Source organism: Callospermophilus lateralis, chromosome 3, assembly GCF_048772815.1.
Source record: "Callospermophilus lateralis isolate mCalLat2 chromosome 3, mCalLat2.hap1, whole genome shotgun sequence".
In the NCBI taxonomy this organism is placed as follows: Eukaryota; Metazoa; Chordata; class Mammalia; order Rodentia; family Sciuridae; genus Callospermophilus; species Callospermophilus lateralis.
The window spans coordinates 153,116,810-153,188,898 of record NC_135307.1 but is presented as its reverse complement, the minus strand read 5'-3'; the positions used below and the strand labels follow the sequence as shown (position 1 = coordinate 153,188,898).

The 72,089-nt window shown below is 41.5% G+C and overlaps 1 protein-coding gene and 1 pseudogene across 1 annotated transcript; both read right to left on the bottom strand.

Annotated features, from left to right (window-relative positions):
* Positions 1-12,142: 12,142 nt before the first annotated feature.
* LOC143394295 (NADH dehydrogenase [ubiquinone] 1 beta subcomplex subunit 1 pseudogene) lies at positions 12,143-12,422 on the bottom strand (annotated as a pseudogene).
* Positions 12,423-56,560: 44,138 nt separating this feature from the next.
* On the bottom strand, positions 56,561-59,015 carry Foxa2 (forkhead box A2). Its single transcript, XM_076848906.2, has 2 exons — positions 58,929-59,015; positions 56,561-57,865 (listed from the first exon to the last, which is right to left on the bottom strand). Exons 1-2 carry the CDS (start codon positions 59,013-59,015, stop codon positions 56,561-56,563), a joined length of 1,392 nt encoding a protein of 463 aa, XP_076705021.2.
* Positions 59,016-72,089: the final 13,074 nt, after the last annotated feature.

The following is a 72,089-nucleotide window of genomic DNA, read 5'->3' as shown; positions in this document are numbered from 1 at the left end:
AGAGAAGAATTCAACATGTCTCCCAGGCTTACGCAGTAGATGGCAGGCAACTCAGGGCACACAAAAGTTAGGGAAGACTTACAGATGGGTCTGGAAGGAACTTGAACTTGAGACACTGATATGGTATTCAGGAAGAAGTATCTGATAAAAATGTGTTCATAAGGACCTAGAACCAAGGGCGGTATTTTAGTCAACTTTGTGTCACTATGAACAAGAGACCCAACAGGAACAACATAGAAGAGAAAAAGTTAAATTTGGCTCACAGTTTCAGAGATACAGTTCATGGTCAGCTGATTGTATAGCTCAGGGCCTGAAGCAGAAGTTCATCATGGAAGGACATGGTGGAGGAAAGCAGCTCAGGACAGTAAGGAAACAGACAGTTCAGTTCACCAAGGACAAAATATAAACCCCAAGATGACATCCCCAGTGACCTATGTCCTCGAGCCACACCCTACCTGCCAAACAGTTACTGTCCAGTTAATCATGTCATTGGACTAATCCACTGATTAGTTTCCACCTCTCATGATCTAATCAATTTCCCCTCTGAAAAATCTTGCATTGTCTCACACATGAGCTTGTGGGAGATGCTTCATGTTGAAATCATAACATGTGGTTATGGTTAGAGGACTGACTTGAAAGCCACCACTCTTCAAGGGCAAGTTAAAGTTCTGAGAGTGAGATGACTCAGATAGAATGTGCCAGAGCAGAACTAAGGAAGAAGACTGACAGGGATGCAGATGTTTCACGACAGAATAGATGACGAGCAGTCAGCAAAAGGAGAATAAGATTGAGAAGTGGGCTGAAAAAAGGAAGAGAACCTGACATGGTGGAGCCCGGCGAGAGGTGGGGGAGAGGGAAATGAAGGAAAAGAGAAAGATGGAAGGAAGGAGGTAGGGAGGGGTAAGGAGAAGGTAGGACAGGAATGATTAACCATATTAACTGTTGGGGAGATTGATCGGCCACCACTCCAATGATTTTCTCTACGTAATGAGTTATTCCATAACTCCTGGACTCTCAGTTGATTATCCATAAAACGAAAAATGTTATTTTTGTCATTACAAGCTAAGGAGGTCTGCTTTAAAAAGCACAAGTATGAAATTTTCCTATAAGCCAAGATTTATAAAAGTGCCTTTTGTAGAATATTCCTTCAGATTGTGGTGGGAGTTAGTGTTTCATGATTAAGAGTTTTGTAGTCTAATAAAACTAAAATAGATGATGTTATAAATTTTTAAGTGGATGTCATTGCTTCAATATTTCTGAGCCTTTCAGGGATCCCTACGCATAGTGAATTTCCAAGAGAGGACTATGGTGTTTCCGAAACATATTGGGCCATGGAACACTTTTTTTCTCAAAGCACCTTGAGTGACCCATGTCTAGAAAGTCCACTTCAGGAAAGCCAATGCATTTTATCAAGCTAGGATTAGATGTGATAGCATATACAAAGTCCTCAGCCCAGAGTTGGTGGACAGTGAGTATCAGTTCCTTCCTGTGTCTAACAATGAAAGCAGAGTAGTCATTCCAGAAAATGGAAACTTTAAATACATAAAGGAAATCTCAGGAGACAACCTTGGATCCTACATTTTGCAACCTCATCTAAGAATCAGCTGGGTTTTGGGTGCCAATATCCGGTCTATATCTTACTTACTCTGTGATCCAACAGGAGTTACTTAACCTCTCTGAAAAGAGATGCAAGAATGAAAACAAAATCATCTAGTGTATGGTATTAGTTATAAATTACTGTGTAACAGAATACCCTAAAACTTAGTGGCTTAATCAACACACATTGATTATCTCACAGTTTTATTGGAAGGAAATCAGGCATGCCTTAGGGCAGATCCTCTGTTCTTGTTCTCTCATACAATGGCAATCAAGATGTGGGTGAGGACTGAGGTCTCATATGAAAGCTCAGCTAGAAAAGGTTCTGCTTCCACCTCACCTGGGTGATTGGTGTTAGAACTCAGCTCCTCAAGAGCTCAGTTCCTCACTGGTTATTCGTTGAGGCTGCCCTCAGTTGCTGCCCTTGTGGTCGATCCTCTCTAACATGGGGGCTTGCTTCATCCAAGCAGAGGAAGAAAGAGACTGCTAGGGAAACTGAAGTCTTTAGTAACTTATCATTAAAAAGACATTCCTTCAATATCCCCATATTCCACTTATCAGAAGCAAGATTTCAAGAGGAGGAGATTACACAAGGCCATGTGTACCAGGGGGAATAGTAGGGGCCATTGTGGAGATGGAATGCTACATGATGAGAAACATCTTTATACTGTAAGTTCCTACACAATGGTTGGTCACTTCTACTTAATTTATTTTTATTTTATTTTATTTATTTATTTATTTATTTTAGTACTGGGACTAGAACCCAGGGGCACTTTACCACTAATGTTCATGTCCAGAGGTTTTTTTTTTTTTTTTTTTTTTTTTTTTTTTTTTTTTTAATTTATTCACTGTGAGCCAACATCTCACTAAATTACCCAGGCTGACTTGGAACTTAGGATCCTTCTTTCTCAGACTCCCAATTTGGGGATGACATGGGTGCAGCACACTCTGCCAGGTAGAATACAATACTCTAAACCTAAATAGAATACAGAATTTTAAATCTGAATGTAGGTTTTATTTATTTATTTTTTAATTTCTAGTTTTGGTACTGGGGGTTGAACCCAGGGATGCTTCACATCCCCAGACTTTTTAATTTTATTTTGAGATTAGGTCTTACTAAATTGCTGAAGCTGGCCTCAAATTTGCAAGCTTCCTGCCTCAGCTTCCCAAGTCACTGGGAATTTAGGCTTCTGACACTGCTCCTGGCTACCTTAATTCTTAATAGAAATTCTTTGTTTAAAATTTCTGTAAAAATTAGTTTGTCACTACACTAATTATCAGAATAAAAAACAAGGTATCCAGGAAAAATGCCAGTAAGAAAAGAAAACAGAACTTTAGCTGGGCCAGTGACTCACACTTGTGATCCCAATAACTAGGGAGGCTGAGGTAGGAGGATCACAGATTCTAGCCCCAACAATTTTGTGAGGTCCTAAGCAACTTAGCAAGATCCTGTCTTAAAATAAAAATTAAAAAGAGCCAGGAATATAGCTCAGTGGTAAAGTGCTCAGGGTTCAATCCCCAATACCCTCCAAAAGAAGAAGAAAAAAAAGGAAACTGTAGCTTTATCAGTATTTGCCTGTGTGATGTAGAATATCTGAAGTGATCTTAGACTATGATTAAAGGGTTCTAGAGGCCTTTTTTCCAAAATTTTCACCTGGAGGAGCAAAATGCTTGAAATCACAGCACTAGATATCTATTTTGGTTTGGTTTGGTTGGTTAGTTGATGCTGAGGATTAATAGACATATCTTTTTTGAAAGGTTAAAAAAAATGATATTTCATGTTTTAAGACATTTACAAATATGATTAACTCATTCAGCTCTCAGAGCATCCTTGAGATTTTGTTCTAAGACCCCTATTTACTGATGAGAAAACTGAGACCCAAAAAACATCACTTGTTCCTCAGCTAGGGAATGATCAAAAGGGAATCCCAGTCCTATCTGTGTGACTCCACAAATCCGCCTTAACCCCTATGATTTATGGATTTTCTCTGGTCCCTGGTGATGGAAGTCAGGGTCCAGATAAACACTAGAGATTTGGGAGGAAGAACAGGAAGTGCAAAGACATCAGATGGATTAACTTGTGTTTGATTTTGCCTAGGAGCACTTGCACCCACTCTGTGTGTCTGTGGAGGTGCACTGGCCTAGGCTATCTGGAATCATGCTGAAAATTATAGGGCATTAGGGTCATAGTTGTCCATCTGGTTTCTCAAATTAATTTTTTGGCCTCTCTGTACCTCAAAGTAAAAAAAAAAAAAAAAAAGGAGCTATTTAAACTACAAAATCTCTTAGCGTCTTTATTATGATCAAGAGTCCACAAATAAATGGACCAGGGTGACCTTTATAGGCTGGACTGGGGGCAGAGCCATGCCCCAATCTGTAGAGATCACAATGGGCCTTTTTACGGGTTGATGGTAAGTGTAGCACAAAGCTTGGAAACCTGACAACATGGGTGCATATTGCTGAGCCTGGATAAGACTGAGCCCCACCATATGACCTTTTGGGGATATCATGGGGAAAATATTATCATGTGACATCTGGTAAACCCATTAGTAGTCTCCTTGCTAGCTCTACTGTTATAAAGAGAGGTCGTTTTCTCAAGAAAAGGAAAAAAAATTCAGCTTTCTCATAAGTGGCTCCTTGTGGTCACAGGAACAAACTATGGATTTAGCTAAGGATGTCACAGTGTTGTCCTGTCCGATTCTGGAGGAAGTGGTGCTGGTCTTACTACAGATGAGTTTAGCAAGAGGAAGAATCCTGCAGGTCACATCAGGGGACTGACGGAATAGCTTAGATGTCAGACTGGGAACCCAGAACCTCAGCCCTGATTACCCTCCCCTAGAAGAAGAGAGGCCAGGGGCAGGAAACCATCAGAGCTCTTGCCATTGTTCTCCTTAACTTTGGGACCTGCTAATTAACCATTGAACCTAATTAACTCAGCCATGAACAAAAGCCAGTGGGGGAAGGGAGTAAAGAACAAAGCATTCTCCAGGGACTTGAGGTCATTCTCCAGTCCTGAGGCTTGGAAAGCCCACAGGAGAGGCGCCTACACCCTGGGGACTTAGAATCCAGCTCCTGTGCAATGTTTTCCAAAATGGTCACAAGATGATTTCCCCATGGCACCCTTTGGGAAGAGCAGCACAGCACCACACACCCCATGTGTGCCATATACATACATCTCTGTCACCACAGTTCTGTCATCTTGAGACGTGTTCCCTTGCTATATCCAATATGACTGTGATTTCCAAGAATGATTTCAGCCACCTCCAGAGGTGCAGTGGGTTTACCAAACAGGCTTCTGGAATCAAAGACCATAATTCAATAGACAAGATCTTCCTTCTCCTCCAAATGACTTCCCAGGCTTAAATGGCTTCTCAATTCTAAATTATCTTGTTGACATTGATATCTTGCTAATATCTAGTGTTGATATCTCTTTTTTTAATTTTTTATTTGTTTTAATTAGTCACACATGACAGTACAATGACCTTGACATATCATACATTTGAATCAGATGGGATATAATTTCTCATTTTTCTGAGTGTACAGGTTGCAGAATCACATTGGTCATGCAGTCACGTGTATACACACAGCAGTAAAGAGCAAAGAACCTTTTTTAAGAAGCAATGTGAGCTCAAAACTCCACTCTCTTTTCTCAGCCCTGGCAGTGTGAACTTAAGCTTCATGTATGATGGCTAAGCTCTCTGGGCTCCAGTATTATTCTGCCGAAAGTCAGGGTCATTAAACAAATTTGGAGGATTTGGGTTTGGTTTTTTTTTTTTTTTTTTTTTAAATTCACTGAGTTGCTTAGGATCTCGCTAAGTTGCTAAGATTGGCTTTGAACTTGCTATCCAACCTGGAGGATTTGTTTGAACTCTAAATAATACAAAGTGCTTGACATACCTTGTTTTTTTTTTTACCCATAGTTTCCAAAGCATTGGTGCAATGATTCTTACAAACAGTTTGTCTCACCTTATCCAGTCAGGTAAGTAAAAATTCAGACTTCCAAAGAAGTCTCCCTTTTCATTTATTTCCTGATATTCCCAGGCAAGCAACACTTGGTCTCATTCAAGATCATGTGGATAATTGCTAACATGGCCCAGCCCTTGGAGTCTGAGCTAGTAGCCAACTTACTCCACATAGCAAAGTCTAAGAACTAGATTGGCTCAATGTCAATCAACTGTGCTTTTGTTCCATTTGGGTACCTGCTTTGAAGTTTAGATGCTTCTGGCAAACCCTTTGTGTGCTGGGTGGCTACTTTGACCATCTATGATTCTCATTCTTATTATCTCATCCCTGAACCATACTTGCCTTGATTCCCAACCCTGATTTGTCATTCCTTCTCACCTTACTGGTATCTACCCCTCTTCCCTTACCAACCTCTAATGTTTTGTGCTGGTTCCCATTGGAGATTTTGTAATTTCAACTCAGAGAATTCAGAGATTCCTGGAGACTTGCTTGAATCGCTCAGTACAATAATCCATCCCCCTAAAGGCAGTTGGGCATAACCATTTATTGAGCTCCTACTATAGCCTAGGCATTATAGAAAATCAAAGAAATAAAAAATTAGGAAAATTTCAAGATGAAACATACTATACTCCAGTGAAGGATGCAAGTTCATGAATATATTTACACAGTACAAAGTGATTGTCCCTGTTGGAGGATTGTCCCAGGCTATGGTCAAACATTACCATAACAGAGGGCTCCTCTTTACTTTGGTATATGGCTTAGTGCACTATTAGGTGTCAGAAACTACTGAAACATTCTTCCTAACTTGAAGCTTGTCTGTTTCTTTCTTCCCTCAACATATTGGATTCAGAATTTAAGCCTAAATCAATTGATATCTGATTCCATTCTTATCAGCTGTGACCTTGAGCAAGTCTTCAAACTCTCTGGCTCTTAATTTGCTCAGCCTTACAATGAAGATGACAATATCCATCTGGATATATTATATCATCTTATATTATATTAGACAACATTTTACTCTATACAACAGCTTTGAACATTTCTCAATATAGATATTGTCTTCTCTTTCTTTTCCAAGCTAAGTATGTATTTGACTCTATTTCCTTAGCTTTCCATCCCCTCTCCAGCTTCTGCCACCAACTCTGTATCCCCACTAGAGACACCAATGCCCTCTTGATTGTTACCACAGTATACCCACAGTCTGTCTATGGATCTTCGAAAATAATCCAGAATCTTCTCTTTCTTCATAGGGTCTTCCCTCTTGACTTTTCTGTCATCGAGTTCTCAAGATTCTCTTCCTTCTCTCCTTTCTGGAAGACTCTTCTTGGTATCTATAGTGCCTACTTTTCCTCAGCCCTTACTCTATCACCTACGGTTCCTTCCTGACCCCTTTTGTAAGCTCTTTGATCTTGTTCTGATAAAAATGGCAGAGGTGAAGGTCACTGAGTTCTCACCCTGTGTCATGCATTGTTTTGTGCATATATGTGTGTGTGTGTTCATATGTTTACGTGCATGTGCATGCACTCACACCCAAGGTCCGTCACCCAGTAAGGGAGATAAACACAGGCTGTCTGGCTGCCTTCATTAACCAGGTATCTCTAAGTGAGCTCACCCCCACTGAAAATTTCATCTACAAAATTGACAATCTGCCATGTTGGCATTTCTAGCTCAGAACTTTTAGGCTCTGAATATGGTTATTAACACCTTCAGGCTCTCTCAACTTAGATGGCCAACAGGCAACTCAAGATAGATGTTGACTCATTTACTTTCTCTACAAATCCCTCCTACCCTACATTCTCCCATCTCGCCCAAGTCACACACCTGAAGTCATTGCCCCTCCACCTCTCGCCCACCTTTCATGGCCTACCAAGTCTGTAGCACTTCCTCCTGAATCCTTCCCACTTCTGCTCTATGCTCTTAATCCCTCTGCTCTCATCTCATTTCCCTTGGCTTCATTTCTTGTGTTGATTTCCCAGTGTCTCCTAATTGCTCTCCCTGTTTCTAGTCGGACCTCTTGCAATTTATTGTCCTTTCTGGTGCCCAAGTGCTTTCTCTGAAATTCTGTGCTCCTTGCTTAAGACCCTTCTTGGTTAATCATTACCTTTAAGATAACATCCACATTCCTTCTCAGCTAACCCCAGCCCATTCATCATCTGTTCCTCTCAAGTCTCATCTTCTACCAACCCAGGCTTTACCCTCTGCTCCAGACTAATTGGATTGCTTGAATTCTATTGATAATTAAAAAGACAGCCAACATTGGTTTCTCACTAAGAGCTATACCAATCTCTCTTTTTCTTCATTACAACTGTGAGAAATTATTAAATAGTTCACCAGAAGGCAGTCTGGCTTAACAAAACAGATTCACACCAGTCTGTTTAGCTCCAATATCATTGTGCTTCCCTATCACACTCTAGAAAACTGGCTGACTGCTTGTGTGGACCACCTTCTATGTCTTACCCATACCCCTCCAGGTGATTTTTTTCCAAGTCTTAGTTCAAGGGTCAGCACTCTGGAAAAATAATGTGCTTGACCTCTGGCTTCTGGGTTAATTTAGGTACCTCATTAGTCTTGCTTTTTTTGCCCTCAATGCTATGGATTGAATACAGGTCCTCACACATGCAAGGAAAAGGCTCTACCACTGCACTACATCCCCCTCCCATTAGTCTTGCATTTATCACTTCTTTCGTGAAAGATTCCACCATTGATAGGATACACCCCTGACTTTATCTTTGCCAGAAATCTAACAAAAGTTCATCATCATAAATGTACACAATCTAAATCCATCTCAGTCTACATAGAACATATACACACATACACAAGATAATTCCTAAACAAAAGAAAAAAACAAAACTAAGCCCTATGTTTACTCCTTTTTTCGTAATTATTTTTTAGTTGTAATTGGACACAATACCTTTATTTTATTTATACTTATGTGGTGCTGAGGATCAAAGGTGCTCTACTACTGAGCCACAATCCCAGTCCCCTGTGTTAACTCTTTACTTACTTGTCTATATTGGTCCAACTTCCATGTCTACTAGGTTGAGTCTCTTGCTGAATTTAACTCACTTTGAAACCCTAAAGCCTGATATGTGTTAGAATGTCAATGACTGAAACTTGAGTGGATAAATAATAAATAACAAGGAAAATAGCTAACAATTTTGAAGTGCATACAAAATGAAAAAAAAAAAAAGAAAAAAGAAAAGAAACCAAAACCACCAGACATTTGAGATAAGAAAAATCCTTATCTTGATTTTTCTTATCTACATTGTGCTAATGTAGAAGCAAAAAACTAGAAAGGTTGACCAATTCACTTATTGTCCCAGTGCTAAAGTGATACAGGATTGGAATTTTAAACCCATTTAGCTGACATCAAAGTGTGAATTTTTAACAGGAGGACAGCTGCCTTTTCAAAACAAAACAAAAAAAAATGGAGTCTCTTTATTGCTTATCAGAAATGATAGTCCAGTTTTTACCTCCCTCATCTTCTTGTCCTCTACTCCCAGGCCAAACATAACCAACATGGTTCTAGTCCTTCTTTGTTTTCTCAGTATCACTCTTTAAATTTTACCCAAAAACTTTACAAAAATTCAAGAAGAGTTTGGCCTGTATGGGAAAACCACAGGATTAGTACCTCCTTTGATCTGGATGCTAGAGTTTGAAAATATTTTAACACTTCAGACACACCATTGGCATTTAGTGAGCATTCAGTCCACCTTAACTTCTAATTCTTATAAAAACTGAGCCAGTGGTTGGGACTGCAGCACAGTGGTGAAGACCTTGCATAGCATGTGTGAGGCTCTCGGTTCAATCACCAAGAGCACAATTTTTAAAAAAGCAAACAGAGAGCATCCCTGTCTTGTTCCAGTTTTTAGAGAAAATGCCTTTAATTTTTCTCCATTTAGAATGATGTTGGCCTAAGGCTTAGCATAGATAGCCTTTACGATGTTGAGATATATTCCTATTATTCCTAGTTTTTCATGTTTTGAACATGAAAGTGCGCTGTATTTTGTCAAGTGCTTTTTCTGCATCTATTGAGATGATCATATGATTCTTATTTTTTAATCTATCGATGAATTACATTTATTTATTTCCATATGTTGAACCAACCTTGCATCCCTGGGATGAATCCCACTTGATTATAGTTGTTAAAACACTGGCCAGAGCAATTAGACAGATGAAATAAATTAAAGGGATATGTATAGGAAACTAAGAACTTAAGTTAGCACTATTTGCTGATGATATGATTCTATATCTAGAAGATCCAAAAAACTCCATCAGAAAACTTCTAGAACTAATGAATGAATTCAGCAAAGTAGTAGGATATAAAATCAACACCCGTAAATCAAAGGCATTTCTGTATATCAGTGACAAATCCTCTGAGAAGAACATGAGAAAAACTATCCCATTTACAATAATCTCAAAAAAAATAAGATACTTGGGAATCAACAAAACAGGTGAAAGATCTATACAATGAAAATTATAGAACCCTAAAGAAAGAAATCAAAGAAGACCTTAGAAGATGGAAAGATCTCCCTTGCTCTTGGATAGACAGAATTAATATTATCAAAATGACCATACTACCAAAAGTACTATATGCAATTTAATGCAATTCCAACCCAAATCCCAAGGACATTCTTCATAGAAATAGAAAAAGCAATCATGAAATTCATTTGGAAAAATAAGAGACCCAGAATAGCTAAAGCAATTCTTAGCAGGAAGAGTGAAGCAGGTGGAATCACTATACCAGAACTTAAACTATACTACAGAGCAATAGTGACAAAAACAGCTTGGTATTGGCACCAAAGCAGACTGGTAGACCAATGGTACAGAATAGAGGACACAGAGACTAACCTACAAAATTACAATTAACTTATATTAGTAAAGGTGCCAAAGACATGCATTGGAGAAAAGATAGCCTCTTCAACAAATGGTGCTGGGAAAACTGAAATCCATGTGCAACAAAATGAAATTAAACCCCTATCTCTCACCATGCACAAGACTCAACTCAAAGTGGATCAAGGACCTAGGAATTAAGCCAGAGATTCTCCGTCTAATAGAAGAAAAAGTAGCCCCTAATCTTCATCATGTAGGATTAGGCCCCAACTTCCTTAATAAGACTCCTATAGCACAAGAATTAAAACCAAGAATCAATAAATGGGAGGAATCAAACTAAAAAGTTTCTTCTCAGCAAATGAAACAATCTGTGAGGTGAACAAAGAGACTACATCCTGGAAGCAAGTTTTTATTCCTCACACATCAGATAGAGCACTAATCTCTAGGGTATATAAAGAACTCAAGAAGCTAAGCACCAAAAAAACAAATAACCCAATCAACAAATGGGCCAAGGACCTGAACAGAAACTTCTTAGAAGAGGATATACAATCAATCAACAAATATATGAAAAAATGCTCTTCATCTCTAGCAATTAGAGAAATGCTAATCAAAACTACTCTACAATATCATCTCACTTCAGTCAGAATGGCAGCTGTTATGAAAACAAACAACAATAAGTGTTGACAAGGATGTGGGGGAAAAGCACACTCATACATTGCTGGTGGGACTGGAAATTGGTGCAGCCAATATGGAAAACAGTATGGAAATTCCTTGGAAATCTGGAATTGGAACCACCATTTGACCCAGCTATCCCACCCCTCGGTTTATACACAAAAGACTTAAAAACAGCATACTACAGGGACACAGCCACATCAATGTTCATAGTGGCACAATTTACAATAGCTAAACTGTGGAACCCACTTAGATGCGCTTCAGTTGATGAATGGATGAAAAAAAAAATGTGGTATATGTACTCAATGGAATTTTACTCGGCAATAAAAGAGAATAAAATCATGGCATTTGCAGGTAAATGCATGGCATTGGAGAAGATAATGCTAAGCGAAATTAGCCAATCCCAAAAAAACCAAATGCCGAATCTTTTCTCTGATATAAGGAGGCTGATTCATAGTGGGGTAGGGAGGGGGAGCAAAAGAGGATTAGACAAACTCTAGATAGGGCAGAGGGGTGGGAGGGGAAGGGAGTGGGCAGGGGATTAGCAAGGATGGTGGAATGTGATGGACATCATTATCCAAAGTACAGGTATGAAGACAGGAATTTTGTGTCAACATACTTTATATACAACCAGAGATATGAAAAACTGTGCTGTATATGTGTAAATTGTAATGCATTCTGTTGTCATTTATTTTAAAAAAATCAATTAAAAAAAGGCAAACAGAGCCAGGCTTCAATAGTCTTTTTTTTTTTTTTTTGTACTTCTTTAATCTGAAGTGCTATGATGTATCTTTGATAAAATATCAACTTTGCAGGAAAACAACAACAAAACCACCACATAGAAATATGCAAGACCTCAGTCTGTGCCTCACATCATATACATAAATAAACTGAAATGGATTACAAAACTAAGTATAGAATTGTGAATCTTTAAAAAAAAAAACTTAGGGGAAAACCTTTGTGACTTCATGCTAAACAAGCATTCTTAAAATATGACACCCAAAACACGACACACAATAGAAAAAAATTGGCAAATTGCACTTTGAAATTGAGAACTGCTACTTTTATTTTTTAATTTTTTTTTAAATAATAAACATGGTTTTGTTTGTACCATAACTTTTAAAATGTGAATATTCTGTGATTCAGCCACAGTCTTTACTTCCAGGTAACTTCTTCATTGGGCCTCAATTCCCTTCTATGCAACATACTCTTGTTGCGGAAGGTAGACAGTTTTTCATCATTCTTTCTGTCTAGATAACATCCAACAACAAATCCCATAGGGACGAGTACATGAACCCAGTGGTCACGCACAATCTGAAGTAAGTTCACCATGACTGTGGCCCTGGCGCCAACAAAAGACACCAAAGGAGAACTGCTACTTTTAAAAAAAGCATTGTTAAGAAAATGAAAAGATAAGTGACCTATAGGAAGAGAACAGTATTGGTAAAATATATGTTACAGAATTTACTCATAATATGTAGAAACCAAGCCGCAGCAACAACAAAAATCCTCTCAGATTTTGTAATGAGAAACAAATAATTAAAAAAAAAATCAGAACAGACACTTTAATGAAAAGGATATATGAACACATAATTATAGAAAAAATGTTCAACATCATTTGTCACTAGGGAAATACAAATTTAAATCGCCATTAGATACCAATAAGTTCCTATTAAAACAATTTTAAAAATGCTGAAAATACCAAGATATAGAACTTGTAAACATTTCTGTACAGTGACTTTTGAAATCAGTTTAGTGATTTTTTTTCCTACACTTTTTATGGGTGCATTATAATTGTACAATTTGATGGGGTTTGTTGTTGCATATTTATACAGTCACACAAATAGTATAACTTCCATTGATAGTTTCTTTCATTGATAATATAACAGTATAATTTGGCCAATATCACTCCTCGGGATTTCCCACAATTTCTGAAAAGGTTAAACATGTACTTACCATGGGACCCAGAAATCTTACTTCTGTTTACCCAGGAGCAACAAAAACATAAGTTCCCACAAAAACCTGAATATGAATGTTTATAATGGCTCTATTTATAATCACCAAAACTGAAAAAATATATATATGTCCTTGAAATGACAAATAGACATACATTCTGTGGCATATTTCTACAACAGAATACTATACAGCAATAAATATTACATCTGCTCACATGCATTAACTTCAAATATATATATATATATATATATATATGCTAAGGTAAAGAACCAGACACAGAAAGGCCTTATAAATATAATTCTATTTATATGACATTTTAGAAAAGGCCAAATTATGTAAATATAAAATAGCCCAGTGATTGCCAAGAACCAGAAGGAAAGGCTTGACTATCAAAGGGTAGAGGACACAAGGTAACATTTTTGAGGGTGGAATTCTCTCGAACCTTGGTTCTGGTGTTGGTTACATGACTAAATGCATTACTAAAACTCATGAAACTGTATAATAAAAAAGACAAACTTTAATGGACATAAATTATACCTCAGTAAAAAGCATATTTTAGTACACTGCAATCAATTATGGAGGAAAGAACAAGGTGATAATTAGGTAGATTACCTATTTATAACCATTCTACCAATTGACTAGTTAATTGCCTCTGATATGGATTTTGATGGGCATTTAGTGTGAGGAAATGCAAAGGATGAATATAAGGAACATGCTGGTTTTAAAATTATTCAATTCCTCAAAACTGTCAGTATCATAAATAAAAAAGAAAGGTGTGGGGATGTAAATGTTCCAGGCTAAGGGGCAATCACAAGACATGATAAGCACTGGGCTGGGGATCCAAGTAGAACTTGACTGAGTCAAATCATGGATGCAATCAGAATGCTGATGGGGGATTAGAAGAAAATATTGATGATAAGTGTGCTGAGGCTGGCCATTTTTCTATGGTTATATAAAATTATTGCTATCTTTTGGAAATATGCCCTGAGATATTCAGGGGTTCAGAGCTATGATGTGTGTGACTGACTGTCCAATGCTTCAGGAAAGAAATACTATGTATTAAATTATTATGATTAAACCGGTATTACTGAAATCATTGTATTGAAATTATTTTGAAATAAAAATCTTTTTTTAAATGTCATCCTATACACATACGTTTAATACTATGAGCATTGTTTAATTACAGGAGGTGAGGAGGAGAAAAAGAAAGAAAGAAAGAAAGAAAAACATGGTTTTCCAAGCCCCGCGAAACCCTCTATAGACTGGATCCTTATGAAAATGTCAGCTCTAAATATCACCTGACAGATGTTTTTCCCAGGATTTTTATTGGGTCGGACATCAAGCTGACTTCCTCCTTCAGACAAGGTCTTGCATGGTGGGGTTAGGCTGCTGCAGACACATCCCTGCCAATCACTTCCAGCACAACCATCTCCATCTTCCCCGTGATCCGTCAGACAAAGACTGAACTGCATTCATGTTAACGCTTTCCCTTTTCTACTGTTTGGTTGAGCCAAACCTTTTTAATTGCATACAGTGATCCTGTCGGTCAGCCACCCATGATTTCCTTCTCTTTCCCATGGTCACCCAATGCTTACTAATACCTGGGATGGAGAGAAGTATGTGGTTTATAGGAAGAAAGATGAAATTAGCCACAGTCCTTAACAGTCATGATAGAAGTGCTGTTAATACAGAGAGAGAGAGACACAGGCTCAGATGAAGTTTAGGGACATGGGTAAATTTTAGCAATTTTCTTTTAGCAATCATCAAATCTCAAGATTGAGACCCCAGGAGTTTGATTTTTATACACATATAGGTCAAATATGGAGTAGGAGGCTATCTTCCAGGTGATGACTTAGAGGTTCAGGTTCCTTGATGTTTGAGTAACTGTTATCTTCAGCATGTTTCTTCCCATGATTGTCACTGCATGAGAAGAAAAAGGGGGTGACACATTGAAGATTCAAAGTGACCCATGGGCTGGGGATGTGGCTCAAGTGGTAGCGTGCTCACCTGGAATGCGTGCTGCCCGGGTTCGATCCTCAGCACCACATATAAAACAAAGATGTTGTGCCGGCCGATAACTAAAAAATAAATATTAAAATAAAAAAAAAAAACAAAGTGACCCATATCATACAATATGACATCCAATGGTCACCATCAAGAGGTGGGACCTACATACTCTCCCCGTGAACCCGAGTGGCCCTTTACAACTGCCTCAAACAGTAAACATGATGGAAATGACCCTGCATGACTTCCAAGGATAGGTTTTAGGAGGCAGTATGGCTTCAGCCTGGATCATTCTCTCTGTGTCTCTAAATGCTTAGCCTTTTTTTTTTTTTTTTCACAAAGCCTTTAGCCAGAATCAGCTGGAATTCAAAGCCTTCCATAGAAGACCATAGACAAGATGGGGTAGAAACAAGCCATCCTGCTGTGCCCTATCAACCCCTTGATGTGCAAAAGGATGAGAAATAATAAATCATTACTGTTGTTTAAAGCCACCGAGTTTTGAGTAACTTGTTACCCAGCAGTTGATAAGCAGTACAAAAGGCATCATGCCAGTCTCTGTCACAGTTCTGGAGCATTTCTGCATGAGTTGCTCATTAGGATTCTTGAACTCTCCACTGGAGTCTAACACCACTGTCACCGTTGCTGTCATCATCTGTCATTGTATATGTTGGGGTGTCACCAAGAAACACAAATGATAGACTGAAAAGAGAAAAATGTGGAGAGTTTTTCTCAGGTGGTTAGAATGGAAAGGAAACTTATTAGTGACTCACCCTGGGACGGATGACCACAGGGAGCCATTACCACTCTAGGTCAGATGTGTAAGGTGGAAAGTATTACCAGAATTTGGCAAAAGCTCTAACTATAGGAAAGGAACTAGGACTTCTCAAGTGCAAAACTGAGACCCAGCAAAGAGAGAACTTGGAGAATAAATATCCAAACTTCTCTTCCATTGTTAGTTGTTGTAAGCTGAACTCAACAGGACATCAAAAGGCACGGGAGCCTGGCTGATACAATCCACATGGATAAATCTCCCAGGTGACAGAGGAGGATTATAAATGTAGTGAGTAGATTTAGAGGTGGAAATATATACCTCCATCACCATCATCACCACCATTATCACCACAGTCATCATCATCATCATGATCATTATCACCATCATACTCATCACCATCATCATCACCATCATCATCAACCCCATCATCACCATCACCCTTGGAAGACAAGAGGATCTCTACAGATGAGCTTGGGAGAGAGAGCCCTTCCATGTCCTGGGAACAGCCTGAAGAAAAGGTTTGGGGGTGAGTTAATATAAAGTATGTTCTGGGGACAGAAAATATTTCAGTTTTACTGAAATCGTAGAGATAAGCTTAGGTTGTGAAGTTGAGAAAGTCTAGCTGTCATCTTGTGTAATTCTTGAACACCCGGAGTGGTACTTGTGCTTATTAAGTTTGGGATAGGGGAGGCATTGATGGTTTTGAGCACAGGGTGACAGCATTCTTTTACTGCTCTTCAGGAATATCAAGTTCACGGCAGTGAAAAGGATCAATGGGGTGAATATGGACACCAAGTGGGGACATTATTGTGGGGGCCAATAATTTACTTTAAGTCAAGAACCTCCCCTGTGAGGTGTGAGAAGAAACAGAAAAAGTGGTGTGGCAATAGATTGATAATGTGAGACCCAAGATAGCAAAAACGATGGCTCTCCCCACCACCAATCACCGCTGAGCAAGGGGACACCATCTATTCTGTATTCACAAGTATTTATTAAGTGACCAATGTGTGCCATGACTGCCCATGACTATGTGGACACAGCAGGAAGCAGGGCACATGAAGCACAGCTAGAGAAGGGAGTGCCCATGGGCACAAGCAGGAAATTCAGGATTAAGAGTTGTCACACTGGTTTTCTTCTGCCTGGAATGTCCTTCCTCTCCTCTTCTTTACCTAGAAAACTCCTACTCACCCTTCAAAACCACCCCGAGTTCCCCAACAATTCAAACATTTGTCCCTGATTCTACCATTGTAAGATTGCTAGAATCTTGCAATTGCTCCTTCCTCTTGTAAGTCCCTTGAGAGATAACTGAGATTTCAAGGGATAAGAAAAACTTTCACACTTATAAAAGCTTGTGAAAGGGCTCTTGGAGGTGTTATTAAAGCTATTAGGTCAGATCATTTGCAATGTCGTGTTGGCAATTTATCTTGCTTGAAACTAGTCATTCATGCTGTTTGGAAACACAGAGAACCCCACCCACCTCCTCCCTCCTTGTCCCCACTTTGATGTAATCCTAGGGAAAAGGGTTGTTATGCAGCAAGATGCCCCTGCATACAGTCCCTGAGCTCACTGGGCAGTTCTTCTCCTTGTCTTCTAGTCCTCACTCCCTGGACTAAGACAGCAGGTACATAGGAGACCAGCAAACTTAAGGTGGAATTGAGGTTTTTCCACTTAAACCCTAACACCTCAGACAAGGACCAAAACTCTGCAGAGACTCTGCTTCCTTATGTTTTAGGAAATTTTGGCTGTTGGAGTGCTGAAAAGATTAAGTAGTGCAATGAATGGAAAACTCCTGGTGGCTTGCAGGCATTAATCAAGTAGTATATTTTTATTGATATCAAATAAGAGTCATGAATAAAAAGATTATCCTTGAAACTGAAGAAAGCTAGAAGGCAGTAGTCGTCAGGCTCCTGGGTATATGAGAAACAGGGTGAGCCTGTGACTGGTTAACACCAATTACAGGTCAACATCTCCCAAAGATCAGCCATGGCCCAGCTGGACTTTCCTGGAACCTCCCAGTGGGTAAAAAAAGGACTAAATGCACACAGCAGTTTCATCCATTCATTTATTCAACAACTATTAATTGAATGCCTACTATGTGCCGGGCACAGTCTATAATAGAAACCAAATAGAGAAAACTGATATTCTCTGGGGGCTTTTCTTCTAGTAATAGGAGACAGATGGGAAATGAACATTGAGGCAAAATATCAGAATCAGGAGTGTTAGGGGGAACAATGAAACATGGGAGGGTGAGGAGACTGGAGGCAAGATTTGTGACAGAGCCTACGTGTCCTTTTGTACCTGAAGAACATTTTCATGGGCAGCAGGCACTGCAAAGATCCAAGGATGTCTCACGTCTTTCGGAGTGCTCATTTGGAACTAACCTTGAGAATCAGTGGCCAGACATCACAGATATTATTCCCCCAAAACTCGCAGCTTTCTTAATGGAGAGCTTCATGAGAAGGAAACTGGATGGGGAGAGAAGAACAAATAAGTAATAAGGAATAAATAACTAAGTGTTGCACAATAGTTTCCTTTTATCCAGAAGGGATACATGCCAAGACTCCAGTGGATGCCTCAAACTTCAAATAATACCAGCTCTCCCTGTTTCCTTCTATGCATACATTTGTCTGCTAAAGTTTCCCTTATAAAGCAGGTACAGTAAGAGAGCAACAGTAACAATCCATAAAATAGAGAAATTACAACAGCATTCTGTAATCAGTTTTAAGTAATTTATTAAATCTTTCTTTATGGAATTTTCCACTTAATATTTTCAGACAAGATCGGTCACGTTCAGGGTAATAAGACCACAGAATCCATTTCATATTTTCAGACCACCATTGAAACCATGGAAAGCAAAACTTCAGATAGGTGGGGACTGTTGTGTTTGCTAGAACACCCAAGGACCTAGGAAACTTCCAGGTGCACCCACTGCCAGTGGCAGTAGTGTTGGTCCTCAAATTAGCTGATCTCCAAAAGAAGAACTCAGGAGACACTCCCTAAGCAGGAGCAAATGAACCCAGGAGGCACCTCTTAGAAAATAACACACAAGTGGAAAATGGAAGATTCTAGAAGCTGTGAGAAAACAGATTCAATAATTCAGCCAGAGGGAAGGTCTACCATCGCACTTGGGAGTACCATTCTTGGTCTTGTCCTTAGCTCCTTGTATACCCTCCCTGTGGGAAGCACCCAAGAGTAAGAACCCCTGGAAGCCCTCGGCCAACTTGAGAAGGCTCCTAACTGATTCCCTGTTCCAGGCTCACCCCCTTCACCCATGTTCCCCACAGAAGAATCCAAAAAGCTCACTATCCCAGCTTCACACCCTCCCCTTCTCCAGGTGTTTTCCTTAACTCTTCACTCTCCCTGGCATTGGGTCCCTGCGGGCAGCTCCAGCCCATCTTCCTGAGATCTGACTCAAACCTGACACTTAGTCCACATGGAGTGTTTAAATGCTGGCAGAGGCACATCACCTGAGGCAAGCCTCAGACTACCCATGCTACAGCTTCCTCTTGCCATGAAATGGAAATGACTCCTCAGGGGTGTTTGTGAAGCACAAATGGAATACAGGAGAATTCACCATAATGCCTGGAACACAGCAGAGCTCAACAAACTTGGGCTCGTGACTTATTGGTGCTGTTGAGTGGCTTAGGGTCCTGGTGGATCATGCAGTGTCCCTCATATCTTCACCTGCCAGGTTTTCATCTTCAAAACAAAGGCAGACTTCTGGCACCCTCCATCTTGATCTAAATTTCTCCCTTTGGTTCTCTCAGGTACCTGTTCACTCTACTGTCCTAGCACTTTGCATGTGATATAGAAACTGTCCGATTTTATATCTAAGCATCCTCTCCAGGATGTGATTCAAGAAGGTGGGGGATCTTGGTATCTCTGTCACAGAACACGTAGAGCTGTTCTAAGGGGTGTAGTGAGATGAACAGTCAGAGAGAAAGAGAGGGAGAGAGAGAGAGCTATTGACATTCCAAACCTACTTCCTGCTTATGCTCACCCTATACCTTGTTGATAAATACAGACATTTATCAACATGTATTTACAGACCAAGGAAGGACGATCACAAGTTTGAGGTCAGCCTACGGTAACTGAGCAAGACCCTTTCTTAAAATAAAATATAAAAAGGGCTAAGAATGTAGTTCAGTTGCAGAGCACTCTTAGCCTCAGTCCCCAGGACCACAATATATATATATATATATATATCACACATAAAAAAAAACATATATCAAATAAAATATATCCATTTCCATTTTGGCCAAAATTGACCATCATATTTCCTTAATCATGATGTTTTAATAAACTTAAAATAGATAATTAATCTGATATATGTGGCTCTCAACAAATTTGTACTATTTTTTATTTTTCTTAATGTATATGTGTGTGTGTTTTATGTACTCTACTGTCTTTCCACTTACTTGTCTACCCCAAATTACTTCCTCTCTCTTTTCCTGTACTAATCTTCCTCTTTAGATTTCATTTTCACATTTCCTAAGATATAATAACTCTATATTCTCACTTTCTACCTCCTCAGCATATCATCCTACTCCTCACCCCCAGTTCTTTATCCACCATCAGAAACTGTAAACCCTTTTACAAACCTACTGAGTATATTGTAGATAATAATTGAATTCACCATTTCTGTACATTGTAACCAAACTGTAAATGTCTTAATAGCAAACATTTGTTTTTAGAGTGTATATTATTTATATTGGGATCTAAGATCATTGTCCTTTACCTCAAAGGAAAGGTATTGGATCCCTACAGGGGCTCTATAAACTTATAGGGTAAAAAAGGTAACACCTTGGATTCACAGTGCTAGAAGGGAAGACACACAAGCAATATGAAAAGACAAGGAAAGAAAGTGCCCCAAACAAATCAAGATACAACATTATTAGAATCCACATCCAGCACAACAAAAGAAATGACATAAAAGGAGTTCAGAATGTACATAATTAAAATGTTCTGTGAATTAATGGATGATATAAGAGAGCAAATAGAGGCAACAAAAGATCATTTTGACAATGAGCTACATAAACAAACACAGGAAGCAAAAGTTTACTTCAATAGGGAAATAGAGATTCTACAAGTACACACACACACACACACACACACACACAGAAATCCTTGAACTGAAAGAAAAAAAAAATTAAATCAATCGAAAGCATCACCAACAGATTAGACCACTTAGAAGACAGGACCTTAGACAATGAAGACAAAATATATAATCTTGAAAAGAATGTAGACCACAGAGTGAAAAATGGTAAGAAACCATGAGCAGAACATTCAAGAAATATGGAATAGCATGAAAAGACCAACTTTAAGAGTTGTGAGGATAGAGGAAGGCATAGAGTTGCAAACCAAAGGGATGAGCAACCTATTCAATGAAATAATATCAGAAAATTTTCCAAACATGAAGAATGAATTGGAAAACCAAATTCAGGAGGCTAACAGGATGCCAGATGTACAAAATCACAAGAGATCCACACCAAGGCACATTATAATGAAAATACCTAACTTAAAGAATAGGGAGGGAATATTAAAATCCACAAGAGAAAGGATTCAGATTACATATAGGGGAAAACCAATTAGATTATGTGCAGATTTTTCAACTCAGACCCTGAAAGCTAAAAGATCCTGGAAGAACATATATCAAAGCTCTGAAAGAAAATGGATGCCAACCAAGAATCTTATATCCAGCAAAATTAAGCTTTAAATTTGATGATGAAATAAAAACTTCCATAATAAACAAAAGTTAAAAGAATTTACAACTCAAAAGGCTGCACTACAGAACATCCTCGGCAAAATATTCCATGAAAAGGAATTGAAAAACAACAAAGAAAATCAGAAAAGGGAGGTATTACATTATAGGAAAAATTAATCAAAGGAGAAACCAAGTCAAGTTAAATATCAAAAATAAACAAAAATGGCTGGGACTACAAATCATGCCTCAATAACCCTGAATGTTAATGTCATAAACTCACCAATCAAAACATAGACTGGCATATTGGATTACCAAAAAAAAAAAAAAAAAAAAACCAACAATATGCTGCCTCCAAGAGACTCATTTCATAAGAAATATCCACAGACTGAAGGTGAAAGGTTGGGGACAATCATACCACTCACATGGACTGTGGAAGCATGGAAGGGTTTCCATCCTCATATCAAATAAAGAAGACTTCAAGCCAATGTTAATCAAAAGGGATAAAGAAGAATATTTCATACTGCTTAAGGGAACCATTCATCAACAAGACATAATAATAATAAATTTATATGTCCCAAACAGTAGAGCATCTACAGTCATCAAACTTTTCTCAAGTTCAAGAGTCAAATAGACCAAAACACAATATTCTGGGTAACTTTAACACACCTGTTTCACCACTGCATAGATAGTCCAAATAAAAGCTGAACAAAGAAACTGTAGAACTTACTAATAGAATCAATAACTTAGACTAAACTGACAAATATAAAATATTTCATCCTACAATGAACAAATACACTTTATTTTCAGCAGCACATGGATCCTTCTCTAAAATAGACCTTATATTATGCTACAAAGCAACTTTTAGCAAATATTAAAAAGAAGAGATACTACCCTGCATTCTTTCAAATTATAATGGAATAAAATTAGAAATCAATGATAAAATAAAAAATAAAAGCTACTCCAACATCTGGAGACTAAATAATATGCTACTGAATGAACAATGGGTTGCAAAAGATATAAAGGAGGATATTTAAAAATACTTAGAGGTGAATGAGAACACAGATACAACATATTGAAATCTCTGGGACACTATGAAGGCAGTACTAAGAGGAAAGTTCATTGCATGGAGTTCATTCCTTAAAAGAAGAAAAAGTCAACAAATAAATCACTTTACATCTCAAATCCCTAGAAAAAAGAAGAACAAATCAACACCAAAAGCATAAATATTTAAAATCAGAGCTGAAATCAGTGAAGTTGAAACAAAATAAACAATTGAAAATTTGACAGAATAAAAAGTTTGTTATTTGAAAAAATAAATAAAATTGACAAAACCTTAGCCATGCTAACAATGAGAGGGAGATAAAACTCAAATTATTAAAATACATAATGAAAAAGTAAATATCACAGACACTACAGAAATACAGAAGATAATTAGAAATTATTTTGAAAATTTATACTCCAATAAAATAGAAAATATTGAAGGCATTGACAAATTTCTAGGGTCATATGATTTCTCCAAGTTGAATCAGGATGATATACACAATTTAAACAGACCAATATCAAGTGATGAAATAGAAGTTGCCATCAGAAGCCTACCAACCAAGAAAAGCCCAGAACCAGATGGGCACACAGCCGAGTTCTACAAGACCTTCAAAGAAGAACTAATACCAATACTCTTCAATTTATTTCAGGAGATAGAAAAAGAGGGAGCACTTCCAAACTCATTCTATGAGGCCAATGTCACTCCCGATTCCAAAACAGACAAAGACATATCAAAGAAAAAAAAAACTTCAGAACAATATATCTAATAAACTTAGATGCAAAAATTCTGGCAAATCGAATACAAACACATATCAAAAAGACAGTGCACCATGATCAAGTGGGGTTCATACCAGGGATGCAAGGTTGGTTCAACATATAGAAATCAATAAATGTAATTCATCACATCAATAGACTTAATCATAAAAACCATATTATCATCTCAATAGATAAAGAAAAATCATTTGACAAAATGCAGCACCCCTTCATGATCAAAACACTAGAAAACTAGGAATAGCAGGAACATATCTCAACATTGTAAAAGCTATCTATGCTAAGCCCCAGACCCACATCATTCTAAATATAGAAAAATTGAAAGTTTTCCCTCTGAAAACTGGAACAAGACAGGGATGCCCTCTTTCACCACTTCTATTTAACATGGTTCTTGAAATACTGGCCAGAGAAATTAGACAGATGAAAGAAATTAAAGGGATACAGATAGAAAAAAGATGAACTCAAATTAGCACTATTTGACAATGATATGATTCTATACCTAGAAGACTCAAAAAATTCCACCAGAAAACTTCTAGAACTAGTAAATAAATTCAGCAAAGTAGCAGAATACAAAATCAACATCCATAAATCAAAGGCATTTCTGTATATCAGTGAAAAATCCTCTGTAAGGGAAATGAGGAAAGCTACATCATAGTTTACACCATAGTTTACAATAGCTGCAAAAAAAATACTTCAGAATCAATCTAACAAAAGAGGTAAAAGTTCTCTACAATAAAAACTACAGAATGCTAAAGAAAGAAATTAAAAAGACCTTAGAAGATGAAAAGATCTTCCTTGTTCTTGGATAGGCACAATTAATATTGTCAAAATGACCTTACTACCAAAAGCACTACACAGATTTAATGCAATTCCAATCAAAATCCCAATGACATTCTCATAGAAATAGAAAAAGCTATCATGAAATTCATCTGGGAAAGTAAAAGACCCAGGATATCTAAAGCAATCCATAAGAAGAAGAATAAAGCAGGTGGCATCGCTATACCAGACCTTAAACTATACTACAGAGCAATTGTAACAAGAACAGCATGTTATTCACACTAAAATAGACTGGTAGACCAATGGTACAAAATAGAGGATGAGAGACTAACCCACATAATTACAATGATCTTATATTAGACAAAGGCACCAAAAACATACATTGGAGAAAAGATAACCTCTTCAACAAATGGTACTGGGGAAACTGGAAATCCATACGTAACCAAGTGAAATTAAACCCCCATCTCTCACCATGCACAAAACTCTACTCAAAATGGATCAAGGACCTAGAAATAAAACCAGAGATGCTGCATCTAATAAAAGAAAAAGTAGGCCCTAATCTCCATCATATTGGATTAGGCCCCTTCTTCCTTAATAATACTCTATAGCACAAGAATTAAAATCAAGCATTAATAAATGAGATGGATTCAAACTAAAAAGCTTCTTCTCAGCAAAAGAAACAATCAGTGAGGTTTGTAGAGAACCTACATCTTGGAAGAAAATTTTTACCACAAGCACATCAGATAAACACTAATCTCTAGGTTTTATAAAGAACTCCAAAAGCTAAACACGAAAAAAACAAATAACCCAATCAATAAATGGGCCAAGGAACTGAACAGACACTTCTCAGAAAATGATACACAATTAATCAACAAATATGTGAAAAATGTTCAACATCTCTAGCAATTAGAGAAATGCAAGTCAATACTACTCTAAGATTTTATCTCACACCAGTCAAAATGGCAGCTATTAAAAATAGAAACAACAATAAGTGTTGGCGAGGATGTGGGGACAAAAGCATACTCATAAATTGCTGGTGGGGCTGCAAAATGGCGCAACCAATATGGAAAGCAGTATGGAGATTCCTTGGAAAACTAGGAATGGAACCACCATTTGACCCAGATATCCCACTCCTCGGTCTGTACCCAGAGGACTTAAAAATAGCATACTATAGGGACACAGCCACATCAATGTTTATAGCAGCACAATTCACAATAGCTAAACTGTGGAACCAACCTAAATACCCTTCAGCAGATGAATGGATAAAGAAAATGTGGTATATATACACAATGGAATATTATTCAGCATTAAAAGAGAATAAAATCATGGCATTTGCAGGTAAATGGATGGAGTCAGAGAATATAATGCTAAGTGAAGTTAATTAATGCCAAAAAAACAAAAGTTAAATGTTTTCTCTGCTATAAGGAGGCTGATTCATAGTGGGACTGGTAGGTGGAGCAAGGGAAGATTAGACAAACTCTAGATAGATTAGACAAACTCTAGATAGGGCAAAGGAGGAATGGGGTAAGAAAGATGGTGGAATGAGATGAACATCATCACCCTAAGTACATGTATGAAGAAACACAAATGGTGTGAATTTACTTTGTATGCAACCAGAGAGATAAAAATTTGTGCTCGATAAGTGTGATATCAACTGTAATGCATTCTGATGTCATATATAACAAATTAGAATAAAAAATACAATTTAAAAAAAAATTACAAAAGAGCTGACAATAAATATGGCACCTTGGGAAATACAGAGGGGAGAGTGGGGAGAGTGAGCCGGGTGCTACAGTACACATCTGTAATCCCAGCAACTTGGGAGGTTGGGACAGGACTGCAAATTTGAGGCCAGTTGGCAATTTAGCAAGGCTCTAAGCAACTCAGCAAAACTATGTCATAAATTAAAAAATCAAAAGGGCTGGGGATTTGGCTCAATGGTAACCCCCAGCTGGGTTCAATCCCCCGTACCAAAAAGAAGAAAAAAAGAGAAAGTGGAGGAAAGGAGGAGAAAGTGAGGGCCATTGCACAAGTTGACCTCGGATTCACAAACCCAAGAGCCATCCCTCTGGCAACGTATACCTTGGCAAGTAGTGGATACCATTCTTCTTTAAACTCTTCAATCTGAGAAACTTCATCTCCGCTCCTTACAACCATCGCTATTGGCATTTCTAGCTTCCCCTGCCCTGAGACTTTTAGTTTCACCTTTTCAGCTGTTTGCCAGACATTCCTGCTAGAATTCCATCCTTACTTCAAACCCAGTGTTTCTCAAAAATGAATCCTCACTTCCTCCTCCTTTCCTCTACCTTCTCTGCCCCAACCTCCCAAGTTTCTGGGATTACAGATGTGTACTTTTAGCAAATAAAACACCAGGGAACAGGAAAGAGCACCCAAGCAGTAGAAAGACAGTAGCAGCCTCATAGAGAAGACTTCTTCAACCAGATTAGCCATCACCACCAGGAAGGAAGTGAGCGAGCCTAGGAGAAGAGCATATGGCCACTGTAGACACCAATCTCTCTCTAACGTTCAATGGCTGAGAGATATGGGACGAATCTGTTCAGGAGTATGAGCTGACCTTTTTTTCACTTTTCATTTTGGAAATCTTCCAATATATTAGAGTAGCGTGTCACAATGCTCAGTTCCAACCCATGACCAATCCTGATTTGCTTCCTCTACACCCACTTTGTCTACCAACTGGTTTATTTGCAAGTTAATTCCAGATATTAAGTCACTTCTTCCTGAAATAATTCCTCAAGTGCTTCCATAAAAATTACAGACTTTGTAAAGTATAGCTATATGCAGCATTGGTACATCTAAAAAGTAAACAACAGTTTCTGAATGGCCCAAAAGTGTTTAAATTTTCCCCAATTATCTCATGTTATTTGGTGGAAAGGGGGAGCTGCTTTATCGCAATCAAGATTCAAGCAAGAGCCAGACACAGAGAATCGAGGGTCATGTGTTTTCTCTCATATGCATATATCAGAAAGATGGAGAGGAGATCGGCAAAGTTGGAGACCAAGAGGGAGAGAGGAAGGATGGGAAAAGGAAGGAACAACAGAATGAATTTAACAAAATCACACTATGTGTATACACAAACATACCAGAGTGAATTCCACCTTCATGTATATCTATAAAGCAGCAATCAAAAATAAATAAACAAATAAAAGAAAGACTAGTGGAGGTAGGAGAATGAGGGAGAGAGGAGGAAAGGAGAATGGGAAAGATCAGGGGAAAATGGAGTCAATAAAATTGCATGCATGAATGATTTTGTCAAAATTAACTATTATGTATAAATATAAAGGGGGAAAAAATCAGATAAAGCCTACACATGGCATTGGTCAATATGTATTTGCATCTTTTCACATCTATAAATTCTCCCTTTTTTTTTTTTTTTTTTTGAAATTGAGGCTTGAACCTGGGGCACTCACTTTATCACTGAATCACATCCTCATCCCCAGCCCTATTTATTTACTTATTTATTTTTGAGACAGGTTCTCACTAAATTGTTTAGGGCCTCTTTAAGTTGCTGAAGTTGGCCTCAAAATTGTAATTCTCCTGGCTCAGTCTCTGGAGTTGCTGCGATTATAGGCATGTATCACAGGGCCAGGCCCCATCTTTCTTTTTCATCTTGACGCTTATTTGTTGAAGAAACAAGGTAATGTGTCCTATAGGGCTTCTTGCCATGGATTGTGTTGGAGGTATCTTCAGGGGATCATTTAGCAGGTTCTTCCACCCCTAGATTTCTTGTCAGCTAGAAGATAAATCTTGAGGCTTCCTGTGATTCGAGTTGGATTTTTTTTTTTTTTGGTCAAAAAATGTGTATTTCCTAATGAATCACATCAGTAAGCACAAATGTTACTTTCTGAGGTTTAGACTGATGTCTAAAATCAGAGGCCATCATGTCAGCCCATTCCTGATAAATTTCCAAAACCTTTTATTATGTTGACAGGAAAATGCAATTATACCTTCTTATCCACAACATTTTTTTTTTCAGTTCTCAGGGTTAAATCCACTGAGCCATATCTAATCTAATCTCTTATTGATCAACAGAAAATTTAAGACTCTATATACAATAGAGACATACCAAAGAACCAACCATTTCTTAAATATAAAAATTATGGCTGGGTATGGTGGCTCATACCCATAATCCTATCTATCAGGGAAGCTGAGGCAGGAGGATCAAAAATTGCAGGCCAGCCTCAGCAACATAGCAGGAAAATTTATATGAAACGTAGCTGATGATTTCAATTTCTATGACCAACTATCGTGACTTAGAACATGAAATCAATGTCATTGAAATTGGAATAATAGGTATAGAAGATCTTATACAAAATATGGGTATGAAATGATAATTGGAGGGGAAATTTTCACAAATTGCCCCTTCCTGTAGACATTAAGACACCTCTAGTAACCAACACCTGCTCACAGTGCAGGCAGGGCTGGAAGTTGATCTTGGAGGTTGCTGACAATGTAGAGATTTTCTGTGTCATTAAGGTCTGTAGAGTGCTACTTGCCGCAGTCCGGCTGCAGCAAACTAGCCGGGGGTGATGAACAACTTGTATACATTGATACAGCAGGAGTGGAAGCCGTTTATTGTAGGACAGGAGCGGTATATATACATTCCACACAGGCTATCTTAATTAGCATAAACTAGATACAGCAGTCAACCAATAAGGAATTTCCACACTTAATGGCTCGCTGGTGTTACTTCATAAACCACTCCCTCTGGCAAAATGCCAGGCGCCATCCAGACTTGTTTACAGACTCTAACAGCTACTGGCAGAGAGAATGGAAAAGTAGTGATAACATGGCATTACCAAAAAAAAAAAAAAAAAAAAAAAAAAAAAAAATCTAAAGGGTTTAGTAAATAATTTTAAAATGGCAGAATTGAGATATTACCCATACCTTGACTGATTGATTCTCCAATAACCTAAGAATGTAAATTCCAAGTTTTATAAGAACATGAATAATACTGGTATTATGCTGACCTCATGCATAACTACTATGCTCAGAAAACCCCAGAAATTTCCCTAAGCCATCAAAGTCCACCCCACTCATCTCCATGCACTTCTTAGACCACTACTTATATAACAAATATATCCATTGTCCAAAGAAATTCTAGGAAGCAAAGTCATGGACCAAAGAGCTTTTTGAAGGAAAAAATTATTAGTGCCCCCTAATCTTTCAGGAAAAAATATACCCCAAAGCATCAGTCTCTGCAAAATAAATTGGTCGTATAAATACTCTGGGATTAAAGGGAGCTACAGATAATTCTGAAGGCTAAAGTAAAAATTGTGTGTTCAGCACATGGCAGAGCCCATTGGGTGGGGAGCTTGAGGACTGATTAACAACAACAACAAAAAGCCAGGAGAATCACCCAGGATTCCCACTTGTGCCCTGGAAGGAGGAGGAAGGCAAGCAAAATGGTGAAATCTAGAAATAAAGTCTAAGAGAAATGACCCAGTTCTGAAACTAACCCCCAAAATGTTTGTTAAAAGAAATACAGGAGAGAGCTGAGGTTGTAACTCAGTGGTAGAGCACTTGCCTAGCATGTGTGAGGCACTGGGTTCAGTTCTCAGCACCACATACAAATAAATAAAATAAAAGTCCATCAACAACTCAAAAGATATTTTAAAAAAGAAATATAGTAAAACCAAGGATCCAGACCTCAGCATTTCTGTTTAGGTTTTCAATAGACACCACTCCCAATGCCTCTAAGCCTATTTATCAGCAGACATTCCCAGACCAACCCAAAATCTACATGTCAATCTGTTCCTGCCCATTTCTGAGCAGGGTAAAGGTCTGCCGTTCCCAGCTGCCTCCTTGAAAGTGCCAACCACCAATATTGGCATTTGACAAGGGCCAGCCCACAAGAGCATGAAGAATTAGGACTCAATTGGAATAACTGGGCAGGAAGCTGGCTTGGTCAGAGCCTCTCCCAGATAACCTGGAGCCCTCTCAGTGGTCAGACTGCTGTTGAAAGGCAACCGGCTCTATCCAGGAGGGTCTTGTGGTCTGGCACGGAAGAGGTCAGTATTTCCTACGAATAGGGAATGCTTTCAATCTGATAAGAAGAACTTAGTCATTTCTGCCCTGTTTAAGAGGAAGTTATGGGAGGCTTCTGGGCTGAGTTAAATGACAAAATATCTCAGTGCTTGAAAGAAAGTAGGTTTTGTGCCCAACAAGGTGGCATTTGCAATACAGAGACCGGAAGGTAGAAAAGAGGGTAAGGTGTGCTGAGCTGAGAGCCATAGGTGAGCAGATTGGTATCCCAGCACCTGCTCCTAATGGTCCTTGAGCCTCACTTGAGACAAATTCTTAAGATAATCATAAAAATCCACAGCAACTGTGTTGATGTTGGGATTTGCACTGAGATTCCACATCAAGAGGTAGGGCAGGAGAAACAGGTTTGGATTTCCTTCACAGGCAGGCAGAAGAATGTGAGCACTTCTCCATCTATTTCAAGAGCCATCTGCTGACTGCTCCTTGGCTTTGCTCATACTCTATTTTTTGCCTCATGTTTCTATAATAAGAAATGAGTCCAGCCAGACATGGTGGCACACACATATTATCCCAGCAACTTGGGTGGTTGAGGCAGGAGGATTGAAAGTTTTAGGCCAGCCTTGGAAAGACCCTATCACAAAATAAAAAAAGACTGGGATGTAGTTTAATGGTAGAGCACCTCTGGGTTCAGTCCCCAGTACCATTTAAAAAAAAAAAAAAAAACAAGAAGGAAGAGGAGGAAGGAAGAAGGGAGGAGAAGGAGGAGGAAGAGACAAATGAGTCCAGAATACATCACCAGCATCATTCATTTCTAGAACACTTTGAGAAGCAAACCTTTTTTACCATGGTTTGTACAATTGTTTTATCAAGAGACACAGAGAAGAGAGAGAGACACACACAGAGAGACAAGAGACAGAGACAGAAGCCAAAAGAAATGAATTGGGATTTCTAAACTGTTCACTTACATTCAGAGCAATAAGGATCAGTGTATCCCTCAAGAAAGAATGAGATACTTTTGACAGTTCATGACAAGCCATCTCAGAGGCATAAGTGTCAGGTTTGAGGTCAAGAACACCAAGCTATCATAGGTAGGGTATAAGAAGAATGCCACCGGAGGATAAGACAGAGAGAGGGGTGACATCCCAGTTTATGATAAATCCCATTACCATGACAATTCTACCACTGAGGACTCATCACCATGAAAACTGCTGCCTCAGGTTCCATATTTTAGAATGACCAATGAGGGTGCTGGGGTTGTGGCTCAGCAGTAGAGTGCTCACCTAGCACGTGTGAGGCCCTGGGTTCAATTCTCAGCACCACATAAAAATAAAAAAAAATAAAATAAAGGTATTGTGTCCAACTACACCTATAAAATATTTATTTTAAAAAATGACCAATGGGGTAAATGGACAATATTATAAACAAATATCATAAGGTAACCAATGGGGGCAAATAGGGCAAGGTCTTCAGTCGGGTCCTCGTGGGTATAAGAATGCCTCACAGCTCAACATAGAAGATACCAATTTCCAGATATGGAGGACTTGAGCCCCTCTTGCTCAGCCCACTCAGCGCTATCTTATGGAGTGCTACTTCTACATTCACCTTCATATTTCTGTAATTTACCTGTTACTCGTGTGTGTGTGTTGTTCTCAATTCTTTCAAGACACCAAGGACCTGGACCCCAGCTGGACACCCTAATGATAACAGGAGGTCTGCAGAACCATGGTTTGGGTAATAAAGTTAAGGAAAAGGTCAGATGACTCCAATACGCCCTTGCAAGACCATCCTGAGTTACAGAGGTATGCAGAGGACAGCTGGTGTGTGGAGAAAGTGGTGTGTGGATTCTTGAGCAGGTGACCTTAGAAAGCAGAAGTGAGTGCCTGGGGAAGATGAGGTGGGGAAGGAGGAAATGGAAAATCCATAAAGTATCTCTGGGCTGGTCATTGCCAGGGCAACAGGATCTAGCCCACCAGAATCACATGCAGAGGGGAGTGGGATGCTCGCTGGAATTGTCCCCAGAGGAGCCTGGACAAAGGGTAGTTCATGTCCCATTTCTTAAGGTTGAATCCTGGCATGAGCAACCACTTGGCCTCATTCTGGCCTGTGCAAACACAGGACAGGCCTGGAATCAACATTCTATATGAGGAGGCTTCACCCAGGTGAGGGGAAGAGGGTGTGAGCCAAGGCACAGGAGAAATATGTGTCCCCACACCTGGGAGGCCCCCAGAGTCATCACCCAACACATTATTTTCCTTTTTTAAAAAATACAAATTCCCATCCTTCTGGAAGATACTCTGACTTTCCAAGTTCCTCTCCCTTTCCCTGTAATCTCTACCACCCATCCTTCTCTCTGATGTTCCTGGTGGAGCAGAAAGGAGGACAAGCCTATCCTCAGAATTTGTGTTCTGAGATTCCTCCAAACAGGTCCCCACACATGTCCAGTCTCCTCTCACCTCTGACTTCTGATTTCAAAGATTTCTCTCTCTCTCTCTCTCTCTCTCTCTCTCTCTCTCTCTCTCTAAGACACAAAAGTCATGTGGATTCACTGTTTTCAGAATTGCTATCCTTGTCACTGGGACGAACATGAATGCATTTCAGTTCCTTTTCTCTAACTTCAGAGGGATGGATATTATCAAATGTCCCTTCCTGTTTGCAAGAAGGAAGCTTGAGATGTGGATTTTCCTCAGGTAATACACCTGAGGTGGAGTCTCCCCAGAGTGTCACTAATGTGACCCCAAAAGGATCACCCATAAAGGCTCCCAGAGAAAAGATAAGTCTTCTCTAAGAAGCAGCATCCCCTGTGGGACTGAGGTAGAGAGACACTGCCTGGGAACTACTGCACACTGGCCCTGCAGGTCCTGCCTGTGTAACTTTAGGATTGTGACTAAAGCTCCTTGGGATCAGTTTCTCTGAGTTTAAGACACATCTTCCCAACCAGGCCCCCGGTGCCTGACTCAGAATAAATGCTCAGACCTGTCCTTCATCTCCCAGATATAAAAATCTCCTGTCCTACCCCCAACCCCACCACATTAAGGTGGGTGATCGCGAAGCATTTTCAGAACTCCATACACTTAAGAATTTTTGGCCCTTTCTTCTGAATGGGTTTAGAAAAAACACTTCATCCTACCAATTTCTTTCCACAGAAGATATCAAATGTGATTTGGAGAAGTCAGAATCACATAATCCAGAGACTGGGGTTTCCCTTACCTTTCCTATTCTTCAGCCAGGGATAAAGTCTGGAGGCCCTAGAAAATGTTGCCAAACTGTCACTTGTTTTTCCTTCCACAAGCAGTGACAGAATAAATTGCTATTTTGTTTGGTTTTGTTTCCCATATACAAAACCTCCCAGGCCCTGGAACGCAGGCCACTGGCATTTTAATTAATGTTAATGCCTGGGATGACCCCACCCCCACCCAGCCCCCAATAACTTTGAGTAAGGGAAATAAATTGGCAAACCCAGACAAAGCCATGTGTGAATGTGGGTTCCCCAGTCAAGCTAACCCTTCAGGATGGCTGGCCAGTCTCCCTAACCAGCCCTGCCCCCCTTCCTCCACTCCCTGTCAATGGGGAATTTTTCCAGTTCAAATAGGAATCCGTGGGGGGCTGGGAGGATTTCTCCTCTTAATAAAATAAATACTTCTGGAGCCTCTGAATCAGCTTAGTCTCCACTTTACAATTACCAGGAGCATTTTTATTCTGAGATCAATACTACGCCAATGTATCCAACCACAACTTTGTAACAACAAAAAGGATACATGTTCAATGCTTTCAAATACCCACACCTGGCCTTGAAATCAACCTGGTATTTACAGCCACATGCATAGCCCTCTATTGGGTCAAAGCATAGTCACCCTTTCCCCCCAGAGATAATATGTTTCTTTTTTTTCTTTTCCAGTAAATTTCTATCCCCCCCTCAACCACCACCACCAACAACCTTCAGGGCTTAAGCATTTTATCCAGTCTAAACGATGGGGATTTAAATTGCTATTTTAGTGGAAGAGGCTTGATTAAAACCTATGTCCTCATCAAATTATTGGACAGTGGTTCTTGGGCTCTGTTTACATTAGTGTCAACCTTAATTTAAATTCCGCATAACTATATTTGCTTCGCTAAATGCATTCACCAGGAACACACCACAAATTACTTTGCATTATGAGCAGAGTCTCTTTGTCTATTGCAAAGTGTTTTGAAATTAGCACCATAAGTAACTAGCTGTAAGTGTCACTCGATCTCCTTAATGCCTCATTAATCAAACCCCCTGGCAGCTGGTGTGATGTCCAAGCCCCTTACATATAAGATCAGTATCACTTGCTCCTCTCATTTGACCAGTCCTTTAAACTTGATTCATTATTTGTGCATTTGCCCTCCCCTATAGCATTGCTCCTCCCTCAGAGGCCTTCCAACACGTGCAGTTTTGTATGAATACTGGTTGCATGTGTATTCTTTGCAGAAATTGGAAATAAAAACCAACCAATTTCCCATCCTGTAAAAAGCCATGATCTCAAGAGAGGGGAAAGTCCTTTAATGGAACTAGAGTCCCACCAACCAGGGTATGTCTGAGTTAGCCACAATGATTCAACATGACTTTCAGGTTCATTTAAAATTGATACACTGGAAAATTTTCCCTGGACTGGTTTTTCTTTATGTCAAGAATTAGATAAAGAAAAGATATATATTCACCCAGGCCAACCACAATTTCCATTTGACCTCAGTTCTCAAAAAGACAGAATATATTTAGTTTAAGCATCTAATCATATGAAATATATGTGAGTTCAGTTATAGTGTGATATGAATCATCCTGTACAAAATACAAAATTTTAACTGTACGCTTGAAGGAAAAGCAGAACAACTGTCCTTCATAACTTTATTACAGTTCTTATAGGAAGAAACGTTATCATCCATTTATATATGTTCATACAAAATCACAGCAAGGGATGATATATTTTATAGTAGTCTTTTCTTGTTTCTTTCTTTCTTTTTTGTTTATGTGGGGGGTGTCATTTCTTGGTACCATTAAACATTTGCAAACGTCTAAACAGAACCTGTCATCCATATTTTCCTCTCCTTGAATCTCAAAACAGGTTTGGACGCACACATTCTCTCTCTCTCTCTCTCTCTCTCTCTCTCTCTCTCACACACACACACACACACACACACCCTTTTAACCAAATGTAATACTCACTGGCATTAAAATTACTTAGCAGTTTTGCTGGAAAATGGCTTCATGGATATTTTAGATGGTGTCCTAAATCTGCTGTGAGCATGTTGTGGGTATCATCTCCATGGCTGCAGGGGGCACGCGCAGGATGCCCTCCTGCTGCCTGCGTAGAGCTCGCCCCCACAGTGCGCAGAGATGAACAGGTGCCCTCAGTGGCGGCACGGCACGTGAGGTCGGCTCTTCTGCTCTTCGAAGAGCAGCGACTCAATGGGAGGCCTTTGGCTTCCTGGCCTTTCCTTCTGACCACCCAGCAGGAAAAATATGCGGTAGACTCCCCGCGCCCAACCCCACCACCAGTTTTGTCAGTGAGAAACACACACACACATACACACAGAGCATTGAAAACTTTTTATTTCCCGCGGGTAGGCTTTTAGCCTGTGAATATTTAATGCAATCATAGTAAACCATTAATTTTCTTTGGGGTTAAACTTTTTGCCTTTTCACCTTATAAAAACCATTCAGGCTAAATCAACCTTATTACCATAGAATTAAGCATTGTATCCTGGCTTCCAAAACCAACACCAGGGGTAAAATCCACTGAGTCGGAACACACATCTAAGAGTGCAAACCTGGGTTCGATTTTGACTTTAAAATCAACTTAATGTAAACCGCACTTTGTGTTTGTTTTTATATTATTATTATGTCTACTTTTTCTTATTGGTATTTAAAATAAGCTCTGGTTTTAAAAGAGCAAATGTGAAAGAACATCTGATTATTTTTTTAGATGGCATTTACTCTGATCCTGAGTGTAATTTATGGCAATTACAAAAGTACACTTTATGTCCCATCTCTGGTTCATCCTGTTCTTAACTCTGATTGTATCAACCTCTATTCATTAGGATTCTGAACAAAATAAATGTGGAAAAGAGAAGCACAAAGTGATTTTCAGAAGTGGCAAATCACAATTAAACTTAGTTTTTAAATCAACTGTTCCCAACTTTTTCCTTCTTTTTAGCAGCAGAGAGGGCTGATTATTTAAACCAAAAACTCTACCTCATCGTACCCTGCACTGCACCAATGCTTCCTGTCCCTTCTTCCCCAAAAGGCAACATTTTGACTTGACAACTACCACAAGACACTGAAACCTTCAGTATAAACACTCCACAAAGATTGCATCTAATCACAGCTTGTATTTAAGAGAGAAAAAGAGGCAGGGAAAAGCATGAATCAGACATAAGCAATGTGAAAAGTCCTGTGTCTCCCTCCACCCCCCCCCCCCAGTTCTCCATTCTCTCCCTCACCACCCCCCTGGTAAAATAAAAGAGAGTTGAGCGCAACCTGGTACAGTACAGGCACCCCGAGATTTAAGGGGATAAGTGCAGCCTTACTTAGCTGCAATGCTGCAGCTGTGCTCTTATCTAACCAAAGGAGACAGGGACAACAAAAGAACCCAAAGAAGGGACAGTGGATGCATGGGAAAACCACTACCCCAGCATTGTGGTGCCCTTCTGCTGAGCAAATAGTTCAAACTGTTCATTCTCATCTTCTATTCTCTCCCTGGTACATTGTTTGTGCCCTTGCATTTCATTCTGCAAGGAAGGTTGCTCGCTGGGCCTATAAGCAAACAGTCCAGAAAAGAGCTAGCCATCCTCCTCTCTTCCCCGGAGAACTAGCATTTTTATTTCGGCTCCAAGCTGTCAAAGACCTGGAGAGTTTATGTCAGTGTCCTGAATTAATTGCTTTAAGCTGGAGCAAGCTCCACGGGCTACCAAACGTCCAGAAGATGTTTATTAATAACGTTTCCTCCAAGATTCTGGCTCCAAGCTGTCCCTTGATGGTGGCCTTTATCTGATGCCACCCTCTCACCCCTGGTCCCTTGGTGCTCAGGAGGGGGTTGCCTCTTTCAGGCATCGTGACAAAATTTAGAATTGCCTGGGGTGAAAAAAAAAAAAAAAAAAATATATATATATATATATATATATATATATATATATATATATATATATATATATATATATCACCTATGTAACAGGATACACATGGTGGACGTTTTTGTTCCCACCCCGAGAGGTTCAAGAGTTACAGAAAACCACAGGCACCACCCTGAAATGGGCAGGGGGTGAGCAAAAAGCCACAAGGACATCCCTCTGTGAAGATCACTTAGCCAATGTAATTAGCAAAAAGAGCAGAAGAAATCAGCCCCCATTGTGTTCCCTCCCCACCTCCTCCTCCAAAGGAAAATTCAGTGAGACTGACTACATGATGCATTTTGAAGTTTTTCCAGTACCAAAAAAAAAAAAAAGCCTCTTTAATAGAATGAAATAATAAACCAATTTATATACCGATATAAGACCAGGATCGTGAGTGCCATTGTGTAATTTTCCACTTGACTTTTCATTATCTACCTGAAGAAAATCAATCTATATGTATGGGATCAACATACAATTCCAGAGATAAAAGCTGAAAATAAATGCGCTTTGCATATCCCCGAGATAAAAGACACAGTGCTTGGTGCTCCCTTTTCTTCTCCGGCAGATGCATTTATAAAATAAATTGTTGTGTCAAGAAAAGAGCCAGACATTGTGGTGTATCTTGAATGTTGACTCCTTTGCTGGAAATATTGATCCCACAAATGAACAGTGGTTAATAAGTACCCTGCAGACCGTATCAGGTCTTCTGCTGTAGTTTACCCAAAGTGCAGTCGGGGTCAATGTTTCTTCCAACCAAACCTCCCACCTACAAAAAAAAAAAGACTACCCCTATTAACATGGATTTAAGGCTGAGGACTTCAAGGGCCTTCTGATTCCTCTCTAAAGAGACAAAGCACAATGAAAAATCACATTATATTAGAAACCCCCATGCAGCAAATACCCAGCTTGAAAAGTATACACAGCCTTCAAAAGGGAATGAGAGATGATTCCATGCACTTTGGGATTGACAGTTTTTTATTTTATTTTATTTTTTTTTAACTTTTCACAGGTTGAGTTTTATTCCTTTATGCTCTTCTTGATCCCAGTAATTAAAATGGTACTAATAAAGGTAAGATTCTCCTCAGTAGCTGGGCCATGGGTCCACTTTGATTCTGCACCTTTGTAAAACATTGCCAACAGCATCCCATCTGTGTGACCCTTCTGAACACACAGTTCCATGTCACCTAGTTTTTGGTGTGCCCTGTGGGGCCCAGTGCTCTTTGGAGGAAAGCTTCCCTACTCCTAAGGACTGTTTTCTACTCTTGTCACTGGTCATATTTTTGAGAAGCAGGAATTAATTTCCAATATTGTATAGGCCAGCAAAGAAAGGCCCACAAGGTACCTAAAGTAGGCCTCTTCTCACTGCAAATGATCACTCTGATTTGATGGACATTTTCTGGTCATTGAAAAATATTGATGTTTTAGATCAGTCATCGGCTTTAGGCCATAGAGTTCTAAAAATTCATCATGCCCCTTTATTTATTCATCATGAGATTTAGTAACTTCAGGGGAGGTTAAATGTCTATGTGGGCAACTTAACTGCCACAACTTCCTTATGACAGCAGGACAAATCAACACCTTTACATTTTAAGATCTTTCAATTGACAAATCCTGGTGACTATCGTTCTGTTGTTTTGGTGCAGTTATGCAACTCTCGATTTTCATGGGCCCTATTTCCCTACCCTGAGAGCTCTGTATAAGCACACAGCACCCATATGGAACTAGACCACTGCCTCTCTGTGAACAAGTCATGCATTCCTCAGTTTACATGAACTAAGGGCTCTGAGAAAAGTATCCAGGAGCCATCTGACCAAAGGTTTGTGGGCTTTGGGGAAAATTCTTGTGATGGTCAAAGTTCAATATGGGGGAGGCATATGGGCTTTCAGTTACTTCGGGCTTTTAGGAAAACAAATGTACGAATGTCCTTCCTCTACCTAATCTTTCTGTCTCAGAAGCTATGAATAAATTAATCTAGAGAATGCATAAGAATTCACATTAAGAAGAGTGATCCAATTGTGAGAATTTTGTTTGGAAAGGAAACTACCACAGGATGGAATCTTTGAAAAGTCCCTGTATTCTCATTGCAGGAATGATGCCTCCTATTCCGAAAGCATTTGGGCTTTATGAACTCAAGGTCTGTTTATCCATGGTTTAATTATTAATTAATTCAAAATAGAACAACACATGAGCTTCGTTCAACATATAGAAAATCTTTAAGGAGTTTCATACCCACTCCCAAATTTTATGAGGAGAGAGAACATACTAGAGCAGAGTATTTCCTTTTCCATAGTGAAATTTACTCAAACTGGAAATTGTCATTGCTAAGTGACCTCATAACCATCTTCTTTGGCTGGGTATGTACACCAGGCCTAAGCAGAATGCTGACACAGGGTTGCAAAACAATATGTGCTTATGAAAGAAATATTTACTAAACAGGAAAAACTGTACTTCTTTTTTTTTCTTTTTCTTTTTTCTTTTTTGAGATGCTGAGGATCAAACCCTAGGGCTTCATGTATACCAGGCAAGTCCTCTAACAACAAGCTACATCCCCATCCTTATCCTCAAAACTCAGTTTCTTTAAAAGGTATTATTAATTTCCATGTCATAGTTGAGCTATTTTGATATCACTTTCAGGGGTGGGGAGGGGGTGGACAGTCAGAAGTCATGGATTTATGTAGGTGTCTACATTTGTATAAATACAAGGTAGAAAGCTGTTGACTTTGCTAGTTCTAAGATTTTAAAAAATATATACATCCTATTACTTAAAGGAAGAGAAAAAGAGTATAAACAATTCTGAAATGAGGATAAAAACATGCTCATATTCGACTCCTTGACAGGAATGATGTAATGGACTAAGACAACCATTCTCAGCTATTATAGCCAATTATAACCTGGAAAACAGAAGAAATTTAATGTGAATAAGTACAGGCTGGCCTGAATATATCTGCCTAGGTATCATAAACTAAATTATTTCCCCCTCAATAATGCCTTCCTTCCTTTCCCATGTATGCACAGGGGTTTAAAACAGTGTACACAGCTCTCTTGATTTCCACCAATATCAAATATAAATAACTGTGATGAAATGTGGTTCTCTTAACACCACCACCTTCACAACAGGCCGGATGGAAATAAGTTGCCCATTTTACAGATGAAGAACCAAAAGTTCCTGTTTGCCCTGTGGGAGGGGTAGTAAGGCCAAACAGGAATGCTTTCCAAAGATGGTTTGTGTGTATTGAAGATTAGCAGGCAGGGTTGGAAATAAAAAATTGGGTGAAATATGGCCCTATATCAGGATCTCTTGGTAAAGTCCCTCTCCTGAACCTCTGAGTTATTAACACAGATCCCCATTCAGGAGATCATGATTCTAGAAATGGGGCCAGGGGGGGAGCATTACTTTGTATTAAAGATGCCACAAACTTTCCACAGTACTTAAAATGTCTCTAGATCAAAAGAGCTGTTTTTAAACATGAAAATAATAATAATAATAATAATAATAATAATAATAATTGTAATTTATCTGTGGTGCCAGTTTTAAAGGCAAATGAAATTTTTATTTTGAAAGCATACCATCACCAAGAAAAAAATTATTTTATAGCTTTTCTATAAAATGCAAATATAATAGACATGCTATAAGAGATATTTTTTCAGTCTTACATGCTACATCAAGTTGCCTGTCATTCACAAAGCTCTAAGTTTAGCATCACAAAAACAAAAGAAACCAAATAAACATATATATATATATATATATATATATATATATATATATATATATATATATATATATCCTTATTCAATTTCTTCTGCAATGCTAAAGAGCACACGAGCATGTAATACCAAGGAGGAAAACAAATTACTTTTAAAGAAATATAAAACATGCTCTCTTATGTAATTCAGATAAGATTTTCTAACAATCTCCTTTAAAATGGCATTTAATATACTTCCATCGATGGAGTGACAGTCATTCTGTTTTGTACATGACTCCAGGCTGCCATAGCTGCAGTTGTGTCAAATATGTTGATATAATGTGGGATTCATAAAAATTTAGTTAGATGTTCAAATGTACTTCATTTTCTTTTCTGGAAATTCTGCAAGATAGAGATATGGATTCACAGATGAACACAAAGAAGATATTCTTTTTAAGAGGATATTTCAGATTAAGCCTAGGTGTGTTTATTAGAGTGCCATTTTAAAAGGAACTGTCCATTGTCTTCAGAAATCACTATGCATTGTCTCAAGTACCACTTCCAAGTTCAAAAGAAGTTTCTGCAGCCCAGCACAGATAAAAAATTTTTTAAAAATGTTTTGCTTTCCAACTTCCTAACTCCATTCACACTTTAAAAATGGTTATAGTGAGTGTGGACTGGCTGAGAGAAATCAGACTGATCTGTGAAATGCCAAAGGACATTGATGGAAGTCCATTACTCTCCCTTTGCTAATCCTCTGGGACTAGGAAAAAAAAAATAAAATAAACGGACAATAGGAAATAACACGGGGAGTTATTTTATACTTTGAAAAAAGAAAAGCATCCATTTTCAAGTTATTTAAAGAATGAGAATTCTAGTAATGAAGAATTGCAATGCCTGCTTTCCTAGAAACCCAAGGTAAATTCAGACAGCAAACACTAAGGTACAGTCTCTTTATGATTCTGACTTTTTTTTTTTTCCTTCTGAGTGAATAAGTCATTAAATAAAGAAAAGTCAATGAGATGAGGGGACAGATTGTTAGATATTTTGCTTGACCTCAGACAGTAATTTTAATTTAGGAAAGAAGACTAGATTTCAAAATGTTAAATGCTCCTCTCCTAGTTAAAAAGTCAATTCATGTCCAAAACTGCAGGCCTGAGCTGATGTGCATTTTTTGCAGATTTTAGGTCAGGTAAGGAGAATTTGTGGAACAATAAGTCATGGCTTGGGTGGAATTAAATAATATGCATGATTTTAGTATCCATTTTGAGCTCATTATGTTTTCATTTTTTCCTATTTTTACCTGTGTTCTGCAACTCTGTGTGCACATACAGATGGTTACATTCTCATACTGGGCACCCAGAGAAGGTCACATGCTTTGCATCAATGGCAATTAGTTCCCTTTTTAAAATGGAAAATGTCATTAAGTTCTTGAATAATTCAAGAGTAGAGGTCACAATACAGTGTCCCTTTTGGGGGTCTTTATGGTGCAAATGGCAAAACAAGGCGATCCTATCAGTAAGAGTAGATCTAAGGTTTACAATGTAGCTCTATTTAGTGTGACAGGAAAATTAAATTACACGAGGCACTCATTCATTGTCACCCGTTAACAGGCTTGGGAAAATTGTGGATCCCGGGGGGCAAATCACTGACAACATGCGAGGAGAATAAAAATATTTCATTTTAATTGGCTGCTGTTTCGTTTGCTTGATTTTGAAAATAACAAACATACACACGTTCCGCACAACTCTCCTTGGAACTAGGGTCCTGAATTTCCCAACATAACCACAACTTACAGTATCTGCCTAAGAGGCGAGCAGATTAACAGCTCTGGGAAGTACAGGGTATGTTTTCTCAGCCACAGTTGAGCTGGATTGCCTCCAGGGGGACCTGGAAAGGAAATATCGGAAATTTGAAATAAAAATTGGCTGCCACTACTTCCCACCCCGCCCCCATCGGGATTGGCTGGACTGGAGTTCTGTTTCTTCCAGAAGAAGCAAGATAAAGAACGGAATGACAAGGAAGACACCAATCGTCTTCCCTTCCCAGAGGAGAAAAAGTCAGACTGCCCTCCCCTAGCTCTGGTCCGAGACCAGGCGACTTGGGCTGGGGTAGAGTGGACGAGTGTTGGAACCTGCGGAAATGAAGCCTGAGGGTGCAAAATGAAAATCCTCAGAGGTCACCAAATGAGATGAAAGTTTCTCCAGTGGCACTCCAACACAGCTTAGCCACTGCTGAGGTCCCTAGAGTCCCGGACAGTCCCAGTTAGTGTTGGTGGGCGTGGCTGTATTGGCCTGGCTCCCACCAAGCCGGGTCCCGCTCCCAACCTTGATCCCAAACCGTTCTCCTCTTACCCTCCCGTTCGCCGCTCAGTGCCCTGGCTCTCTCCGAAACTGGCTGATCTTGGCACCTGAAGGAGAAGCCCAGGTTGTTGATTTTTCCGGAGGCAGAAACGAAATGGGGAGGGGCAGGAGAAAAATTAAGTCGGCATCACCCACTACCACCGCGACGGCATAGGTCCAGTCCAGAGCGGCTGGCAGCCTCAGGTCGGTTCCCTGCGCTCTAGAACTTGAGAAATGGCAAGAGTGACCGCCCGTCTTCCTCGAGTGTTTTAAGATTAAAAAAATATATGTATTTTTTCCTCTAAATAATATTTTCAACTAAATGTCAACTCGCTTCCCTTTTTGATGTCCTGTACCAAGGCCCCGAAAAGCTCTGTGTCAGACAAGTGGCCATTGAGAGCAGCGAGGGTTCCGTGACGAATGCGTAAAGGCAGAAGTCAAAACAGCCCGACCTATGAGCCCAGAGGCTCCGAGGGTCCGCTAGAGGCTTTGCAAAACCCGCGGCCCAGCCGGGGCGCAGGTGTGCCCCAATTGTGCTGGATGCACCACCTCGAGGGGTCGGACACCAGCAGGTTGCTGGGAGTCCGAGCCCTCACCCCCGCTCAAGTACTCCCGGAGCTAGTGGAGGCTAGGGCGGTTCTCCCTGAGAGCTCCTCTTTGGTGACTGCCACCCGCTGCTCCAAAGGTTCCCCTGGCCACTCGTGAGTAGCTAAAGCAAGGCCGCCAGCCAACAGCTTAGGGGCTCACTTCCGAATAAGAAAAGTGGGTGCCGCTCCGTTTCTGAAGCAGGCCTGACTTTAAGGAAACTTAGGTGAAGGGACGCATTTATTTATTTTTTCAGGAAACAAAACAAAACAAAACTATATTCCAGTGCTATTTGTGCAAACGGCGGCAAGTGATTTATGCCTAAACATAGACACATTTCCTAGACAGAACTAAAGAACAATGTCACGGGGGGGGGGGAGTGTTAGAGAACAGGGAGGGGGGCAATTTAGATGCTTTTCATTTTATAATGCTTCAATTTAAGCAAACACTTGGGGGCTCCAGGCCGCTGTAATTCCAAAGACAATTTTCTCCGGTTTTAATTTGATTTGCATTTTTCAACTTTGATAATATTCAATTTCATGGCTGAATACACATGTAAACACCGTTAGGTCGTGGTTTTCGCCCCTTGAACCAAACAGAATGTCTCTTGTTTCTGAGTGTCATGGGAGGTTAGACCCGATTCCTAAAAATATCTGCAAGTTTCTCTTGAATTGTGTTTCAAAACTTAACGTGGCTTTGTCTGGGAAAACTATTAAATATATATATATATATATATATATATATATATATATATATATTATGTAATATATATATATATATATATATATATATATTACATTTAACTAGTCAATGTGTGTGGGATACCAGCCCAAATATTGTATATTGTAAAAATGAAGGCATGGAAGAAAATAAATTCCTATTCGGCATAGAAGTAATTCTATTTTTTTTTTTTTTTTTGCTCAGAAATATTTTCTAAACTGTATTAATAATAATTTTAAACAAACCAAAAATTATAAATAAATTCTCTCCCCCCCTCCCTGAAATGTTTTGAATGTAGATTTCACCGATAGAAGGACAAACATTGAGAAATACAAAGAAATATTTGCAAGGAAAGGTTTAATTAGCACCATTGAGCTATTTGATCAAACATGAAATTTATAGGCAAATATTAATTGAAATTTGGTAATTATTTTTAGTCATATCAAAATTGAGGTTCAACAAAATAGCACTGCCAATAACAATGATGTTGTGACCTGCTGCATAACCACACCAAAAACTAATGCAAGTATATGCCAATCCTTGATGGTTTCAATTCCTCAGGACATGCCATCGACTAGACATCATGCAAAGAAATAGTTGATATTCACAAAATGTGGAGAAAAATTGGCACTTAGTGAATATACCGAAATTTCACATGCATTTCATAACCCACTTATAAAATCATACTAGGAAAAGAAAGGAGAGAAGAAATGACACACTTTTGGAGTTTGCCCATGGGTAGTTTACAAAAAGTAGCAATCAAATTTCCAGAGCTGCCCTTCATTTTAAAAATAAATGTATTTACCTGTTCACTATTCACTACTATGGAACACTCAATACTGTGGAAATTATTTCTACCTTAAATCCTAAGAATTTACAAATTAAAAATTTAATTTTTAGTTTTTTTTTTAATTATCTTGGGCAAGATTAGGGGTTTTTCAAAAATAAAAGTTACTACAATTTGTCATCTTGGGAAATTAGTTGTGTGAGTCCTCCAAAAAAAAAGATTTTGCTTGAGACCAGCTGGTAATGGAGAACTGTATTTTAAGTTGAGGTGATCTCATTTGAAAAATATCTTTTATCATGTGAAAGGAGTGTAGACAAACAAGAAAAGAATTCCATTTGAAATAGTACCAACTTTGAAAGAGAAAGCTAATTTTTAAGAAACACATTCGTCGCAGGCTGACTTCTAATACCTTTCGGAAAACTGCTCTTTAACACTTGACTTTTTAAAAAATAATTGTTTGATTTTTAAATTGTCATTGTTTAGGATTTGTATTAAACTTTTATATTGTTTTGGATGCCTGGTAATTTTTGTCCATTTTATACAAATAGGTGACAGAGTGGGTGCGAACTTATTCCTACAGATAGAGCTAAATGAAGGGGGTCTAATTATAACTAATGGTCTATTCAGAGAAATGCAAATTGTGGACAGTAGTGAACATCTTTTCTTTTTTTTTCTGTTAGTAACTGCGGAGTAAATGCGATCTCCTTAAGGATCTTAAGTTTGATGATCAGAGAGTGAGTTTGCCATTTTAATTCACTCCCTGGAGTACCATGGTTGCTTTATCCAGAAACTGCCTCCAACTCTGTAGACAGTTAATGTGCCCCCACCCCCAACTTTGTTTCTCCGAGTCTGAGCTGCAACAGGCTTATCAAAGACCGACTGAGAACTCTAGAGGACTTCGTGTGGGGGAAGGGAGGTGAGAGAGAGGAATGGCCCTAGGAAGTCCCTGGTAAGTATTTTAGGCAGGTGTGGACTTTCAGAGGTTGCAGAGTAGGGGGTCCAAAGAGGCACCGTTTTCTCAGGTCCCTACAGTCTTAGGGATTTGGGAGGGTGTGTCCTTCTGGGGATCTGTGAATCTTCAGAGGAAGGCCTAGCATCCCCCAGAAGACCCAGCTGCTGGGGGGTGGGGGGATTAGCTAAGGATATTATAAAGGCATTGTGATCTGACTGTTCCTTCATGATTAATAGGAGCTCTGTGTGTGTGTGTGTGTGTGTGCGTGTGAGAGAGACAGAGAGAGAGAGAGAGAGAGAGAGAGAGAGAGAGAGAGAGAGAGTTCGATGAATGCAAGGCAGAAATCGCCCAGTTACTTTTAGTTGTTTACTGAGCAGGGGCAAAATCTAAACAGCGCTTTCCACAATCAATGAAGGGATCGCCTCAGGGTCCAGAGTTGAGCTCCCTAAATGAGTCTGGCATTCTGATAACTGCAGGTGAGCACCTGAGATCAACTTCTTCTCTCAGCTCAATGCTGTGAGGAGATAGGGACTCATCTTGTTCTCGAGCTCTGGGAAGGGAGAGGCTCGAGGGGGATTTAATTGTCTGCCTGGGTGAATCGAAATGTCCTTTTAAAGCAAAGAAATCAAGAGAGATTGGCCTTTAATAGGCAAACTCTGCTGGTGAGAGAGGGGTGGTAATTAAAATGGAGAAAGGACAAAATATAGATTGGATACCCTTCCCCCACTTGCCCACTCCCACAAACCACCCTCAAAATGGCATTCTCTGCTTTCCTGGTCTTTAGAAGGCTTACTGCCCTTACTAAAAGCGAGTAGCTTGTGTCATCTCATGTCCCCACCTTAGTCTAACATTTCAGTTATGCAATTTGGAGTGGGTAGCACAGTTTAATCTAGAACTCTGTTCTCTTCAAGAGTTGATCATTCCCATGCCCTGGACATCACTGTGCATGAGCTGACCTTAGAATTCGGTTGTATAAGTCTCCTCTGAAATGCCACAATGGAAGATATTAAGTCTGCAGGAAATTCCACACCACTAAATCTGGACAGACAAGGTAACTTAGCTCTCTGTAGGCTGAAAAGAAAAGGAGACCTCTGCACCACGATTGAGTGCTATTTCCAAGAGGAGGAGGGCCAGTGCTCCGTTCCACCTGGTGTCCCAGGCTTTGGCCAGCAGGTGTTCAGCCATAATTGTCATGCATACCCATATGTAGTCCACTGCTGTGCACTCTGCTCTCCTCTCTCTGACAGCAGGCCTATTAGGTGCTGAGCCTCATTCTCCTCCAGGAGGGATGCAGGCCAGCCCACCTTCGCCAACATTCTACTCAAGACAAGCCTCTGAAGCAGATGTTTATCATGATCTGCAGTTGTATATATGTTGGAGGAAGCATGCTGTGGGGGATGGGGGTCTTGCAGTTGTTGCAGCTTGGGCAAGGCCATTTGGAGACCAGCTGTGGGAGGTGCATACATTCCAGCTGTGTTGTCACCTGTGTTGTCATGCCTCCAGGTGCAGGTCAGGGGAAGGTCAGAGGCAACAGACTGATCCCAGACATACCATTATAATCTCTACCAGGTCTAGGGTAGGTCTTTTTTAACCTCCAAAAGGGGTATCAAATTTTCACTCTTTTTGAGATCTTCCTGTTCTTTTCAGCCTTCCCCTACCACACATCCTCTTCTACCAACACAGCTTACTTTGCAAATTCTGACGTTCTGGTGAAGGCAGGCTTCCTACTGCTTTGGAATTGGAGCTGACTATGCTCAAAATCATATATGAAACAAAAGGAACTGAAAGAACATAGACCTGTAAGACTGGACTTCAGTACCAAGCTCTGAAATTGGAGCAAGTTCCCTAACTTCTCTCAGCCCCAGGCCCATCACACATAATTCTTCTACCACTGAGGTATGGGGAAGACTATAGAGATCATGTTCATGAAGACACCTCCCATGGTGCCTGACACCTACAAAAACTCCACTTAAGGATAGTAGGATTGAATAGAGTTGTGTTAAAGAAATGAGATGAGGGAATATGTTGGGGTGTGGGAGGCCAATAAGAAACACTAAAATGATAGAACAAAAGACAAATTTTCTGCCAAAAAATGGACTGGCTTTTCTGGATAAAGTGTAGTTTTTCTCAGTCAGCAAGGCATACAGCTGCAGTAACAACTTCTTCCACTGTATGAACTACTCAGTTCAAAATGTAGCTTAGAATTGCAGTACAAATGGAAAATATACAGTGAGATGGTTTTCTTTATTTTATACTAATAAAGGTTTTAGAAGGTATAGCCAGCAGAAAACACGAACACAATTGCATTTTTGTTGTTGTTATCAGAGACGACCCATAATAATACCCTAATATTTTCCCCTCTATAGTGCTGGGAACCCAGGACATTGTGCATTCTAGACAAGTACTCTACCTGAGCTATACCCCCAGCCCTGCCATCCTGATTTCTTTGCTTAAGTTTCCTCTGACCACTCTACAGAGTTCTCTATGACCCAGATCTTGCCCCGGAAGACACTTCACTTCATTCCTTCATAGAATATGTCATATAATCATTTGTCCTTCTGCCCCATTCTATAGGCACCCACCTCATGCATTCATTCTTTCTATCTTTCCCCAAAATACTTGTCAAGATTATGTTTTATATTTGTAAGTAATGTATTTCAACATTCATGATTTCAAATTAGGAATTATATGCTTTCCTTTAAGAATTTCTCAATAGAACTAATTATACAATTATGTCTGCTTTGTAAAAAAGAAATCATAAAGAAATGAGATCATATTTCTAAGGAAATAACAAGTCAAAATTCACATGCATGCAATTCTACTTTGATTCGCTTGGCTCATGACCAACTGTGGTTCAAAAACATTTTTGCTTATTCTTAAACCAGTGTTTTATTGTTTTCAAATAAATAAATCAAAGGGAAAGCTGATTTAACTATGGGGGAAATTATTTAAGCAAGTGGAAATGGAATGAGAAAAGCAAGTAGAACTAAAACACAGCAAATCTCATTTCAAAGTTCTGATGTGCATCAAACATCAATATTTTTCCATTACACAAATATGTTTGTGATGCTGAAATTTCCTTCTTGGTTAATGATGTTTAAATGAAATAAATAAAGTATTGCTGCCATCATCATCTGACATTGCTGAGAATATTGGTACTTCTAATTAACAAGAGCAGGGGTTAAACCCTAGGCACTTGCCCTAGAGAAACCATGAGAAATTTAGTTTTTCATGAATGAATGTAACTTAATTTGTATTACTTCTTTTAGCATGCCCAGCTATCAGTTATGTTATCAAATAGTGAAACTCACAGACAGACAGAAACAGAGAGGAGAGAGTTAATGACATCTGACCAGTTTATGTGGTTATCTGAAGTAAGATCCAAACTCTGAAGAAAAGTCATTTATGGGGGGCGGGGGGGGAGGTATACAGTTGGGAAGCTGTGCTTGAAAACATCCTGTCCTGTCTACCTGTCTGTGTGAGAGACTTTAGTACAAGGTTTTGGTATTTTCCTGCAGAAAATACCAAAAAAAAAAAAAAAAAAATTTGGAATAGATTCCAAGGGTACAGGGCCTAAGGGGGAGGGGAGAGGAGGCCTCCTCTAGTCTAGCAATAGGGACCACGATGAATTACAGCTTGTAAAATAAGCCTCCATCAGTCTCCCAGGAGACAGCCGGCCTCAACTTGGGTGTTCCCTGCTTGTTAGCCTCAGTCATAATTGGTCTCTCCTCCCATCCCACGTTGTTGGTTTTCTGTGTGTGGCTTTTGGTGAGAGCGTGTTAGGTCATCAACAAATACAATGGGAGGAGGGAGCAAGGGGGGGACACACATGATTGTTTTAAAGAAGAAAGGAAAAAAAGGGATAAGAGAGTGGGCAGGAAGGCAGCTAACAGAATGGGGAAGATGCCCCAGGATTTAGGATTCTGAGGCAATCCCTGGAGTGACGAGGGTAGGGGACTCCCTGGGAGTTTTGTTAAAGGGAGAAGAGACCCACCAGGAGCTGAAGCCCCTGATGAGCTCCTTTGGGGACACATCTATTCCCAGCTACTTTTGTCTCTGGAGGTGCTTACCCATATTCAATGCATCTCATAAAAAAATAATAATAATTTAAAAAAACATGGGGGTGACCTGCCCTAGAAAGGCAGTGTGTATGGAGTTGAAGACCTGAAGAGCAAGCCAGGACCTATGGGGACAGGCAAGGAACACAGCCCCTCAGCCTTTTTCCATTTTAAAAAAGTTTTTCACTTGATCCTCATTATCTTTTCCTCCATCCCCTGTCTATTCTATTTCCCCCCTCTTTTCAGGAGAACACCTGTCCTAAGGATAAGAAGTTATAAGAAATGTATAATCTGAAGTCAGCTATAAATCTTAGAGGAAGGGATATGTCTTTGCCGACAAGGAGGGTTGAAGATACAGTATATAGTTTGCAAACAGGTCCAGAGAACCTTCCATTTTCTGTTTATGGTAAAATGAATATTTGAACCCCGGGAAGGAAGCAGGAAGAAGTATAATGAAATCGAGTTACAAACTTAGGGGGGTGGTGGTCTATTTTCCTTGTTTTTGAAAAGTTTTTTTTTTTTTTTTTTTTCCACTCTCCAACCCTTGGCTGGCCTGGGTTGCTATGGAATTGCTGCCAGGGCTGGTGTTCATGCTGTCCTGTTTCAGCAAAAATAATTCAGATCTGAAACCTTGTTCTTTTGCCGCATCAGGGACAGAAAAGAAAAAAAAAAAAACGGGACTAGCAATACTAGGGTGTTTAGGGGGAGGGGTGTCTATTCTGTGAGGCAGGACTTATGCTCACAAGTTTGTGGCTCTTGGCCAGCACCAGCTGTTCGGTAGCTCCAAATTCACAGCGGCTGGGGCGGGGGTGGGGAGCCACAGGGGGAGGACAGGAATACCATCTTCTTTTTTGCTGTCTCTGGCTGGGTAAAGATTCAGTCAGAAAAGGCTGCATTGAGTTTGGGGAACGCTCATGAATGAACACATTCCAGACCTGCTCTCAGCTACCCTTCTCCACCCGAAGCACTCCCTGACACCCGGATATTTAGAAGAAAACTCCTTGCCCCAGCTACCTCTAGGTACCTCCTCTGGCAAACTCCTCCCCATTATGCCCTATTAAGCCTTATCTTTGGCTTCACCACCACCCCGCCCGCCCCAACATTAAAAGGCCCCCAAAGCACTGAGAACCGGCTTCTCTTTATGAAACCGCGAGAAGGCGGGTGATAAAGATCAGGCGTTTAAATTGGTCATTTGGAAGATTACATCTCTTCAGCGAGGGTCTTTCTTTCAAAACCCCGCACTGAATTAAGGGCCGGCTTCTCCGCACCCGGCTCTCAAAGGCCGGGCACCTTTTAATTCCTCAGTGGAGTGGGCTGGGCTAGGTGACGGGGCGCCCATCCAAGGCTCGAGGGAAGGCCGTGGGGCGACACTCGTTTAATGACAAGTAATTGACGGATTCAAGGCCTTGCATTACCAGCGGAACGGGGAGGCATTAATTATTTAAAAACGATTAGCCTCGCCATGTGTCCTGCAGGCGTTCCATCTTGTTCAGGAAAGATAACCAGCCACGCGAATCAGAGCCCGGTCCGGCGGAAGCAGGCGCTTCCCCAGCCGGCCTCCGGTACGGTGAACAAGGCGAGCAGCCCCTGGCGCCAGGAAAGGAGGGAAATGGAGGACCCAGAGTCCCTATACAATGGAGGTGCCCATATAACACTGATCCTGCGAATCAGTGAGACTGATTTCTGCCCACTTGGATTCGCGATCTGGCAACTGGGGCTCAGACAGAAAAACTTCCCAGTTGGGGGTGGCAGGCATTTTCCATCGGCCGGTTACATAGCGCGTCTCACACTGCTTAGTGAAATACCTAGTAAAACCCAGATGAGAACGGACATCTCAGGACGCCTGATATCCAGACGTTTAAAGGAAAGACCCTAGGGAGAATGTAGATTGGAGAAAGAATGGTGGGAGGGGACAAACCTAAGGGGAAAGACCTCTTTTCTGAATCCTGCCTTCGAAAGCCGAGCGTCCTGCCTTTTCAACAGCCTCTGAGCAAGTACTGATTTCCCGAAGTCACCACCCGCTTGCAAGCGGCTGAAAGACCGGCTTGATTCTGCTCGGACGTTCTGCACCTGAGCGCGCACGTCCAGTAAGCTGGGGCACCCTCGAGTCCGGCCACACGCGAACCCAGGCTCCATAAGAAAATAGCAACGGAGTTGCAATAAGAATGGGGCGATGAATGACTTCGCGCCCGATTTCTGACTTTCAGTCCTGGGCGCAGTTTATAACCCTGAAGGTTACCCAACCTGCCTAAGGCCAAGCGCTCCAGTGCGCAAAGGCCATCATTGGCCACTTTCTACGGAGAAAGCTAACACTACTTGTTTTTTGAAAGGCTTTACCGCTCCTTCCCCTGCTCCAGCTTGGTGCCGACCCCCACTGACATCTTGGCCTGACTGGATCCGGGAAAGGACTGAGACTGGACTCAAACTATTGTGGGCCTTGGGGGTGGGGGGAGGCCACCATGCTCGGGCCTGTGTCTCTCAGGAATTGTCGCTGACACCACGCACATCGTTTCCTGTTGATCCCTACCCTAGACTCTGAACCCCTCCTCCCAGCCACTGTCCTTGGGAAAGGCAGCGCTCGGATCGAATCCCCAGCCCCGAGGGGCTACAGATGCTGTAGGGACTGGTCCTAGGTTATCATTGCCTTGGGGCCCCACCAAACTTAGCTGCTCAAAGCCTAGACTTAAGTCTGAGTTTCTGACTCTAGGACCCCTCATCCTTTTATGCCTGACACTCTCGAAACGCCCAGTAAAAAAGGCCACCTCCCAACCTCCTGGGTCTTCATTGACTGAGATTCCCTGCTACAACTCTCAACCCGCGTCCAGGCATCCAGTTAGCCAGAGCTCCAGGAAGGGAGAGGGAGTAGCTGAGGCAAGGGAGGAAAAGGGAGGTACGGACCTGAGTTGGGGGTAGACGCTGTTGCGGGGAGCCCGGGCGCGGTCCCCGAGTGGGTGCGCTCCCTACCTGCAGTGGCTGGAAGGCGGGCGGGTGGTAAAGCGTCCAATGCGCGGAGGGAGGCGTCCGACTGCGCCGAGCCGAGGCATCCCTGCATTTATTTGAGCTCAAACCAAGCGACTGTTGACTTTAGCACACAAAGCAAAGATTTCACTGCCCGCTAGTTTAAAAATGAATATTTTACCAAGATATCGATCAGCGTTATAAAATTCAGTTAAGTACAATGGGATCCTGGCAAAAAAAAAAAAAGAATAATAAAGGAGGGGGGAGGCAATATAATATCTGTGCAAATTTGCTGAAGTGTGACGTGGCATGGAAAGTTTACCCTCCTGGAATTCGGATCTAGAATGTTTTTTTCGGTTGTTTACTGACTTTGTTTATTCACAGATCACGGTTGCTTAAACCCGTGCGCTGAAGGCGCGGGTAAAAGGAAGAAAAAGAGAGGGGGGAGAACCACTGTACCCCACAACGTAGAGTTGGGGGAAAAGGCGGAGGGCGATCCCTGCGCTCCTAAGCTTGGAACCCGGGCTAGGGGAGGGGGTTGATCGGAGGGGCTGTGTGTGAAAGACACCAGAAGCGCAGAAAAGCCGACGAAAGGACCCGCTCCGAGACATCCTTTTTATGTATTCGGACAGAACTATATCTTATCGGCAGGGATCAGTGGAGGGGGGCGCGCTAAGTAGTTTAAAACGACCCTTGAACAATGGGCGTGCGATACGAAACATAGCAGGTTAGGGCAGCGCTTTCAGCCTCCATTGTCCCCCACTCGGCCCCCGGCCCTGCCTCTCGGCTCCTTCGCCACGGGAGCCTTTTATGTGATAATGAAACACATTTCAGGCCGGGCTCACGACGTGTGTGTCCTTGCCAGGGGGAGAGACTGCCTGATTGCTGGCTGCGGCCTCCGGATCCCCCACCCCCCAATTTCTCTTCCCTGTGTTCTTCGGGACAATGTGGAGTGTTGAAAAGGGATTTGGAGGAGGGGGCCGGAGGCGAGGAGCAAACCCCCCTCAAGCGAGTGGGAAGGCCAGGGTTGGGAGGAGGGTGCAGAGACCCTGGCAAGGTGGTTGAGGGCTGCGGGAGAGGTGGTTTCTAGGGCTCGGGCACAGCTGGGACATTCCAGGTTTGGATAGCCAGAAAGCAAGCCCACAGGCCAAGTCTCAGAAACAGGAACTTGGATTTTAAAATAAGAGGCAATACGTCCAGGCACCTGCAGGATACATGCAGCAGTGGCCGGAAGACGGAGGGGGGTGGGGGACTACAATATTGAATCCCAACAGCTTATAGGCCTGTAGATATCCCAGGCAAAGCCAATGGTCAGGCTTCCCTTTGCACGCCTGGGCTACTGTTTCACAGTTGGCCACCAATTTACAAGCCAACTGTAAGGAGAGGTAGCACCATTTGTAAGAATTCATTCTGAGTCTGTCTTTATACTTTTGGAATTTCTTTGAAGGCTCACAAAATACCCACTCATCCTCTAAGCCAGCAATCCTGGTTTGCCAACCTGAACTCCTGGGCCAACAGGATGTTTTGGAAGGGTGTCAGGGTTTGCTGAGAGGAAGGAGGCACAAAGCTTGAGAGACTGCAATCTCTCTTTTGGCAACAGCACCAGACACCTCACCCCCAATATGCCTTACTTTTTAAAAGGATATTGGCTGATCACTTGCAGTTATCCATTTGAAACCAATTGCAGGAGAACAATCTTCTAAATGTTGCCCCAGATCAGGTCCTTCACCACTCCTGGGTCTGCCAAGGTCCTCCAGAGCACCTTATCTGAAGGAGAAGGGTGGGAGTGGGTGGTGGAGTAGACACAGACTTGGAGGATCCAAGCAGAGGCTGGATTCCACAAGAACATAAGTGGTAAAAAGACAAAGTGCTGCACTAGGAATTTGCAAATCCAGTCTGGGCTTGGACTTGAACAGAAGCCTGAGATCTGACATACAGCAAATACATGTAAAATCCTGGCGTTCCCCTAGGGAAGCCAGTCCAGTCTCTCCCAAGAGATCTCAAAACCAGAGTGCCTCCCAACAGACCAGGTGGAAAGATAGGTGAAGAGTGGTTTTCTCTTGGTGTTAAAAAGAAACCTGCTGGAATGGTTCATCTGGCACTTGTGTGTTTTATTATGTGTAAAGTTAACCTCAAAATTAAAAAGTGACCATAAGCAATATTGAGTTCTATTTAATGATGTACTTGCTGAAGGGTTCTGTGGAAGTGTACTGGTATCTGCAATTTACTTTGAAATTCATTTAGAGAAATAAAGACGGATTAACTGATGGATTCGGCTAGACGTGCAAATGTGATCAAGTAAGGATAGTGAAAATGTTAACTAGAATCTTGGCAGTAGGGTGCCATGTGCTTCCTACAGAATTCATTCATCTTTAGTATTTTAATAAAATGTTGGAAAACAACAACTCCCTTCCCCCCACCCAAAAAAAAAAAAACCCTGTAACCAGCCAGAGTCTTGCTTCCTTCTTCTTGACATTATTTCTAAATCTGTTTATTTTCTTAATTCAGAGAGAGAGAGAAGAAAAATAAGAAAAAAGAAAAATAAGAAAAAAGAAAACTTCAAAGAAAAGATTCAATGAATAAAACCAGCAATAACACTTTAATATAGATTTGTGGAACTCTGGCCCTTGTAGCCAGAATACACATTTATAAGCCATAAATAAAGCACGCAGAAACCATAAATTAATCAGACCCAAGACTTGGATTTCACCGTGTCAAAAATGGGAATGCATTGTTTTTTTTTTTTTTTTCCTTTTTACTTGGCCATTACAATAGGCCCTTACATTATTTTTTCCCCTTTTTAAACAATTGTACAACTCTGGTTCTCTGTTAAAACTACATGGTTTTACACCGAGTCACTCACAAAAGTTTTTCTTTCTTTCCTTTTTTTTTTTTTTTTTTTAAGTAAGACTTCCCTGCAACAACAGCAATGGAGAACAACAACAACAAAAAAAAATCAGAATCTGCAGGTGCTTAAAGAAGCAGGAGTCTACACAGTAGTGGAAACCGGAGGGTTTTTTAAAAGTTCATATTTTCCCCCTTCCCCTCTTTATTGATAGGCATCAGTGTGGCCCATCTGTTTGGGAAGGAAAGGCTGCAGAGGAGAACAGCAGACAGTTGTCTTGGGGTGGAGGTGTAATTTCTTCTTCCTTGCACCTTTCCAACACACCCTCCCCAAAGTCTCAACCCCTCCTTCCTCTCTCTTGTCCTTGTCCAGGCTGCCGGCTGCCAGAATTAACCGGGCCTGAAGCTGTCTTCTTAAGAGGAGTTCATAATGGGTCGGGAGTACACTCCCTGGTAGTAGGAGGTGTCTGCGGCCAGGGGCGAGGCGTCCAGGCCCGCTTTGTTCGTGACCGGGCCCATGGCCAAGCTGCCGGGCATGGGGGAACCGTAGCCAGGGTAGTGCATCACCTGTTCGTAGGTCTTGAGGTCCATTTTGTGGGGCTGGTGGTGGTGGTGGCTGTGGTGGTGTTGCTGCTCCGAAGACATGAGGTTGTTGATGGAGAAGGGATGATTGAAGGCGTAGTGGTGCTCAGGTTTGAGGTGGGCCTCAGGAGGCAGGCCAGGGTGATGGGGTGGGCCCAGCAGGTGGGCTGCGGCCTGCTGTTGCTGCCCTGGCGAGGGTGCCGGTTCTGGGGGGCTCAGCGCCGCGGAAGGCGTCCCTTTCAGCTCCCCTAGACCCCCGCGCTTATGCTCCTGGCACGGGGAGGCGCTCGAATGAGGCGACTCAGTGCCCCCCGGAGTCTCGGAGGCCGGCCCAGCGGCCTCCCCGATTTGAGCCTGCGAAGCCTGGTTCCCAGCAGCCGCCTTCTTGCCGCCGCCCCCGGCACCGGTGGCTTCCTTCAGTGCCAGCTGCTTCTCGCACTTGAAGCGCTTCTGGCGGCGTAGGTAGCAGCCGTTCTCGAACATGTTGCCCGAGTCCGGGTGCAGGGTCCAAAAAGAGCCCTTGCCGGGCTTGTCTGGGGAGCGGGGCACCTTGAGAAAACAATCGTTGAAGGAGAGCGAGTGGCGGATGGAGTTCTGCCAGCGCTGCTGGTTCTGCCGGTAGAAGGGGAAGAGGTCCATGATCCACTGGTAGATCTCGCTCAGCGTCAGCATCTTGTTGGGGCTCTGTTGGATGGCCATGGTGATGAGCGAGATGTACGAATAGGGCGGCTTGGCGTGCGTGTAACTGCGCCGGTACGTCTTGGGGTCGCGCGCGCGGCTCAGACCCGCCTGCCCGTACATGGGACTCATGGAGTTCATGTTGGCGTACGGGGCTAGACCACCCATAGCCCCGGCCGCCTGTCCCCCGAGGGGACTAAGGCTCGGACTCAAGTGCGGTCCCATGCCCGCCACTCCAGCTGCCCCGGCCGAGCCGCCCATGCCCGCCATGGCGCCCGCGCCCGGGGACATGCCGGCCAGGGACGGGCTCATGCCCGCGCCCACGTACGACGACATGTTCATAGAGCCTGCGCTCATGTTGCCCGAGCCGCTGCCCATGGCGGCCGCCGACATGCTCATGTAAGTGTTCATGCCGTTCATCCCCAGGCCGGCGTTCATGTTGCTGACGGAAGAGTAGCCCTGCGGACAGAGCCGGGAGAGGGAGACGCAACATTAGCACCGCGGCTCCAGCGTGGCCAAACCTCCCATCCACCCGTCCAACCCAGGCCCCCGCCTCCGGTGAAGCCTCCAGGGAGTCTTTCCCTCCTTTGGGCTACGGTAACGGGACACTGAATTTGTTTCACTTAGAGTGAGCCAGGGTAACCCTTGCGGAGTTAGTCAACAGGCTGCAGTCCTGGGCATGTGGCTCCCTTTCTATTCCTTCTGCTCCTTGCCCGGGGTCCGGAACACCGGGTCCCTGGCGCAACACCAGGTCAGGTACCCCAAAGGAATGCTCCCTCCCCATAATTTCCCCAAACTCTTTCCGAACTCTCCAGCCAGCATAATGATCCAGCGCCACGGCCAGGAATCCCCGGACACTACCTCAGGTTCCAGTAAACAACCTTTAGGACGCCGCTAGGGACGCACAGGACGGGCTCAAGTGGAGACTGTCCCAGGGTTCCCTATGCCCAGACTTCCTCCTGGGACCCCCACCCTGGCCCCTAGGAGAACTGAAGTGCAAAGTGCGCGGGGTCGGAGTGGGGGCGGGGGACAGTCTGAGGCATTGCGTGCAGCAGTAGGGAAGGAACCGCGAACTGGGGAAGGAACTACACGCGGTTGGGCTTAGAAGCCTCAAACTTTCTTTCTCTTTGTCCATTATTCTTTGACTCTTTGCCTTCACCTCAGCCCCCAACTCCTACCCACCTTCTCCTCTTCAGCTCCCCACCCCCTCGCCGGCAGACCTCCCACCCCTCCCCAGCCGCGCGCTGCCAAACATAACTCTGTTAGGATAGTGCGTGGCTCGGCCACGAAGAGGATTTGGAGGCGCCGCAAGTCAATATTTGATCACAAAGTTAATATTATCTCAAGGCTAACAGTGTGTCGTATAAAAAAGAGACCCATTTGAGTCGAAGGAGGGCGGAAAAGGCGGCTGCCCAGTAAAGCTGGGGGTGAGGGGCGGGTGCCAGCGAGGGAATCGGTCCTGGGGTTGGGGAAGGAGCGAACGCCACCACCCCACTTCCCCGTGGAAAAGGCTAGCGCTTACCTCGGGCTCGGCATAGTAGCTGCTCCAGTCGGACGGCTCGTGCCCTTCCATCTTCACGGCTCCCAGCATACTGGAAGCCGAGTGCATGGCAGTTTAAAATTTAACAGCCACAACAAACGACCAGCAATCAGCCCCCACCCCCACCCTCTTAAAAAAAAAAAAAAGTCGGCGAAGGCACCGTCCCCTCCCTCCCTCCCTCTCTGGCGCTCCCTCTCTGTCGGATCCACTCCCTCTCTCTCCCAGGGCCGACCGGAGGCGGTAGTTGGAAGTGGGAGGGAGGTGTGGGTCACAGGAGGAGGGGGCCGAGGAACCGAGGAGGCCCAGACCAGAGCCCCGCTGTCGCGAGCGCCCGCCACTGCCACCGCCGCCGCCGTGCTCACGGGCTGCCGGGTGGAGGCTGAGGTTGGCAGTGCCGAGCTGCCCCGAGGCGGCGGGAAGCTCGCGGCGCGGGGCGGGTGGGGGGAGAGGAGGAGGAGGAGGGGGAGGAGGAGGTGTGGACCGCGGAGCGGACAAGTGCCGCAGTGACGTGGGCGGCTGGTGATATAGCGCGGCGCGCTGGCGCGGGCCTCCAATCCCCAGACCCGGGGCAGCCCATTTGAATAATCAGCTCACACCTAGGTGAGAGGAAGCCTCGGCCGGCACCCCACACCTGCCCCTCTGCGCCCGCGCCCGCTCAGCTCCCTATGTGCACTACACTCTAGGGTCGGGACGGGAAAACGGCAGGCGCCCAGATGGAGCTCACTTTTGCTCCTGGATCCACCTGGGAGTCACCGAGGGCGGAGACGCCTGGAAAAAGGCACCTCCACCCCCGGCAAAAGTGGCTCTGGACTTCTGTCCTCGCCCGATCCCTTAGCGCCAAGCGTCTGTCCTAGGGGGCGTCCCGCCTCCGTGTCCCGCAGAGCCTTATTTAAGCAGGATTTATTTATCCCGGGTTTCTTCGCTCTCAGCTCACCTTCCCTGTCAAAACAACAAGCAGGTGACAGCCAATTTGCAAAGCGCCGTCTTATTTAGAAAAACTGTGTACACACCTTTAACTCGCCCGCCGCTGCTCCTGAGAGGCCCCTCCCTGCTCCAGTTAAGTCCCTGAGCGGCCCGGGACAACGCGCGGGGCGCTCATGATACAAACACCTCGGTTTTCTGCCTCCTCCAAGCCCACCTCCTGCCACTGACAGGGGTGCAGTCGGGCGCACGCAGCCCGGCTACTTGCAGCCAACGCTTGGAAGACCGATTTGTCTCTGACATTCAGGCCGGCGTATTTCAAGGTTACTTTTCAGTTACAACCAAGGTGCCCACAGCATTTCGTAACTAAAACAAACAGGGTAGGAGGTGGGTGTAGAGCAGGAAGGGGGAGAAGAATAAAAGAATCAATAATGGGTCGTATGAAATGACTTCAAGAGGGTCTCTGTCCTTTCTGTCTTCTGGAGGGGTTGTTTTATAAATATTAAAAATTTCAGCAATCCTGTGCTTCTCTTTTATTTCCATTGTAATTCCTGGGTGCAAAAATTGTCGTCTGTCCTGGGTTGGCTACCCACAGCAAGTCCAGGTTTGCAGTGGGAATATTTGCAGGTATTTAGATATGGAAGCTCTGTTTTGGTTCTGAAAACTGGCTGGGCCATGGTATCTAGCCTTCCATGCTCACTCTCCGAGATGAGAAAAAAAAAAAAATTGGAAATAGTGGGGCCCTGGCACACTTCTCCAGAATTAGGGGTAATGGTAGCAGAAGAGAGGTGAGGTGACAGGCATGAAGCTGAACATTAAGAATGGAAGTGTGTGTGAGGATCAAATTGGAAGGTGAGCCAGAAGACAGCAATAGGTGCAGGCGGACCCCCCGCCCATCCCTGCCTCTGGGGTCTGCACTGGTTTTGAACTAAAGAGGCAGATGCTCACAGTGCCCTTTGATGCTCAAATGCACATAGTTTGGATAATTTATAAAGGAGGGCAATAATAAGCCTTCTGAAAGAGTGTCAGGGTGGGCTCCCCCAAAGTAAAGATTTCCATTTCTGCTGAAGCGGGTGTACCCCATCCTAGATTGCTGAGAGCTCTCAGGAGGGGAAGATACCCCCAAGTGCCTGATGGTGTGTAATAAGCACAGTTGAATATTTGCACACGGGAGCCAGAGAGGCCAGATCCCCAGCATCTTCCAGTGGGTCCCATCCAGAGGAAGGGTGGAAACAACTTATAAGAAATTGGGGAAAAGGGGCATGGAGAACAAAAAGAAGTTTTTGTTTTTGTTTTTCCTTTTCCCCCAAAGTTTTCTCCTCATCCCGGAGCAGAAACTCAGCTTCCCCACATACACACATCCTCCCCAAAACACATTGTTAAACCCCTCCTTCCCACATAGCACTTAAATTCCCAAACAGAAAACTCGGCAAAACACCACCAAACGGGCAGGTTTCTGGTGTGCATCGACTTGAAAACCCAAAAGAATATTCTGGTTAACCTGTGTGGGGAGGGGCAGACGAGTTAATGTGAGGATGTGAGCTTAAGTGTGTGCCCACTCCTCCCTTCCGATTTTGCTCCTGGTTGAAAATTTGGTCCTAGAAAATATTTCTCATGCAAAACGAAAGAGCAGGCGTTGAAACAGATTATTTGGAAGAGAAGGAGCGGATCTTGAGAGCTCCCACCTTCACCCCCAGTCTTCTTGGTGTTTTGGATCCCTGACCTTAGGGAGCGCTAAGCACTGGCTTCTACAGTGACAGGGCGCCCCCTGTCGTCCACAAGGCCAACGGGACCGACTCAAGTCTGCATTTACCCCCCGCGCTCCCAATCGGCCAACTCCAATGCCTAGCTGCCTTTTCCATCTCTCTGAGTAGCCCTGCCTGGAATAACGAAGCCAGGGCCTCCGAATTCTTCGGAGGTCCTCGAAATTCTGCGCAAACCCAAACCGGCTCGGGGAGGGTCGAGCTGCGTCTAACGCCGCCTGTAGTCTCCAAGCCTCGGGTCCCGGGCCTTCCCAGCGCGCCCGCTCCTAGGGAAGGCGAACGCGGCCTGCAGTTCGCTTTTAGCAGCCTGTAACAAGGGACCGACCCGCTGGGTCGGGGCCGGAATGAACCAGACAGGCTGGGTTCGCGCTTTCCCAGCTCCGCGGTCTTTGGCGGCGCTACCTCCCGCTGCACGTTCTGGTCTTCCCTGGAGCTTCGATTTCTAAAGGTTTATTCAGATTTCTGGCACGGAAGCTTCAGGCTGGAATGTTGTGAATTGCTCCGGGTGCTTCTCTCCAGGAAAAAGTTCGCAGGAACTCGGGCTGCAAACAGATGTTTGCTTTGACCCCGCTTTAATTTAACCTCACCTGGAGCCTAGACCTATAAAGCTTTCCTTTGCCTGCCTTCTTTCTTTTCTTTCCGTTTCCTTCAGTCCTGCTCCGTTACTCTATTAAAGCCTCTTTACAACCAACGACTGTACTTGGAGTTGCAGGGTTTATTTTTATTCTGGATGTCGCCGCGGCGGCAAAGGGAGCTTTGGCTTGGATTCAAATGCAGGTTACCTCTTCTCTCGGTGGTAAGAGACGCTGTGATTCTGTGTCCCTTAGCAATCCCCGCCCCCCCCAACTCTCTTTGTCAATGAAACTACAGAAGGGAGCATCAATGAAAAGAACTCAACTTCCTTAAGATATAATCCATAAAATATCAAAGGGAAAAATATTAAAAGCCCTATTCAACTGATCAATACTCCAATTCATAAAGCCCTTCAGAGAATGAATGTCTGGGAAAGGACTTACTCAAAGTTCTCCAACCTGTTCAGGGCATTTTCCAACAGGTCTGCAGGCGAGGTTAAGTCAGAGGAAATAGAAACATGATTTAAAGTCTTATGAAAGTAGACTTTTTACTGTCAAAAATAAGATTTCTTATTTAATAGCCATCGGATGTCCACATGCCCAGGGTGGAATTCTCTGGGTGAATCCCAAGTCTCAATGAAGAAAATGTATATAGTGTGTCAAAGTTATCATTAATTTATTAATTAAATTAATTAATTTATTAATTAATTAAATTATTAATTCTGTTTTTAACACAATCTTGCTAAGTTGCTAGGCTGGTGAGCCTATTGCCTTAGCTTCTCCAGTTGCTAGAATTACAGGCATGTGCCGCCTGGGCTGGCCAATTGGTGGGTTATTTCTGAAATTTATTTTTAAAAATCAGAGTATCAGAATTTGTCTATTTGGCAGTGGCCATATCTACAAATACTCTCCTGCTGGTCTTCATTGTTCTTTAAGGGTCAAAACACTTCGTTTAGGCTGGGGTTTTGGCTCAGTAGTAGAGTGCTTGCCTAGCACATGTGAGTCATTGGATTCAATCCCCAGCACCACATAAAAAAAAAAAAAAAACTAAATAAACAAAGGTTAAAAAAACCCATTTCATTGTTCTTTAAGGGTCAAAACATTATTTGTTGGAAGTGCTACTGAAAACAATTAACTAAGAACAACTTATGAAATGGATATTGACTTGAAAAAATGAAAAAAAAATTTAGTGTGATACAGTCTTACCAAAAAACACACAAACACACACACACACACACACACACATACATACACACTAGAAAATGCTGATAGAAGTGGGGAGGGACAAGACACAACATTTAAGTTTAATAAACAATGAACCTGCATGCAATCTATCTTCCCTTTTCAAGATGTAATGAAAAGAAGGGATCCAAATAAAAAGTAATCATAAAATAAAAAGAATGTTGATGTTAATGATTCTAATGGGTGGTGAGGGAGGTATACTTCAGTGGTAGTGCACCTGCTTAGAATGAGGAAGGCCCTCAGTTCATTCCCAGCACCAATTCTGTTTGGGTAGTAGTCTTATAGCTTCAATCTACATTTTTCTGCAGTATGATTGTACATTTTTGTATCACTGTTGTTTTATTATTACCTTCCTTTATTATTTTATGGTGAAATAGGTAGTAAGCTTTCATGTTAAGGAAAATTCAGCAAAATAACTTGTACAAATATTCACTCAGTTCTCAGCCTCCAAAGATCAGAGAAGTCACCATCCAAACTGACAAAGCTTTTAAATTCCTGAAAACAAAACTAATATTTTTTTTCCTTACTAGTATCAGGGGCTAGATGGATTATGTTCTTCATTGAGTTAAGAGAGGAAGACAAGACATATTCATGACAACCATAGATGGAGACTCCCAGTGTGTTCCACATCACATAGAAGAAAGTGGAAGACTCTTTCCTCTGGGGTACAGTTAAGATGAATTTGGCACAAAGACCTCTTTGTTTATACATGTAGAATTTGACTGTTGTTTGGAAGGGTGGGTGTTAGTTATGGATGTCCATCTTTTATGGGCTTAGTAGTTTAGCTGAGTGATTGCTGACTGTGTTCCCATCTTTGTAGTTCTGTACAGAAAAGTTAGTGCTCTGTCCACTTGGGTCCAGAGTTTAAAATATATTTCTAGTCTATGCTTGACATCCTGTCTGCCATTGTTGCGATTTTAACCACTCTTCTGCTATGTAGAGCTACTATAGCAGGTAATTAAAATAATTAGAAGAGATAAAAATAAATGACAGTTTTTAGTGGCAATAATAATAATATGCCAATGTGAGGGAGAATAAGCTCTTCTTTGAGGGATGCTTAAATTAGATGAATCTGCATTTGTGGTCCTGGGAGCATGTTATTCTTGGGAGAAATCTCAGTTATTCCTGCCAAAAAGGCAAGCAGTAAACTTCTTTAAGGAAAGGAGTCATGGAGAGTCACTCACAGACTACCTGAAGAATCAAAATCAGCCATTTTTTCTTTGTGTTACACAAAGAGCTAATTTAGAAATAGCCCCACTAGATCTATGAGCTACTGATTATTTGCTTGGACAAACAAATGTGCTTTCAATAAGTATGAAAGGATGAGGCATCTGAGAGATGTGGAGATTAGAAAGAGGTCAGAAAGTCCTGGGTGTTGAGTCGGATGCTTATGAAGCAATTGTTAGTTTCTTGTTTCCATCTCAAAGTGATACAGTGCTCTGTGTAAACACCCAAAAAACTAGACCTAATTTGTTCTAATATTAAGCAATGATGATGAAGGGAGTTTATATATTTTTGTCCATTTGGCAAATATTTAATCAGTACTTACTGTATTCTAGATGGTGGGGGACAGAGGAAGTGATGACTGTGTTTACAGAAACTAAGTCTGTTTCCTCCTTTCACTCTTTCCCTCTCTGTTTCTGTCACAAAGTCCAACCTCTCACTGTTTTTCAGTTCCCTCCTAACCATAATCCAGGAATTTCCAAGTGTGAAAATCCCATTCCAAAGGGAAATTTTACATTTCACCTCTTTGAAAACAGTCAATCTTCTGGCAAAGATGAACTAAAATTCAGGATGAAGAGCTCTTCCTGTTTCCACCCAGAATCAACAGGAAAACCAAGGGCTCAATGCTCACATAGTTCTCAAGATGCCAGTAGAATAGATCTGGCACAATTGTGGTCAGACAGGGAGTACTGTGGCAGTGCAACTCTGTCCTACCTCCATTTGCAATGACTATGGGATCAGTTCTCCCTCTGCCAGGAGATTCTGCTTTGGGAAGCAGAAGGATAAAGGTGGTAGGGAGGTGCTGCTGGTGATGGCTTGAGAAACTTGTCACCTCTGACATATATATTGAACCTGCAGTTCTTAGATGTTTGTGATGTAAGTGTCTGTACTGGGTCTGTGTCAATTGCACTTCCCAAAAGTAATTCCAGAAAAAAAAAATGTAAAAAATCAATCGTGGACTCCTCTGGGGTGTGTTTGTGTGTTTGTGTGTGTGTGTGTATTTCAAGGAGGGGTCCTGAGTTACAGACACAGTGCCCCACCATGACTGGTCTAATTAACCAGGCCTGGGCCCTGCCAGGTCATACTTTTGTGAGCACAGGAATCCCCTGGGGATCTTGTTAAAATGAAGATTCTGATTCAGAAAGTAGATGTTGCAGCCCTGATGAGCTTCCAGGTGATACAGATGCTGCTGGTCGGCTGACCATAGGTAGTAAAACTAAGCCTTAAAGGCCTAAAGGACTAATCCTGCAGTTTGTCCCTAGCTAGGTGGTGAAATGCTACTTGATAAATAAGTGCAGGTACCTTTTTAACTCCTGCCAGTTCTCTAGCGCATCTACATCCCTCCCCTCTCCCCAGCCCCCAGCCACATCTGAGTCTCAGCATTTTTTTTTTTAAGCGGGGTTGGGGGTCCTCCAGCCCGCGGGATGCAGCCCCCAGCAGTGTCCTCCTAAGTGTAGCTGCCCATCTTCACTTCCCCACCCCCATCAAGACTCATTGTTAGCTCAGCAGGTATTCTCCTCTTAGGCGGTATTTTCCAGAGACAGGGACCTCCCTGGTTGACTGGGAAGGAAAGGGGATCTGTGGCAATTATCAGTTTGCAACGTGGAAATGGGTCATTTTCCAATTATTGAAAAACAACCTAAGCAAAGTGTCCCCTGCAACCGCGCAGCCTCATCAAAGGCCCACTGGGGTCCAGTTAAAATGTTTCCTTAAGGAAGAGGCCCCAGGGAATCAAGGAAGTCCCTGCCTGCCCGCCGGCCTCTGGCATTGGGCAGGGAATTCTGCTCAGGGACAGGACTGATCTTTGGAACATCCATTGAATCTCTTCGCTGATTCACTTTGCATTTAAGAAACAAAATAGAGAAAAGATCAAAGGAAGAGAAAGTGATGAAGAAATTCCTGTTTATTGAGTTGCAGTGGATTTGCCTATTTCCCTTTGAAAAGAAAAACCTGGGTTTCTTTTGAAGGCAACTGGAAATGAGAATTTTTGTCCACAAAATCTGACCTGATGTTGAACCCACACTGTTTGCCAATGCACAAGAAAAGAACACTACCAGGAGTAATTAAAACTGAACCCCTAGGCATAACAATTAAGCCCCCTATTGTGCCACCCAAGTATTTTCTGATATGTAATATGAAATGTTTAGAAACTAAAATTGGAGTCTCAGAGGTGAGAAGAATTTAAAAATTTGAAATGTTTCATTATTAGCAATAAGGCCATCTTTCCTTTTGTGGAAATTTAAATGAAGCCTTAATTCTGGACAGAGAATTTCCTACATGTAAAAACTGCTAAGAGGGAAGGAAAATAGTTATTCTGTGGGTGAATTCTTATTTCTACCATATTTGTAAATGCATATGGGAGAAACAATGTAGAGTCTCTAAATTTTAGGCCAACTACTTAATTCTATATCTGATTTTGGGGAGAGGGTACTGGGAGTTGAACCCAGAAGTGTTTTAACACTGAGCTATGTCCCCAGCCCTTTTAAATTTTTTTTTTTTTTATTTTGAGAAAGTGTCAAATTGCTGAGGCTAGCCTTGAACTTGCTATACTCCTGACTCAGCTTCCCAAGTCACTGAGATTAGAGGCACATACCACTGCACCTAACTCTACATCTATTTTTTTTTAAAAGAGAGAGAGAGAAAGAATTTTTTAATATTTATTTTTTAGTTTTCGGCGGACACAACATCTTTGTTTGTATGTGGTGCTGAGGATCCAACTTGGACCGCACGCATGCCAGAGGAGCTCACTACCGCTTGGGCCACATCCCCAGCCCTCTACATATGTTTTTAAAGCAATGTGAACTGAGAATGATAAAGTCAATAAGGAAGCTGGATGAAGCTGCTTTGAGATCCCTGGATACAAAAGGATATAAAATCCAAATATTTTCCATTTGTCTCTTTCGCACTTAAATTCTAAATCACCCAATAGGTTACCTCTGTTCATATAAAAGATTGTACTGTGATGCCAACTGTACACAAATTGTGTTGTGTTAAAGGAAAGATAGTAATATAAGTACAGCATGATATTCTTCAGAGGAATCCATATGAATAGGTTTATATCCTTCAAAATATTGAGGGTTTAATTGTGCCCTGTAAGTGTGAAACCTGCAAATTCATTCTTCTAAGTCTTCAAAATAAAGTGCTAACTAGATGCTAATGATGTGGCCATTCCTAGTGGAAGCTCCAAGTCTCAGACCTGATATCCATTCCCTAATTCTCACAGTTAAGTTGAAATTGGAACAAGAGGGTGGCATTGTCTGTTTCTCTGTTTTCTTTCATTATTTTTTCTCCTCCTTTAACACGTTAAATTTGGAAATGTAAAATTTTTTCTTCATGTTCATTTTCCAAAGGGTTTTCTACCTCCACCCCCCACCCAATGGCTGGGTCCTTTGAGAATAAAGAGGTGAGGTGGTTGGGGGTAATAGTTTCATCAGACTCTATGGTTCACACAGGCCTTTCACCTGAGAAAGCTCATTTTATCACAGAGTTGGGGGAGGGCAACTGGGGATGAAAGCCATTGAGACTCTGCCCCAGCTCACCCAGCCATTCTGATCCCAATATTACTCAAAGCTTGACCTATTTTCACTTATTAATTTTTCTCCCTTTCCAATAGACATTCCTTTAGTGAGATGGAGAAGTTATCAAAAACCTGGGAAACAAGAAAATACAAGTAAAATTCTCAGGTACCAGGAGTCTATGTATTTGTTTGTGAGTGTCTATATAGGTGTGTATATGTATTATATGTGCAGAGTTAGTCTATGACATCCCCAATGTCTCCATCTAGAAGAATATGGTTAAGTAAATAATAATCCAACTTTATTATGGAGGATTGTGCAACTGTTTTCAAGGATGATATACATCTCTATTAAATCACATAGAAAATATAACCCTTTGATTTTGAAATTTATTTTAAAATTAAATTAAATTTATTTTATTTTTTGTGATGTTGCGGATTGAACCCAGGGCATCTTGCATGCTAGGCAAGCACTCTATCACTGAGTTATACCTTCTACCCCAATACTGATTTTATAATGAAAGGTTAAGTAGTTGTAGAATAGGATTTATTAAATTTTTGTAACAATGAGCCCTGACTTTTGAAGTTTATACACCAAACTGTCAACAATGACACCCCTAGAGGTTGGGAGTTAGGAGAGAGAGAAGATTTCCAGATCTTATTTTATATCTGCCTTATTTTTATCATTGTCTTTTCTGGTTTTGCTATTAAACAATCTCAAACAAACATGGAGACGTGTGGTCTTTGCCACTGGATAGCTGCTATGTTGCAGACAAATATTCCTGGTCCTTATTAATTGAAATATACTTTCCTGCATCTTACTTTAGAGAAAATGAGCAAGTCCTCTCCCTGGGGGAGCCTGCTTTCCATTTGTAGGTAGAGAAATCAAACTGGAAATACCCACAGGGTGGGAGAAGTTAGGTAGGAAAAAGAAACCACTAAGACTTAATAAATCTGACCTAATTTTAAAAAGAAAAAAGTGGATGTTACAGGGCAAACGTAAAGAACCAGCTAGTACTTAAATTGCTGTGGCTCTTAATTGCTCAGGAAGTGAAAGGATTGAAATGCAGGCTCTATGTGGTTTTACTTAATTAATATTTATGACCGTAGAAGAAAATTAAATAAGGCAAACGGTGTAATTTTAAAGAGCCTGTGGTCACAGTCTTCAGGACTCACAACAAATTCAGAAGCAAGAAATGCAAGTGCTCTGGGGACTGTGATTTCAGTTTGGGGATGTGTGATTTTCAGTTTTCTCCATTTCATCCTTTATGCTAGGTGAGACCCCCAATGCTGTAGTGACTCTTTTCACTTATCATTTTTGCATGTTTTCTTTGTCATTGTGATTGAATGTCTGAAGAAAGGTTTCCTTTTTCCATTGGGGTAAAAAGCCAGGGGCTGCCTAAAGATGTCAGCTTTGGAAACATGTATAATTGCTCCATTTGGGCATTTGTAAGATGCATTATCTGTCAGGTACTGATTCTTTGTGTGGTTTCATGCTTTGGGTTTTCCCTCTTGGAAACAGAGAGTTGGTGAGATTGCATCATTTCCTGTTGTGAGGAATCCAAACTAAAGTTGGTTCAACTTCTGTGGGCTAATAAATGTTTAATAAACGGATAGGTGAAAGAAAGAAAAAATAGAAAACAGATGCTATGCAACTTTGAAAAGCTCATAGTTTGGCCCTGAGCACTAGTTTTGACAGCATAAAATCAAATTACAATAAATCCTAGGCCAGTGCTGTTCAAACTTCAATTGATAACCCATTCGTGTATATTGACCACATTTTACTTCCCTAAAATTATTGTTATGTGTAAGAAAGGGACAGAATAAAATACAAGCTTTCAGTGTATCTCACATAGTAATGGATGTGTAGACTTGAAGAGGCCTCTCTTCCCATTATAAATGTGTATATATATCTGCATCAAGATGTAAAATGCATCTCTGACTGTGGTTCTTTCTTAAAAAGCTTGAGGTTGAGAATTCATTAGCTCTGCTTGCAAGGAAACCTCATATTTCTCATTTGTGAAACAGGGGTAACAGTAGAAATCACCTCACAGGACTGGATGAAAACGGAGTGAGTTGGAACTCAGGGTGATGGTTTAGCCCAACATCTACCATATTGAGAATATCTGAACTGTATTTTTCAATCCCTGTGTCCTCTGTAGTTTTCAAGAAAGTCCTCAGCCTATAACACAGAGAGATGCATTATACTATATTTTACAATTCTCTCAACTGGAATCACAAACAGCTCCCTTAAAAAGCAACCACATTTGCTTAAAATGTCACCATGTATTTGAAAAGGTTATTCTCTTCTCTATGAATGACATAAATGCTCTGCTGAGCTCTGGGCCAAAAGCTGCTCCAGGATTAGAAAATGTGTCCTGCCCACTTGTAATTCTTCTTAGCAAAGAGTTAGTCCTTGTTTCCAATTCTGTAGTTTTCTCTCCCATTGAAGATTAAATTTCCTGTTGACTATGATTCTCAATTGCCCCTATTTCCAACTCTTCATAAACTCTTTGCCACCCACTACAGTTGTTCATTTTCCCCTTGCCCTCTTCTTGAGGTCACTAGGTACTTCAAGCCTCAGGTTTGGAATGTTTATGCAACTCCTCTCTTTACCTTCTCTAGGACTATGTCGTTCACCATTCCTCTTTCTGATCACATTTCTGTATTTTCACCTGCCTCTGCATTTGCACTTCTTTTCATTCAGTAAAACTATCTTCCACCCAAGGAATGTCAGGTGACCTAAGTCTGTAAAAAGCCTCCTTCAGCCATCTATCTAGAAGACTCCTCAGCTGCCAAAGCCAAGTTGATGACTCCTGGATCCTCTCCCATGAAGACTGCTTCAGACCAGCCTGGGGGATCCGTCTAGGATGAGACCTTAGCCAGGAATCTCCTGTTAGATTAAAAAAATTTCACTTGGACTTAATGCATATAAGGGAGAAATTTTCATTCTCTTAAACTGACCAATGTAGCTACCGGTTCCATAAAAACTGGATACCTTGCTATTAGTGATGAAAAATTCTCCCCTTTTCCATGCTCATTGCTTCAAAAAACAAAAGAAACTCAGTGTGGTGGCACATGCCTATATTTCCATTGCCTTGGGAAGCTGAGGCAGGGGGGATCACAAGTTACAATTGAGAGAAATGTAAAATATAGTATAATGCATTTCTCTGTGTCTCTCAACAACTTAGTAAGGTCCTAACTTGCCTAGTGAGAACTTGTCTCAAAATAAAAAACAAAAAGTACTGGTGATGTGGTTCAGTGGTAAAGTATCCCTAGGGTATACTTATATACCAGTCCAAAAAAAAAAAAAAAATTAAGAAATCAGGCTGCCAACACAGTATAGGGGCAGATAGCAGGGCAGGAACACATGGGGGTTAGTGTTGGGGAGAAGACTGCACTTCTTAACTTTCCAACATTGTTCAGTCTTTTCCTTAACTGATATTTGAGCACAATTATCATTTTCAACTTGCCTTTCCACATAAAGGTATGTTTTGGAATCTTCCCATGTACACACATATAGCATGATCTCCTATTTATAGTGCACGACAGCATTCACAATCCATAGCCGTTTAGTTAATCTACTAATGTTGGTGTCTCAGGAGAATTCCCAGAATCTATGTTCATGTGATTTAATAGGGCGATGCTACATAGTCACGCAGACAGCATAGTTCTGAAAAGAAGAGGTCAACTTCTCTGGTAGGTCAGACCTCTGATGATCTCTCCAGAAAGCTCTAAACCAATACAGACAGGAAAGTATCAGGTGAAATGAAAATTTGGAACTAAGGATTGTGTCCTTGTTTTGGCTGCCCAGAAGTAGACATGCTATAAGGATTTGAGTGTAAGCCAGAAACATTGGAAGGGGATTGAGGAAGCAAGGCAGAGAAAGAGAGGCAGCCAAGAGAGG

Coding starts and splice junctions, on each gene's coding strand:
- Foxa2 (XM_076848906.2), bottom strand. CDS start 59,015: ATGCACTCGGCTTCCAGTATGCTGGGAGCCGTGAAGATGGAAGGGCAC. Junction 57,866..58,928: donor GCTACTATGCCGAGCCCGAG/GTAAGCGCTAGC, acceptor CTCTGTCCGCAG/GGCTACTCTTCCGTCAGCAA.